General features: G+C 48.3%; 1 protein-coding gene across 1 annotated transcript; it reads right to left on the minus strand.

Annotated features, from left to right (window-relative positions):
- Positions 1-19,923: 19,923 nt before the first annotated feature.
- LOC144951731 (protein-glutamine gamma-glutamyltransferase 2-like) lies at positions 19,924-45,960 on the minus strand. The gene is made up of 13 exons (XM_078882066.1): positions 45,896-45,960; positions 37,102-37,290; positions 34,594-34,839; positions 33,519-33,637; positions 32,456-32,584; positions 31,770-31,947; positions 29,901-30,033; positions 28,297-28,400; positions 27,237-27,479; positions 24,155-24,514; positions 22,732-22,895; positions 20,946-21,082; positions 19,924-20,356 (listed from the first exon to the last, which is right to left on the minus strand). Exons 1-13 carry the CDS (start codon positions 45,897-45,899, stop codon positions 20,209-20,211), a joined length of 2,154 nt encoding a protein of 717 aa, XP_078738192.1. The 5' UTR covers positions 45,900-45,960; the 3' UTR covers positions 19,924-20,208.
- Positions 45,961-72,089: the final 26,129 nt, after the last annotated feature.

The raw sequence follows: 72,089 nt of genomic DNA on the forward strand, positions 1-72,089 counted from the left end.
TGCGTCAATGTATGTACTACCATGTCTTGGCTTCATCGCAAGGCCGAGGTCTCTTGCACTGGTGTGCACCCATCCAAAACCAGGCTCAGTCCCTGCAGAACTTGCGAGATCCCACACATGTAGAAATATTTGATTACATGAATCCTTTTAATATGAACGTTTATAATATGGGAAGAGAGTGATTTTTAATTGATGTATACAATTTTAGCAAATTCAATTAAGGTCCCATAAGTGATGCCACACCCCTTATTGTTGAAAAATAATCAAATCATTTAATTACTACAAGCAAGCAACATGTTCTCATTCACCTGAGCTCCTTAATTGAGGGGTAATGCCTGCATACCAGACTCAAGTAAGTGCATTGTAATCGAAACACAAAGCATCGATGAGAGACACGAGGTAATTGAACAGCGTGCCACTGCGACCAATCAGAGGGAACCCTCAGCGACTATAAATGGCCGAATAAGACCCCCGTTCTCTTGTCTCTCACTTGATAATTAACATGGAGTCTCTGCTTTCCTGGGTCGTGGTGCTCTGCGTAGTCGGTGTTTTGTCTGCGGATCCGGGCTTCGTAGGTGAGGCTTCTCACACGTCCCTCGCTGCGTGTTTTTAAGCTTGTGAAGAGAAAGTTGCTAAGCGCAATAAAGCTCTCATGGCAACTCGTACGGTTGACAATGAAACCTATTGATTTAAAAAACCATCGAACAGAAACGCAGTACAATATTTGAATTGCTGTAATGTATCGAACTCTGTCTTGTATTCTTTGTTTATTAGTGATTTACTCGACGTCGCCTAAGAATCTATTCCCTTTCTCAGACTTTGCCTGGCAAATTGTAATAAGCGTCTGGTGTTACGTGTACTCCCCATTGAGTGAACTCTAATGGTGGCCCTGGTAAATTTGACTGCAACTTTCGCGTATGCATTAAGTACTGCGTTGCTTCAGAAGCACACGCGCCATCTTGTCTCCAATGCAGCCCATTGCTGGTTCCAGGTCGTGTGTTCGTTTCAGCCACGTACGCTTATCGTGGTGTGCAGTACGTGTACTACACGGTATATGTACGTGGTATTTTACTGGTAGGAACGAAGTGAACCAGCCTACAATAGATTATATCGTCTGTCCGTCTGTGTAGCAACATCGCCCCCTACTGCAAACACTTGGCATAACCTTTCAAAAACCTTTACACTCAGTGAGGCTTTCCTGGCTAAACAAGTGTAATAATACGTTATGTTTATATTCTTTGGTTATTCGTTCCTACCAGCCCACCCAGCAGGGACCTGTTTATTCTATACACTTACTATCCAACACGTGTGAAAAGAATTCATAAATATTAGTCCTACTTTACATCCTGACTTATTTGGTCCTGTTTGAATTGGTGTGGATTAACCTGAAACGGGGGAGGGTGATTAAAACGAACGCTTTTTCGTAAGAAGTCAGATTTGTCGACCGAAACCACCGCCATGGGCAGGGTTTTCGTGTAGTTAGAATGTTTGCCCAATACCAGTTGCATTCGCAGTGCATAATAATAGCCACCTTGCTTCTCTTTGTTTGCTTGCCGTTCATCAACGCCTCCTTGCATGCAATCCTTTCGACTCGTTTAGTCTTCCTGTGAAGTAATATTTAACGTCCTAACAAAGCTGGATCTCCCTGGTTACTGGGACAATCTATCGGTCAAAAATAGTGTGGAACACTCCAAGCAAGCGTCAGAACAAAATGGAGGAAATGCTGTTGCGCGAGTGAAAGCTTTGTACCTTTTGATTTAAATGCTAAATTTTAACCCTGCTGTTGTGCTTCTCCTTGAAGGACATCGAGCTGCCAACCGTGGCTTGAGGGCTATTGATGATGAGGAATTTCCGCCATCTACGATCCCTGCGGGTAATACACAATGCTGTGCACGTGACACGGGACTGCCACCTAAGACAATCTCAATTGCGATGCAGTATACCTCGTCTGCAAATTTTATCTCTGGCCCAGCCCACTTCGCTGATCCTTGGACTACACCAATCTCAATCCTTTATAACATCCTGCCTCGGCAGCTCCTATTTTCACCTCATGACGATTGCTTATTGCGATCGAAACGTCGTTATTTTATTTTCTACGTGGCTTTACCGAAAGACTCAACAATATGCACTGGTTTGTTTTAACTCTCATATTGCAGATTTGTAGGTCAAGTGCTGGGGGTGGGGGGGGCAATGAAGTTGCATCATGTGCAGTTGGTCCAAGCAGGCATGGAATTTATATTTTTAACATTGCAATATTGCAACCGTATTGAAAAGGGGCACAGATGCATGTTCTGCACTACGTAGAAATCTCTTTTTTACATTGCGGGTTAAATATATAAAGTTAGCAATGTGCACACACCCTTCTGCTTTTTCACGGAGCAATAGTTTAAAGAGCAAAATATGGTCAACATGCAATGCATTTAGTGGAATTAGTTCTAACCTGCACTATTCTTTGTGGGGGTTTTCATTTTACAAATGTATTTGGCTCTTCCTTGCGCGTGTGCCATCGGACACTAAATTTCATAACCTGATGTCCGTGGGTCTCATTGAACGTCTTTACAGGTGTCACCTATGTGGTGGAGTGCGTCAATGAGAGGATGTCTGCGAAGATCGCGAAAAGCGTCCTGCTGGGCTATGGCGCTTCTGATCTCGTCATGAACTCTGCAACTCCTGCATGCAGATTGACAGAAACTGGGCCGTACATCACGTTCAACATCTCGCTCGGAGAATGTGGCACTGTCTTTGAGGTCTCCAATATTAACTTTTATATAAAGTGATTTAACTTGACTGCTTGTTTTTTGCAAACGACTCTAATCTGCCTTGTATCTTCCCCCCCCCCCCCCCCCACAGGAAACGAGCACAGACCTCGTCTTCTCTCAAACGATTTCTCTGCCCAGTACCACGTTCGGCATCATCACCTACGACTTCGTGTACATCTTGGTCAATGCAATGTATGTGACCAAGACCCATGCTTGACAGACAGATTATCGCTGTCTCTTAAACCATTCTTGCTATTCTATGTAATGGTTTGACGAAGCCTGTCGTAACGACCCTTCCAGTAACTTCCTGGATATTGTCCCGATTGGCATGCCTTCAAATGAAAGGTCTTGTCCAAAAGCTAAATTTGTCATTCGTTTCACAACTTACTGCCGAACTGAAACCCATGATTGTTGGTACCTGTTCACGTGACCCATTTTGTTGAGTAGAGTTTTGATGCACCGTAGTTTGAACTAAACTCTGCGATTGTAATGATAGGATTTAATTTGTTCAGACCGAGACACTGATGCGCTTTTCTTTGCATTATCCCCTTCATTTTTATAATAGCTGCAAGATTCCGAGGATGGAGCTCTTGTCGTCTTCAGCACTCAACCCAACAGCGCAAAGGTTGTGCTCAACCAGACCGTCTATGCTCAACTGGAACTGAAGATGGATTTCTACAAGCTTTATGTTCCTGACGCCATACCTGCCCACCGACTACCCCCTCGCGGTGCAGCTACGTCAAACCCTCTATCTTCAGTTGTCCCTCAAGACCGGCCTCGACCTTTCCCTGTTCACCGTCGACCTCTATGCAACTCCCACCAATAACCATCTTGATCCGCGAAAATGCTATCTCGTGAAAGAAGGGTGTGTAGTTTTTCTATTCTCGTGCTTGACACTGGCTGAAGTGTACTTGAGCCTCTATTTCTTGCCTAATCTGTGGCCTTTCTCTTTCTGTAGGCATCTGCGTGACAGCACTGAACGTCACCGTCACCGCCGCTTCACCTTCCCAGCCTTCGCATTCACTTCTCAAGATACAAATTATGTGAGCTCCATGTCCCACCATGGTAAAAGCGATCATGAACTTCGAGTGGTAGGGTCGAGCCTTGTCTATGCTTTGCCTTGCATCAAGAATGGCCTGGGGAAAGTTTACAACTTGGCCTCATTTGTCTAATTTAGAACTTCTGTTCTGCAATGGGTTTTCCTCATTTTATCAACTTGGACTTACCCAATGGTAAAACATTGATTGCTAATGATTCGTTTGGGTGTCTCCTGGGGTGTTCACATCCCCTTAAATTGCACATGCTTTTTTTTAAAAACCTCCCTTTCACTCTTCTGCAGGTGTACATCCATGCTGCATTGATAGCTTGCAAGGCTTCTTTGACTGCCTCTCGCTGCCATCAAGGATGTCTGGCCAAGAAAAGGAGGAGCAGCTTGGAGACCGTGGATACCCTGGTCTACATCTTCACCAGAGGACCCTTTGTCTACAGCGAGGATGCCGCCCTGTCCTGCTGTGTGTTTATCTTTTCATTTTGCGTGGTGCTGGTTTTCAAAGCAACATGATAATGATTTATACTTTAGGCCAGGTCTCGATTTAAAAACTCTAGGCCCTCTAACAGAAGTGTTAATCCAGCAAGCTAGAATTCGTCTTACACTTCAATGATTTCGCAGTTTTAAACGCATCCTGATGTGTCCTAATTGCAAAATGTATTTCTATGACCTCGCCTTACATGCTGCCCCATCTATTGCCTCCTTTACAGCAGAGATCCTGAACTACCCTGGTGTGGGGTGGCCATTGCAGCGGTTGCTTCCATCATCCTCGTGGGCTTGGGCTTTGCTTCGAAGAGGATGCTGGCTAAGCAGTGATGCAGATGTTTAACATGTACGCACGGCATGGAATAAAGCAAGGATTCGAACGATTATTTTTGGCTTGAATGGTGCTTGTTGCACAACGGCTCCACCTGGTCGCCTTGCATGCTTGTCTCCTGGTTAAAAAAACTAAAATAAACATTTCCTTGAAAGGTCCACTTTGGGTTGATCTTAATGCAAGCAGTTCCACTACTTGAAGCTGACGTGTTCCCTTGCGGTCTTTAAAATGGAGCTCTCTCCCCCCCGCGTGTCTCCCTAAAGAATAAAAGGCACCATTAGGACTGGGAAGGTTAATTGGACCAGATTGATCTAAGGAATACTGGAAATAAATGAAATGGTGCATATAGGTAGGGGGCGTTATAACAAACCCCAAACGCTGTCCGACATCCGCGTGTTCTCATAGCTGAACCTTATCCTCACCACTTCAGTCTTCCCGGTCTCACTCCACGGCCACCCATCAATATACTAATTTAATTTCCATATTATTCCACACCTTTGCCACAACCACATTTTACATTCCCATCCACTCTTCTAGTTTCGTGCGTACTCGCCTCATACCATATAGCACCTTAAGGTGGTTCAAATGTGTAGGATATGATATGATCACAAGTGCACCACTACGATTAATCTTTCTAGAGCCAAACGCTCCATTATCTGCGCTAAGGACAGTTGATAACTATGTAGGTTCTTGAAAAATTATGAAAAATAATGTAAATTAAAATGGAAAAATGTGTAATTGTGCACAATGCATGCTAATTAGGGAGGTGTCATTTTGTTAAGGTATGCAAATGTATGTGATTATGCTAATGTATGCAGTTATGATAATTAGGGTCGTATCAATCTGGATAATACAATGAAGTGTATCGAGTTATGCAAGTGTGATGTAAGTGTAACGGGCATATGTGACGCAGGAGAAGTTGGAGGCAACACGTATGTATTACAATTAAATTCAGTACAGCAGAGTAACGACTCTAACACTCGAAGAGGTATTGGCCTCTTCACCCGGTCTATTAGAGGAAGTGTTCCCCAGCTAACGCTCCCCGTTAACTCCTTACTTCCCTCGATCCCAGACCTTCCCCAAAAATAGGCTCGCTAACCTGGCCCAGCTTCGGCGCAGGTTTCGACCCTCAGCCACACGAGTCTGGCCCTTATAAGGACATCAGACCTCACTGCTATGAGGTCGCCACTGGCTTGCCCTGCTCGGCTCTTACAAGAACAGCGAGTCAGGGTAGTTTCAGGTTTAGCTAGCTGGCCTTCAGTCTTCACTGGCTCTTCATCTTCATATGTACCCAACAACTACCTCCAGCTCTCTCACTCCACGCCTTATATACCAACATGCCCTCGAGGGGCGGGGGCTGTGTGGGATCCCAGCCTCCCCCCCCCACACAGCCCCCCAGGGTGGTAACCGTTTGCGGACGTGGATGTAGACACCCCAGTGTAACTGCCCGTTTCTCCCCGTTATGTAACACCTCTACATCACCCCCCCCCCCCCCCACTGCAGTCGGCCCGGCTACAACAACATTTTCCAATAAAGAATACAACAAAAACCAGAACCGTGTGTGTGCCTCATAACAACAACAATAACACGACAACAAGAACCGAACGCCCCAATAAATAACCCAACCCACCAACATACTCAACATCATGAACATACATACAACATTGATGAAAAAGGAAAAAAAACGACATTACACCCTCCACGTGACCCGTGCCCGCGACCTGACACGCCCGACGCGGGGAGAAGCGGGACATCCGGACAGTGAAGGTGGCCGCCCTGACACGGGCAACCTGGTGGATCCGGTCGTATGGGACAGGGCATGGCTGATAGCCCTTGAAGGCCTGAACCGGGTCCCCCGGTTCCGCACGTGTCCTGGGGATCCGGCTGCTGACGTTCGGAGGCCGTCAATTCCGGGGCACCTGGAAGCGGAACAGTTAGTGGCATGTGAGGATCAGGCAGCGGCACCCCATCCCCCGAGTCGACGGACACATCATACGCTCGGCCATTTTGACATGTAGGAAAGGTATGTGGTGCAGTGAAAGGTTTCAGTCGAGAGGGGTGAACATATCAACAACGCTTCCCCCACTTAATCCGAACACATTGTGGGCGTGCAACCTGTACAACCTCGACCGGTCCTCGCCATGGCCTCAGCAGTTTTGGGGACGTTGCCAATGGCGCCTGCGGGTAGTGCAACCAAGGCCTTATTGCACGGCTTCCACTCGTGCGTGTGTATCTGATGTGCACGTAACCGCTCGTTCACCTTCTGGCGAGCGTTCGAATTCTGAATTCTGTGCCGCCACTTCCCGTGCCTCGGCCAATTTTGAAATGTTACATTTTATGTGATCAGCCAATTTGGATTTAGCACGAGGTTCCGGAATCCCCAACTGGGCATCCATGGGCGGATCAAAGTCCCGGCCAAACATAAGAAAGAAGGGGGAAAACCCCGTCTCCGCGTGGAGAGCCATTCTGTAGGCGGCGAGGACACCTGGAATTTGTAAGTCCCAATCCACCTGAGCCTCGCACACCTGATGGCACAACATGGACGTAATTGTCCTGTGGAGCCGCTCCACCATTCAATCAGTCTGCGGGTGGTACGGGGAGGTATGCACCTTTTTAGTGCCTGAGAGGTCGCACACCTCCCGTAGCAAGGTGCTCGAAAAGAAATATCCCTGAACGGTCTGCAACCACTCCCGTGTCCAGGACATAGCCCTGGACAAAGGCCTCGGTAACGGCTGCTGCCGACTGGATGGCAAGTGGCCAGGCCATCGGCCATCGAGTGAAATATTCCACGCCAACCAGCAGGTACTTGTTACCCCTAGGTGTCGACGGAAAGGGCCCCAGAATATCAAGCGCAACAAGTTCATTGATGCGCGAGACCTGAATGGATTGCAACGGTGGGTTAGCCGCATTGGAAGGCTGTTTCCGTTGGGCGCACTGCACACACCCCTTGAGCATGATGGACACATCCCTTGCCATGCCCGGCCAATAGTAATCATGCTGGAGCATGGCAAGGGTTTTGTGAAACCCCAAATGTAACATCCGTTCATGAGCGGCAAGAACAACCCTACCCCGCACGGCAGATGGCACAACGAGTCTATGGCGAAGGGACCTACCGTCCCAATTCATAAGGAGCCCCTGTTTCAATATCCATGAATCGACGCCAACCACGCCTTCTGCGGAACCATTTGCCTTGCGACGCAGCGCGAGCAGGGACGCGTCTCCCATTTGGAGCTGGCCCCAGTCAACGAGGGTTAATTGAAGCAATGAATCCCCACTCGTGGGAGAGAAGGGACTCTCGGGTCGCGGTGCATCAGCCGCGGCGGCCAGAGCCGCAGGAGGGACGACAGTCTGGGGTTTGCAACGTCCCGATCCCAAAAAACATGCACGTTCCGTGCCCGGTGACAACCGTGACAGGGCATCTGCGTTCGTATGGCGAACACCCTTACGGTAAGTGGTTGTGAATTGGTAGTCCTGAAGGACCTCTAACCATCGGGACAACTGCCCCGATGGCTGGTCAACACGAAGCGCGTATTGAAGCGCCGCGTGGTCCGTACGGACTGTGAAGTGTCGGCTGTAGAGATACGGTCGATACTGTTGGATAAAAAAAACAATAGCCAATTACGCGCGATGGGTTACGCAGTACCTCTCTTCCGCCGGCGACAAAACCCTGCTACCGTAAGCGACGACGGTTCGACACCCCCGATCACCTGTGAGAGTACTCCGCCAATACCAGTGTTACTGGCATCTGTTTCAAGCAAAAACGGCTCGGTGAACTCAGGATAACACAAGGGCGGAGCACTCACCAAGGCGTCACGAAGGGAGCGAAAAGCGGCCTCCTCCTCCGGCCCCCAGTGAAATTTCACCTCTTTTGCTGTCAAAGCATGCAGGGGTTTGACTATGGTGTTAAATTGTTCGACGAATCGCCGGCAAACCCGATAAAACTACGGACCTCGCTGACCAAAGTGGACGTAGGCCAAGAACTGACACAATGTGTCTTATCGGGATCAGTGGAGATACCCGAACGGCCCACGATGTGCCCCAAGTACCGCACCGATTCCCGGAGTAAATGGCACTTTTGCGGCTTAAATTTCAAATTAGCGGACCTCATCCTGAGGAACACTGCCTTCAAACGTTGGAGGTGCTCCTCTAACGTTCTACTGAAGACGATGACGTGATCCAGGTAAATTAAACAGGTATCCCATTGAAGGCCGGACAAAACCAATTCCATTAGCCGCTGGAACAATGCGGGAGCTTAATGGAGTCCCATAGGCAGCCAATTGAACTGAAATAGGCCCACAGGTGTCCGAAACGCAGTCTTGGGTTTCGACACCTCGTCAAGGGGGAGTTGCCAAAATCCCGATAGCAGGTCCAATGTGGAAAAATACCGTGCCCCTGCTAAAGCATCCAAAGATTTGTCCATCCTGGAGAGCGGATATGCGTCAGCCACAGAGATCTTATTAAGGCGACGAAAATCAACGCAAAACCTCAGGGACCCATCGTGCTTTTTCACGAGCACGATGGGAGCCCCCCATGGACTGGTAGAGGGAGAAATGATGTCGGCAGTAGGGTCATATACAAGATCGCCTGCCTCTGCCACCATGCCTTCACATCTGCAGCTCAGCACACGGCAGATGCCTGCGCAGCGCGACTCACGACCTCCTCTTGATACCAAGATCCAGGATGGTCATGTCTATGCGCCGCTTCTCGGTGGCAGCCCCAACAGTCTGGAACACTATCCCTCTGCACATTTGCAGCATCACCTCAATCGCCTCCTTCAAGAGAGACTTAAAAACTCACCTCTACAATCATGCTTTCGGGCGACTCTGAGCTTGGCTCCACGCCTCTGAGTTGCGGCCGTTACGTCCGCAAATATGCGCGCGTTATAAATTGCATTATTATTATTATTATTCCCTGTCTATGTGTTTTGCCTCATTTTGACCTGATGACGAGCGTTTGCGTTGCTTTCGAAACGTCGTGATTTATTACGATTTAATTTTATTTGTGACTTTACCGAAATAACCAATGAGTATTGACAGGTATGAGTAAGGTGATTGATTTCGTATGGTATTGTGATTCATAATTGTTTCTTGGTTAAGATCGCGTAAATACAATGCACCTCATACAGCCCTCCTCCACTGAACGCATCCATATCAGTAAATCTGTCGCGTCTTGAATGCTGTGGATTGCTCTCCAACGCACCGGCGTGCTGAAGTTAGCATAGCTTTGATAATTGTATCGCATACGTGTCAACCCCTTATCAGTGTCTACCTATTAGAGACCAATTAAAACTTTATTGGTGACCCCGTGCCCTTATCAATCTCAACGTTCGTCCTACAAAGTCCCATCACAAGGGAGAAACACAACCAAAATATATATTTTTGTGCCCGCATTGAAACGGCTGTACGCCGTATGGACCTCAAAACTAAATTTCCATGTACAAGAATACGGGGTAAACCGTATGGGTTGACGTGTATGGTACTATCTTGATTTGAAGCTTTCGTGACTGCAAGGATCCATACTCTTTGGTTCTTTCAGTAAAGCCACGTCCGTCGCTTGTGTTGCGCCCGAAACGTCGTGATTTATTTTATACCTACGTGGCTTTTCCCCGAAAGGAACAAATAGTATGTGTATGCTACTATACACTACTATACACTACACTATACACTACACTATACACTACTAATCACTACACTACTACATACCTGTCAGCCCCTTATCAGTGCCTACCTTATTATAGACCAATTCAGACCTTATTGGTCACCCTGTGCCCTTACGAATCTCAACGTTGGGCAAACAGGACGAATGATCAGCACGAGACTAAAAGTACATCAGAGAAATATTAAACACTCCCAAATACAACTATCAGCAGTAGCAGAACATGCGTGCCAACAAGGACACTCAATTGATTTCGATCATGTTGGAAGTTCCGTACAAAACTAGCTACTACTGGCCAAGACTAATTAGATAATCTACCGAAATTGAAAGAAAAACAAATACTCTTTGGTTCTTTCGGTAAAGTCACGTAGGTATGAAATAAAATAAAATAAATCATGACGTTTTGATCGCAACACAAGCGGTCGTCCTCAGGCGGACAAAAATATAATCCAGCAGTGGAACTGCTGAACCAGCGAGAGAGCAGTTACAACAAGGTTATATATGTGACTTTACCGAAAGAACCAAAGAGTATGGATTCCTGCAGTCACGAAAGCTTCAAATCAAGATTAAATAAAAAAATAAGTTTAACCGTTCGGATGGCTACCGACTCAGTGCTGCGTGGAAGTGAATCATCAAATAATACATTGTTTAAATGCGTGCTCATACAGGGCACCATTCTTCCAATAGGGATTACCATTGGTACGGCTATTTTAACACACACAATGGACAGGAAGGGCAAGTTCAGATGGCTCGCATAATGCACATGTATAATGTACGGTGACTCAGTAACCCCCCCCCCCGCCCCCCACTTTGCGCAAGAGCGCAGAAGCGTGGTCACCACATTTACACCTCTATATAAGGAACGAAACAGGTGGACTTCTCTGCAAATCTGGCCGTCACCTGTTGAAGCTAGTTGTAATTACTGGCGTAAAAGTCGTACTCAGATTGTAAATGTTGTGACTTGGCTCTCCAACACACCACCGGTGTGATGTACTAGTATACTACACTATACACCACACTATACACTACACTATAGACTACACTATACACTACTATATACTACACTATACACTATACTATACACTACACTATACACTACACTATACACCACACTATAGACTACACTATACACTACTATACACTACACTATACACTACACTATACACTACTATACACTACTATACACGACACTATACACTACACTATACTACTATACACTACACTATACACTAGTGCTGTACTAGTGACGAATTGGCCACGTTCTGTTTACGTGACAACCCTTACTAGTTGGCTGTGTCGGGTGGTGGCGGGTTTAACGACACATTTATATATTTACGCGATATAACCCCCAAAAAAACACCTCTATTACGGATAAAGAATTTGCGACCACGACATTGAATGCCGAAGATGGAGAAAAAAAAAGCAGACAAGGGTTGTATGAAGGATGTGAAACCGCTTTTCTTCCTCAAATCGTCACGTGCTTAACACCTATACAGCACAATACAGGTGAACAGTGTACTCCAGAGCTCCGCCGACAGCACACCTCAGGTGCAAACGACTCCACAGGTAAAGCCCACACCTTGCTACACGTGAGTGACCAGAGCGGCGATGCTACCTCCCTGTGAGTGACTACTGCGGTAGTGCTGTCTCTCACAGGATGATTTACGAGTGGACGTCCTGCCTCTCACAGTGTGGCTAAATCGGCAGTGCTCTCTGTGAGCAACTGTAGCGGCAGCGCTATCTCCGTCAATGACTAAGGTAGCATTGCTATCTGTACTAAAACTATATATTTTTTTCGATTTAAAGATTTCGTGACTGCAGGGATTCATCTTCTTGGTTCTTTCGGTAAAGTCACGTAGAAGGGAAATTATAAAATAATAAAAAATTATAAATTAATATATATTATTATTTTTAATATGTTGTATTTTTATTTTATTATGTTTTAATAATATATTATTACATTATTTTATTATGTTTTATTATTATTTTATTATTTCCCTTCTACGTGACTTTACCGAAAGAACCAAGAAGATATATATGTTTTACTATTTTTATTTGACCAGGTAAGGCCTACTGAGCTCCATAGCTGTTTTTCAGATGCAACCTGGCCACGAATGATAGCTCAATGAAGCGGCTCATCATGTGGACATTTATAGCAGCCAAATATTCTAAACGAACGTTTATAAATGTGGAGAGGAAAACCGGAGCACCACGTGACCACGGGGGGAGAGAGAGAGAGACATGCAATCTCCAAATATACAGGCGTCAGGGTTGGAATCTAATCCACGACTCCTGCATACTAGGCGAGGGAGTCAACATCTCGCCACATGCCCCTTTAATAACGTTGTGCCCTACTCAGATTAACCCTATATCATGTGTCCAGTATACGCATAAGAGTTTTAGATTGAGCAGTTTGTGTGTGTGTATTTTGTATTGACATGTGTTCGTGATTTAGGCCAAAGCGAGTGTGCGTGTGTGTGTAACCACACTTAGCTACCGCTCTGGTTACTAGTGTCCCTTTGCTCGGCAACCTGTGTGCCAATGCAGAATGCCGAGGGCGCTGCGATATTTTCGAATTGATCAACAGAAGCCATGGACAATGAAATACAATACCAGGAACACGTACATCAAAGTTATTTGTCTTTGAAACAATGTGCCATATGAAACAATACAGACACGCAGATGTGTATGTGCTGACAGGTGTGGCGAACATTCAAATCGTGAAATATCTCCTAACGAGTGCCACGATGGGGATGGGACAAACCATCTCTTGGGTCTTCACTTTAACTGCATGGCTGGCTGTAAGTGATTTTACGCGATACATTTCAACAGAAACATCCACGTTGCGGTTATATTAAGTATCGATTATTTCATCTTCGTGAACATGCTCATATGAATCTTGCGAAGTGAAACATTGTATATTTACGGCAATTATTTCTGTACATTATTTATATGTATGACCACAGCCTCTGTGGGTGGCGCTTTGGACCATCTGGATTGGACTCCTCATCACATTCCTCGTTCTTGCAGCCACATTCAACGGCCCAACCGCAGTGAAGAGAACAGTCATCTCCGGCGCGTGCCGTGCACTGAAACTCCTCCTCTTTATGTACGCGCACTCCATTGTGGAAATTAAGCACTCACTTGTCAAAATGGTAGTGGCCTTGGGCAGCCTGATGATCTTCCTTGCTCTTGTCTGTCCCTTTTGGAGCATGACTGCAGGGGCCTCGGTTATATTTGGAGTCACTGTCGTTTCACTTGGAGCCTCGTGGTTCTGGGTGGGGACTTGGATATTGATGCTTCTGGCATGGCAGTTGAATGGTGGATACTGGTTCGAGACTTACTATGATTGGATATCTCCCAGTATTACAGTAATTGCTCGTGCGTTTGTGCGTAATTTTGTTCGGGAACGTTTGGAAAACAAATACATCTCTCCCGGCTACATCGATGGCCTCCTGATAATGGCCGTGCATCTCCTCTTGACCCTCCCAGGCCTCTTCCTAGTGATAGTGGGGTTTCCCGTAGTGTGGGAATCACTCCACTTCATGAGGCTGCCTCTGCTGCTAGTTGGCATCACCTTCGTGGTGTTTGCGCTCGTTCCTGTCTTTCTGATCCTCAAGGCTGTTTGTTTGACCTTGGGATACATTGATGTGCTGCAGAGGAGACGCTAAATAATGGCCAACCCACACATACCGTTGTATACGTAACAAAACATTTCACCTAGCTGTTATCTAAGCCGCAGCTCAGGTCAACAGTTTCAAGCCTCCATCACGGTTGGCTACGTACAGTGCAATTGTGCAAGGGAAAAGTTACATCTCAAAACAGTGTCTCTGTAAACAGTTTTTCAAAGTAATATATAGTATCGTAATTGTATAGTGAATATATAGCAGTGTGATATACATTAGGGTGGGTAGAATAATACATAGTGTTATATTACAATGTATACGTGTTTTATAGCAATACAGTATATAATTTAATGTTGGGTTTGTCTATGGCAGTATATAGTACGGTGTAGACTCGTGTGATGTAAGAGAATAAAGTTTAGGTGGAAGCATATTATATAATTTTTACGACGTAGAATTGTAATGTATTACTTACTGTTAGTAACTCAGCTTATTGTAGAGTATAGTTAGTATACTGATGATACTATGTAGTTTATACTTTAGTTGTTTACGTGTTGGTTTTAGTTACTGCAGCTACATACTATTAACACTCCTTCCCTTTATTAATGCTACCCCTATCCCTTCACTTTGATGCTGCTAATCCTGCAATATGCACGGGCATAATTAGTGCTATTCACATACCTGCATTTCCCATATCCCCTCTCTTTGATGCTGCTAGTCTTGCATAATGCACGTGCATAATTCGTACTAATCACATTCCTGCATTTCCCATAAATATGCTAAATTCCTCTTGATATGCAAATTATTTTGTCGAAGCGCCCTTTCCCCCCCCTTCCAACCCAGCTTATATATATGCTCCAAGCTCGTGTGCTGTTTCATTCAGACGCTGTCTCCCCGGCAGACCTGGTTTTCACCTGAGGACGGCTGCTTGCGTTGTGGCCGAAACGTCGTGAGAATTATTTTATTATGTTTTATTTTTATTATTTTATTACTTCCCTTCTACGTGACTTTACCGAAAGAACCAAGAAGAAGAAGAAAAAACAGTTTTTCGTTATACTTTACGTGGATTGGAATTCATCACGACTAGCCGCCGAACGTGTCTTCCACAATTTACATCATGAGAGATGCCAATTGTGGCAAAATGGGATTGATGATTTTTTTCAACCATTATGTAAACAAGAGGTTTTTTTTAACAGAGCTAACGGGTTAATGTATGAAAACCAAAATATATTCCAAAACTAGCTAACCATTGTCTAAATAACACTTATTTCTTATGGAGTGGTGATTTATTTAAACACAAGGAAGGAGCGGCAATGGGCTCTCCTTTGCCTCCTGCTATTGCGAATCTGTATATGGAAATATTTGAAGCAAGAGCACTTGCTTCAAGTACACTAAAACCATGTTTTTGGTTTAGATATGTGAATGCCACTTTAGTTGTCTGGTCACATGGTAAAGATACACTTAGTGAATTTATAAATCATCTCTCATTCGTAATACCCAACCATCCAGTTCACTATGGAAATGGAGATGAATAACACACTCCCATTCTTGGATATTTTGCTCGGACGCTGCCTAAATCGTAAAATAACTGTGTTTACTGAAAGGAAACACACACTGATGCCTATCTGAATGCAGATTCGCATCATAACCCTGCACAGAAATCCTATCTCATCAAGACGCCCATACATCGGGCTAAAACAGTGTCAGATGGTGAAAGTCCGAGGAGAGATTACATTTTCATCCTTACTGTGTGCTGTCTTGGTGTAGCCTGGGACTGTTTTTGCTGCCTTGCCCAAGCATGGGAATTGATGTACTTATGCAATTTGAACTTTTATACGTTATATATTATAAGTATTTATTTTTACTTATCTGCTTATCTTTCCTACACTTTGCACTCCAATAATTGTTTATATTGTTAATTTTTTTAACGTTCCTTCCTGCCCCTACTGGACATCTGTTAAAAATATATTCATAGCTCATCGGATTTATCCAGGATAAATAAAGATGATTTTTCCGAAGGATTTTTGTCGTGGTAAATTATCAGTAAGTTACAGTGGTCTACTTTTTTTCACAGCCACCCAATGCGGAGCAGAAGCCAATGAAAGGCTAAATAAGCTGTGGCTGAGGTGGTGACTGCTGAGAGCATCATCAGGGGTCATCAGTAATAAAGGTGTTTTGGGTTAGATCGCGTAAGTATAAATGTGTCGTTAACCCGTCACCACAAGACACAGCCAATTAGTAAAATGAAGTAGGAATGAGTTGGCACGTTTTGTTTACGTGACAAACCTTACTAATTGGCTGTGTCGGATAGCGACATATTTACCCTATCTACTCCAAGAAAAACTTTATTACGAATAATATTGGTCGCGAAAGCCTATGTGTCAAACGGAGGAGTCATCGGGCTATGCGAGATGATTTCAAGACTGCTCCGATTAACAGCGAGAGGGCCATCGGACTTCCTGCTCATCTTTGGGACACCAAAAGACCCACGTCAACTCCTGCAAATACGACTGTCATAGCAACTATGTCGAAAATACAGACACACCACTCCAATAATTGAAGCTCCAAGGAAGTTGTCACTGCCCTTCTGTGCTGACTTACAGCAGAGCAGCGGAGTGTTTGAAAGCGGAGTGTTTTGATGTGCTCTCCAGTCCAGAGAGACGTAATGTACAATTGTAGTCTCGTGCTGTTCTTGATTCCTGTTGGATCACGTGTGTCCATCCTCCTCATCCATCAGACGGGGGATCTTTGGTGCAAATTATCCCACTCCGTGAAACCAAACCACGAGTGTTACGGTTAGATTTGCTGCGACATAGTTGTTCATAATACGAAATGTTACAATGTGCATTTTCACGATATGATTTAAAAAGGTAAAAAAAACTATTCTCATGATATTATTAATAGTATACCAACACTGCCCACGCATTTGTGCAGGATCTAACTTAAGTGAATTGCAAGCGATATGGATTGTATTCTGTTCGTTTCCTAACTCGCAAGCCTACTATCAACCAACTACAACAATAATAATCACATAAAAAAGCAATAATATTGTTCAAATCAACCACACTAACAATATATCAACATCAACAATATGACATATCAACAACAAAACTGACACCTTAATTACAAGGAATCATGTTTGCATTGACCACAATACCTGCGGTCGGAATGCAGGACGGCTGCTTGCGTTGTGGCCGAAACGTCGTGACAATTATTTTATTATCTTTTATTTTTATTATTTTATTATTTCCCTTCTACGTGACTTTACCGAAAGAACCAAGAAGATGGACAAACCAGTTGCAGGCGATGAAGTTGCGCGATTTCGAGGACAGTTTGGTTTTCACAACTCAGCTGTGAAACCGGCTTCAGTCGCAGCACCACCCATGCCCGTTCTCGAACATTACAGAGACGCAAACTCGGGATTATTTCTGCATCTATTTATTTGGCCCATCAAACATAAGCAAGACATTTTCCAATAAAGGAACACACCAAACACCGTCACTTTAAATGTTACGTATGTCATAAATGCATACCTGTCAACCCCTACGGTTTAACTGTATTCTTGTACAGGGGAATTGAATTTTCAGGTCCATACGGCATTCAGCCGTTTCAATACGGGCAAAACAAACGTGTCTGTTTCTCCCTTGTGAGGTGACCTTGTATAGATGAACATTGATATTTATGACCGATAAGGTCTGAATTGGTCTGTAATAAAGTAGGGCACTGATAAGAGGGTTGACAGGTATGCAAATGTAAGACGTTGAGACTGGCGACAGCATTGCAGGTAAGGAGAGATTGGCTGACCAGCGTAGCTTAGACAGTGTTCTTGCAAACTGAGTCCATTGTTATCATTTGGCTCCCCATGGTGAAAAAAAAACCACAACGTAATAAACAAGGAATGGAAATTTACGCGTATGGTTAGGTTCTTTAAACGCTTTCTAACAATGCGATTGTCCTCTGAAGTTTTTGCTTTTAAATGACAACAGTCGCGCTCCTGTAAAGGCGCGCAGAAAGCAGTACGTCCATAGGCCACGACGAGACCACGGCTCTCTCATAGCGGCTCTGCCCAGCAAGGTGCAACCTCGGCCGGCAGGGCCGTGTTGCCGATGTTGGTCCTCATAGCACGTCTCGAGTCTCCGAGTTTAGGGTTACCATTTGATAAATTTGGTTTTCTTTAGGATGGGTTCCGAATAGCAACGCAAGTTCATAAAAAAAAGCTTTTGTTGGTATTGGATTATTTTCACGAGAGTAGCAGTGCCCAACACATTTGCAGACGGACAGAGCTGACGCATGCAATGGCTTCACAACCTTAGTTGTTGTCAGTCGTGACTCTGAGCCAAGTCACTTGATGGCCTCAAAACTCAGGGGTGGCCCACATTAAAATGGCAGCTGTCAGTCTACCCTCATAAACAACCACCACCAATCGGAACATACTTAACGTGCAGTGTAAACAGCCTTGATATAAAATGCAAGCATACCCAAGGATTAGACCCAGGTGTTTTAATAAGGTAGTACTAGTTGAGTGTCTCTGACATTGACATTATGAACTACAGTACTTAATATATATTTAAAAAACAGAGAAATAGACATGAAAATACCCAGACATGGCCGCTTGTTGCAGAGATTCGTGGTTTTAATCTGGCAGACGATGCTAGTTATAACTTCAGGTGTATTAAGCACAACGTACTAAGCGCCGCCTGCTTCACAGTTGATGTTACAGAACCCCTCATGCATTTCAAAAATTAGGCCATTTTTTGCCGACGTAACGGTCAACATTTTCGAATTTTAAAAATTACCCCACAAACGACTGAATTATTGCTTTCACATTGGCGGCAGCAGCAACATCCCCTTATACTGGAAGACTAAATCTGTCTGTGGCACATGGCGCCTTCGTCATATATACAGGGTGTCCCATAAGTCTGGAATCATAGGGAAAACATAACTAATTCATATTGTTTTGTTTCTGCAGGCCCAAGATGTATCTGAGTAAGGGAGAATGAGTCAAGATAATGCTACTCATAGGAAATAGGAGACAGAGGGAGGTCGCTGTTGCATTTAACAAACAGGATCCTGACCGCGAGCCAATAACACAAAGCTGTGTTGCAAAGTTTAGGGAAACGGGATCCATACAAGATAAACCACGCAGTGGACCTTCGAGCAGTTGTGTATCAAGAACAATGGTGGACACATCGAGTATGTTCTGTGAATAAAAGCGTTATTATTTTAGGTTTTCGTGACTGCAGGGATCCATATTTTTGGTTCTTTCGTTAAAGTCACGTAGGTATAAAATAAATTAAATCACCACGTTTCGGGCGCAACACGAGCATCTGTCATCAGGTGGGACAACCACAGCAAAAAACAATTGCTGAAGTGGGCAAAGGGCTGCTGTAACAAGAGGCTATATCGGTAAGAGTCAGGGAGGAGGGATAGAGAGGGGGGTGTGGGGTAGGGGGAGTGGAACGCTGTCAAGTGAAGCGCTGCTAGAAGGGATTAAAGGACGAGCAAGGCAAAATCCTGGGGGGGGGGGGGGGGAAGTGAGCGGAACTGAGAGTGGGAGGCTGAAGAAACTGTGGATGAGGATATGAAGGCAACACCATAAAGCAGTTAAGGTTTTACTTGGTTAATAACATCCTTCCAATGATTGCTCAATTTGTATCCATCTTTTCGGTTGAAGTTATGTCTATGTTTATATACCTGGATGGCTTCATGAACAAACCTTTGTTGCCTTCATATCCGCATCTCCATTCTTCTTCAGCCTCCCACTCCTAGCCTTGCTTACTCCCCCCCCCCCCCCCCCATGGCATTTTGCCTTGCTTGCCCTTTAATGCCTTCTAGCAGCGCTTCACTTGGCAGCGCTCCACTCCCCCTAACCCCGTCTCTCTCTCCTCCCTGGCTCCTCCCCCCCCCCCTTCTCTTGCCGAAATGGCCTCTTGTTGCAGCAGCCCCCTTCTGCCCACTTCAACAATTGTTTATTGCTGCGGTTGCCCCACCTGATGACGGACGCTTGTGTTGTGCCCGAAACGTCGTGATTTAATTTATTTAATTTAATACCTACGTGACTTTACCGAACGGACCAAAGAATATGGCGTTATTATTGCTTTTTGTATTATTTTCCCCTATAATTCCAGACTTTTGGGACACCTGTATATATCCTTGCGCGATAATAATGGCGCAAATACCAAATAGACTGAATTGTTACTATGTTTACGGTCATTTTGAAACCCGTAGTATCCCGCACAGCTGGTTGGAATGCACGCAGACCCAGACTCTGAACCCAGGCTGCGCGGGGCAGTCAGCTCGGTGCACTTAAGCTCTGCGCACGATGACGCGTGCCTCTCCGTGGACATTGCGCAGGCGATTGCTGTTGAACGTGATGATGAGGTTGTGCAGCCCAGGCTTGCTTGGGCAAAACGATGCACTGACGCACACTTTCTTCTCGGGTTCCACCACGTCGCTGTGGGTCGGGGTCATGGAGAGGGGAGACACGTGCTCACCATTAATCCACGGCATCTAGTTGAACACTTTCGAGGACATCTGTGAAAAAGGGCTTTGTAGCTCATCATAAACATTCTGATTCTGATGAATGCCTCTTTGGCAAGCGTCGTGGTGATCCATTCGAGAACATGATTGTTCTTCCTCGTTTCGCGGTACAAATCTGCATTTGTTTTTGGTTCGGCAAGCGGTTGCCGCAGTAATCATAGTAAGAAGCATGGGTTTGCTTCCGCATGGACGTCATCATCGTATCGTTCGATGAGTTTAGAGTCACATAAAACTAAAAGTTCAATGTACACCATGTAACTGGGTATTGACCAAACATTCCAATTGCGGTAAAATCACCTGCAAATTACTGAGTTGTAAAAGACATAGCAACGAGCCCCCCTACTGTGCAAACTTGGAAAGGACCCAGACCCAGTGAGACTATCCTTGGGTAAACAAGCGCAACGTTTAAACGACAACAATATCAATAACATTATGTTATTTTATATAATAGCAATAACAATTGGTGTAAAATAAACGTGCGTGACGTGGGGAATTTTCTGTACCTGCAGGAGATTTTCTGGAGACTGGTGAGGCCTGGTCCCTCGAGGGAGAACACCCCGTCGTCCAGAGGCTGAGGCAGTGGATTCACCAAGGACATCTCGACCTTCAGCTGTCGGCCAACCACAGGCTCACCCAGCACCTGGCAGGACCAATCCACAAATAAGTATAACCCGTAAAAACAAAGTTTTTCACTATAAATCCTTTATATGCGTGGCAGCGAACTTAATATAAAGGATTTAAAATATATTCGCCTGTGGAGGACGCGGGGATCGATCCCGCGACCTTTGGCATGGGAAGCGAGGGCGCTACCAACTGCGCTACTCCGCCACGGCCTGTGGAGGGGTTACGCTCTGGGCTCTTATACTGTGAATGAGTTCTATTTGAATATATGTAAAATATTTTTTTTTTGCCTAAAAAGTGTAAAATTTTGGGAATTTTTTTTCACGAACATTAATTGTCTCGCACAACGAGTCTGTGTGGAAAATGTCAGCTCGATTGGATCACGGGAAGTGGGTTAAAAAACGACCGAAAGATTTGCACGGTCGTAAGCAAGCACGCAAGCAAGCAAGCAAGCACGCAAGCAAGCAAGCGAACTTAATATAAAGGATTTAACAAGCGAACTTAATATAAAGGATTTAACAAGCGAACTTAATATAAAGGATTTAAAAAGAGAAAAGCGCCTCCAATTCCTCGTCGACGTCGGGAGGGTTGCTATCATTCCTCGATGTGTGTTTGTCGAACCCTTCTCGCTGCAACACCCTGCCGCCCTGTATCGAAGCAGCATTTGTTGACGCGAACAAAATCGACCTTCTGGGTCCCAACGGCAGAGCCTTGGCTTGTTACACGATGGATGAGCAGATGAGAATTGGCAACGCACCCTCCCCCCCACCCCCATGTAAACATAACACGTGTGGGGCTCCATTTAACACATCGTGTGCTCGACAGACCTGGTTTTCACCTGAGGACGGCTGCTTGCGTTGTGGCCGAAACGTCGTGAGAATTGTTTTATTATGTTTTATTTTTATTATTTTATTACTTCCCTTCTACGTGACTTTACCGAAAGAACCAAGAAGATGAATCCCTGCAGTCACGAAAGCTTTAAATCGAAATTTAACATCGTGTGCTGTGATCGCAATGCATTGTGCCAGCAACATTGAATAATTTTCCGCTTAAATCAGTGGTTCTTAACCTGGGGATGCCCTTTCTGGGGGGGGACGAGACATGGGCAGATTTTTTTAGAAGGTAAATCATCGAAAACACAAATTAAGCACGGACACGTTAAATACAACTTATTTGTTTCACCAAACCCTATGTTTATAACACACACAAAATGTATGACTAAGAACCAATGGGGTGCAAGGCTGCAGTAAAGGTTGTCATTCTTCAGGATTATGCAAGGGTTTCGCTCTTACTCAACAGCTACTATTAAGTAACTGTGGCTGTTTAAAAAAAAACTTAATGAGAAAAATATTCAATTAAATTCTCATCAGGACCTACGGTGTAAACAATTGCAGTCTCCAACTCTTCTCATCCACTCTGTCTCACTTCTGGCCTCTCTATTTACGTGCAACGAAGAAGGGCTCTGGCCCGAAACGTCGTTTATATAAAAAAAAAAAAATTTAGGCCACACAGTATGTATGTTGCATGTACGTTGAACTTCTTTCACACAGTACGAAACCAACCGCAATAATTAGAGGTGCAGGGGAAGGACATCAAACTTAGCACAAAAAGCACACTTTGCTGTGTAAGTGGCGACGGATTCACTCTGAACAGATGCTATAGGCTGACCATCACGTGGATCGCTGGGGTCTCGAGGATGATGTTCCGCTCAGAAAAGGCCAGGATCGTCTCCTGGCCGGGCAGAGTGATAGCGCAGGTGACGCGGATGATGTTCTGATCTCTCAGCTGAGACTCGTAGTCCTTGTACTTGATACGCAGCGGCTCCGAGACAACTAGTGAGAGACGGACAGCATCGCCATTTGCATGATCGTCAGCATCAATAATATACAACAATATATAAATGTGTCGTTAAACCCGCCACCACCCGACACGGCCAATTAATAAGGGTTGTCACGTAAACAGAACATACCAATTCGTTACTAGTACAGCAACACCGGTGTGTTGGCCACAACATTTACAATCTGAGTACGACGTTTTGTCAGTAATTACAAAGAGCATTATCATCTGCATCGTCAACAGAAAGAGCAATAGCAACAGAATTGACATTATGGGATATTCGGGCAATATCTGTAAAAAAAAAAACTGTAAGCTATGGGAGGCAACTGGATAACTCAGAGGAAACCCATGCAGAACAGAAGCACAGAGAGGCAATACAAACGAGCCATGGTGGCAAGATGTTAACTACCCCGCCTGGTATACAGGAGGTCGTGGGTTCGATCCTGAATCCGACGCATGCTGTATATTTGGGGTTTGCGTGTTCTCCCCGTGGTCACGTGGATTTTTCACCGGATTCTCCAGTCTTTCCCTCCACATTTATAATGAACATCACACATTTGAGAGTATTTGGCTGCTAAGATTTTCCACACAATAAGCCACTTCGTTGAGCTATCATTTGTGGCCAGGTTGCTTCTCAAAAAGAGCTGTATAACTCAGTGGGCCTTACCTGGTAAAATTGAATGAATTTTTTTTTTATATAATAATTTTAACTCCATGCAGGAAGGGCGCTAATGTTGGGAGTCGAAACCAGGGCATTTTTTCCACGAGTGTCATCACCACGCCATCCTGCCCCCCTGGCGACAATAACGACGACAGAACAGGTGGGCAGCCCTCGTCCCCGTCGTATGTACGCACAGACTTCGACTTATGAATGCATTCCGTTCTGGTAGCCAGTTCGTAAGTCGAACTGTTCGGAAGTCGAAACACAATAAGGTAACTGTATTTAAACGAACATCCTGTCAGTGTCATGAAATGTGTTACATTTCAACAAAAAAGGGAAACACTGTTAAACTCGTAGATTAGAAGAAATATTGTAAATTTGCATGAAACACTGTAAACAGTCCTGCGGTTTGGTTCGCAATTGCGAGTTCACGTTCGCAGGTCGGATGGTTAAAACATAAATATCTTATGGAAGCCCGATCGTAAATACGGGTGCTTGTAAGTCAGCCGTTCGTAAGTCAGGGACTGCCTGTATGTATGTGGAAATTCGTTCGCATCGCACGTGGCTAGCCATACTCAACGGAGGTCAACTCACTCTCTCCGGGCGGAACCTTCACGGTGCACTCCCTCTGGGTGCAGATGCCCTTGACGATCCCCGTGTAGGTGACGGCCCTGGCGCAAAGCACGAGACGCACGACCGCCGCGTGCCGGCGCGACGGGTTCCGCAGCGACGTGTGCACGTCCATGTCGCTGCCCACAAACGCCGAGCGGCTCAGGCGGGTTCGCAGGAGCAGGCCCTGGACCACCTCCTGCTGCTCGCCCTGCTCGCCGGCTCCGTTGGGGGCCGGCGGCACACGCGGCGGCCGAGAATATTCGTCGTCGACTCCTGTCTGCGGTTTCTCCCCACGGACGATGCACGTTGCCCGGGCATAGGCTGCTCGCTCCTCCTTGGAGCCTTGGGGAGGGGGGAGAGGGTTAAGGAGTTGCATTCAGAGTGGGGGGGGGGGGGGGGCGTCGGGAAGGGGGGGGCGGTTAAGGAGTAGGGAGGGGGGAGAGGTTTAAGGAGTTTAACACGTGGTAGGAGGCTTTCGCGACCAATATCATCCATAATACAGTTTTTTTGGGCTAGATCGCGTAAATATATAGAAGTGCCGTTAAACCCGCCACCACCCGATACAGCAAATTCGTAAGGGTTGTCACGTAAACAGAACGTGACCAATTCGTCACTAGTACAGCACACCGGTGTGTTGGAGAGCCAAGCCACAACATTTACAATCTGAGTACGACGTTTTACGCCAGTAATTACAACCAGCTTCATCAGGCGACAGCCAGATTTGTGGAGAAGTCCACCCGTTTCGTTCCTTAAAGAGAGGCGTAGATGTGATACCACCCCTTGTGTGCACTTCTTACGCGATAGTGGCTGCGGGTTAATGAATGCATATGTATTTGGTAATCAACGTGGATTATGCATGCGCATTATGCAAGCCTATTGTTCTTGTACTTACTGTCCATTGTATGTACTAAAATAGCCGTACCAAAGGTAATCCCTATTGAAGTACGGTGGCCTGTATAGGCATGCATATCAACAATGTATTTTTTTATGTTTCACTTCCAAGCAGCACTACGTCTTTGGCTATCCGAACGGTTAAAATTATTTGTATTTCTCTCAATTTCGATTGATTCTCTAATTTGTCTTGGCCAGTAGTAGCTAGTTTTGCACAGAACTTCAACATCAATTGAGTGTCCTTGTTGGCACGCGTGTTCTGCTACTGCTGACAGTTGTATTTGGTAGTATTTAATATTTCTATGACGTTCTTTTAGTCTCGTGCTGATCACTCGTCCTGTTTGGAGTTGCATTCGTCATGTTTGCTGATCACAGTCAACGAACTTTCATTCGGCCGGTTGTGGGATAAGAACAGCCACCTCATCTAAGACGTCTTACCAATGTGGAAGAGTAGGCAAATTACCCTCTAGAGAGGACATCAAGAGCGCCCTGTAGTGGAGGCCCTTCTGCAAGCAGTGGCATGAGCAGGAAATTTCAGGGCTGCACCTTTATATTTTATTAAATGCATTCTTTGCGTTGACCTTTCATTTCGCACGCAGAGTTAATCCACAACGTGCACAGGTGCACGCGCGTATGCACACACGCGCGCACAGTTTGCGGGCTATAAGAATAACTAAACTAAACTATTTTTGTTTTACCACTGATCTATACAGCTCGTTTTATGAAGCGACCTGGTCATAAAGGAAAGTTCAACAAAGCGGTTAATCACGTGGCAATTTATAGCAGCCAAATACTCGAAACGCATGTTTCTAAATGTAGAGGGGAAAAACTGGAGGACCGGGAGAAAACTCCACGTGACCACAGGGAGAACACGCAAACTCCAAACACACAAGCAGGCGTCAGGGTCGGGATCGAACGCACGACCTCCTGCATACCAGGCGAGGTAGTTAACATCTCCTAGCCACTGTGACAGTGATGAGATAGATAGATGCAGACTCCAAATAAACAGCAGGCGTCAGGGTCGGGATCGACCCCATGACCTCCTGTACACCAGGCGATGTAGTTAACATCTCCTAGCCACCGTGATGATGATGAGAGAGAGACACAAACTCCAAATATACAGCAGCAGGCGTCAGGGTCGGGATCGAACCCACGACCTCCTGCATACCAGGCGAGGTAGTTAACATCTCGTACCCCTCAACCTTTGCGTCAGAATACGGGGAGGAAAGTGCGTCACATAATCCGGAGAATATGGCAATCGTAAATGCAATTCAGTTTTCTTACTATATCGCTGGATTACCCAGGAAGGCATCATTAAGGTCTAATACTCTTTTTCAGGAGGATCTTTGGCAGATTTTTGCAGTGGGGGCGGGGAGGGGAGGGAGGGTGATATTGCTGCTGTGTGTGATCCCAATTGAGTTACCTGCGGGTAATATTTTCAGCATTGGGGATGTTTTTAGCCGATGCCAATATGACTGGGTGGTGGGTTTTTTTGGTAAACAAAGTTGTGGTTGTCATTTCTGTTTAATGCTTCTGTCACTTATTTGCATACCTGTCAACCCCTTATCAGTGCCTACCTTATCAGCGGCCAATCCAGACCTTATTGGTCACCCCGTGCTCTTAAAAATCTCAAAGTTCATCCTACAAGGGAGAAACACAAACAAATAAACCAAAAACAAATTTACCCGTGTTGAAACGGCTGTACGCCGTATTGACCTGAAAACTCAATTTCCCTGTACAAGAATATGGGTAAACCGTATGAGTTGACAGGTATGTAATTGTAATTGTGCCGTGATAGTTCTAAGACACATAATCTACGCCGCTGGGAATTTTACCATTCGGCATCGACCCACGTCTTTCGCAATCATTTCAATGTCTCACGTGATGCGATTTGTCTTTCGGCCCGACTTCTCTTCGCTCTTCGTTTTTGGTGCCATTTTTTTATTTGCTTATTCATTCTTTTTACATTGCTTGGTGGTAGTTGAAGGGGTTTTCACTTGCGTGCGTGCGTGTGTTTGTTGGGGCTTCTTTCCCACCGTACAGTGTAGCCCCCACTATGCTCACCACCCATCCCAGGCTGCTCCTGTCCCGCTCCCTCGAGTCACCCCGGGTTCTGGCCCGGTTCAACGAGACCAACTCGGGACTCGCCATTCGCGCGTCTCGCCCCGTGTACCTTCGGAGTACTTGTACTGGAGCGTGATGTCCTCCCGCTCGTCGCGGCCCGCGCGCTTGGTGCTGATGCAGCGTCCCACGTGATCCGTGACGCACGACATGCGCGTTCGCCTCCCGTCGGCCGCCACGGACCACATCACCACGTCGGCGTTCACCTCGGCGAACACGAACGGCGTCTCGTAGCCCAGCGCTACCTGGCCCTCGCGCACCGCATTCACCGGCGCCGGCCCGCAGCAGAACACGCCTGGGAGACACGGGCGCAGGGCCCCAATCGTGTCAATAAAAAATAAGGATGCCTACGCGTGGCCCCGTGGGCATGCCTCCTGCATCTCCTTGATCAATCGATGATATCTGCGAATGGCGAGAGAACATCTTCTTGGTTCTTTCGGTAAAGTCACGTAGAAGGGAAATTTTTATTAAATAATAAAAATAAAACATAATAAAATAATTCTCACGACGTTTCGGCTACAACGCAAGCAGCCGTCCTCAGGTGAAGAATGAAACACCACCAAGCTTGGAGCGTATATTTCAGCTGGGTTGGAGAACATCGTCGTTACGGAAAGATAGTACCGGCCGGATGACTTTGAGTTTCAGACAACGCACGCAATAAGCACTCGGCCATTCTGCATTTTGCAACAAGAACTGCACTATGCAGTTCATCTTGCCTCAGGTCATTTAACCGTGACTTAAGATAAGAGGGACCACATTGCAGTTCTTCGGGAACTACTGATGATTCGTAACTGGTATGTGAAGAAATATAACTGCAAGGGGTGGATGCATTCTTGGGGAACTGCTGATGGCTTTTGCATCGTGTGCACACAGACCGAGCGCTTGGTTGTGCACGTTTCTGTGTGCTTTGCGTGAAATCTGTGGTCCTCCGGGGGCCTGCGCTGCGCTCCTGTCATGATGAGGTTGTCTCGTGAGTTACAGATTTGATTATGTGGGAGTGTGTCGACGTCGATGATGATGATGATGATGTTGATGAGGATGATGTTGCTGCCCTGGTGAGCCTACAGATGCCAGCTTACGGAGGCGTCGATGCCATCACACGCGTCACTCACCCTCGCTCCTCTCCTGGGGGGTTGGGTCAACCACCTGCCACCCATCGTATCCCTCCTCAATGTCCTTCCGCGACATCCAACTCTCCACCCACACGTGGAAGTTCCTGCCAGCCGACACAACGGGAACGACCGAACGCTGTTTTAAGGGGCGCCTGTTTATTCGTGCTCACGTTGAAACAGAATGTTAGGGGAAAGTGCTGATGATGAGAATGTATCATTATTATAATTGAACCCAAAAAGAAACTAGACACAAAAGAAACTTTCAAATTGAGCCGCACTTTTTATTTCACCAGGCGAGGCCTACTGAGCTACGTAGCGCTTATTCAGAAGCGATCCGGCCATAAACGATACCTCAACAAGGTGGCTCATCGAATGGAAATTCATAGCAGCCAAATACTCGAAATGCTTGTTGATTATGAATGTCTAGGGGAAAACCGCAGGACCCGGAGAAAAATCTACATGACCACGGAAAGAGAGAGACATGAATTTCCAAATATACAAGTGTCAGGGTCGGAATCAAACCCACGACCCCCTGCATACCAGGCGAGGGAGTAAACATCTCAGTCTAGCCACAACCTCCGAGTAATGCTCCCCCAAATGGGGGCCAATTAAAGTCACCCGGGTTCACTACTCTGCAACGTTGGGGATAGCAGTCGGGAGCAGTGGGTTAACCGGGGAAGGGGGAAAAAGGGGGAGAATTGAAGTAGGGGGGGGGAGATAAGGAGAATTTGTTAAGGTAGTGAGATGCACTGCCGGGGCGAGTGTCATTCGAGAGTACCCGTTAAGGCTAACAGTCGGGCTAGACCATCAGAATGGAGGATTTCATGTTGCGACAACACTACTTCGCCAAGCCGAATTGCCCTTTGAACAAATTCGCCCGCGATGCGCCCGATCTGATCGAACGTTGGAAGAGCACCTAGGAGAGCCAAACGATGCTCGGGGCCTGGATGGGCGACCACGTGTGCCTGCTAGCCAGGCGGTGGGCCAGAGGTCGCAAACGGGTTTTGATTCCTTACCCGTACCCGTACCCGGCCGCCCCAGGGTCGCAAACGGGTACACGTACCCGTACCCGTACCCGGCCGTACCCGTACCCTACCTGTACCCGGCCGGGTACGGGTAGGGTACGGGTATCGGGTACCTGATTGCGACCTCTGGGATGAAGCCATGTTGCAGGCGCGGGTGGGTTGATTCTAGGAACTTGAATTGTGAGAAGAGACAAGACGTTGGGAAATGAGTGACAAACGGTGACTCACCAGTGACTCACGGCCTACCCGTACCCGGCCGCACCAGGGTCGCAAACGGGTACCCGTTTGCGACCCTGATGCGGCCGGGTACGGGTAGGGTACGGGTATCGGGTACCCGGTTGCGACCTCTACAGTGGGCACAGAGGGGTGGCGGTGGTAGGGGGGGGCATCATCGTTCTCATAGCCCAGGAAGGCGCTGCTGTGTTACACAGACGGGGTCTGCAATCGTTTGTGTCCCCGTGTCTCCACGTCCTTGTCTCTTCCATGCCCCCCCCCTCTATGTCGACTATCACTCCTCGTGTCCCTGTGTGTCCTGTCACCCATGCCGCATCTCGCGTCCTTTGCGTTGCCGTGTCTCACCACACAGAGTCGTGGGACTCCTGCTTGTTGCTGCTCTCGTAGTAGAAGCGGTCGCACGAGAGGTTCCCGTCCTTGTCGTGAGCCGACGTGAAGTTGGTGACGCAGCGTGTCGGCAGGCCAAAGAAGCGCATCACTGTGGGGTAAGGTCAAGGGGTCGCCCCAGAGGTCAGCGGCCAAAAGGTCATGCATAGCAAAGTGACCCCTCAAAGGCCACAGAAACGTATTTTCCGCTGGCACAAAACGTGCTGCGCAGGGGCCGTGTACAGCCAGCCCGGCACAGCTCAGGAGGTGCCAGGTTTTTCGACTGCACAAGCTGAGCCGTGCCACTGACGTCACATGTAATGGACGAGTTGAGACACGTGTAAATGGCGTGGCGACGGCGCGTCCCTTGAGTGTACTGACTGACGTCACACAGAGTGAATACTCCACGAGCCAAACCCCTGGCCCTGCTCGGCCCGGAGCCAGATTCCGATGCCTTGTGAGGCCAGTGTAGCACGGTTTGGTTCTGGCTTGGCACAGCGGATAGCTCGCGGAGTACCAGTCATCAGCAAGTCCAATTATCTTAAAATCCTCTCCCGTGCCATTGCAGGCCATCTCTGCTCTAGCCCATGCCACGCCCATGACATTTTCAAATCAACAATCTAATATTTTTAAAATTGACAACACATCCTTCGTATATATATGTGTATGTAAATGTGTATGTATGTATGACTTTAAAACCTCAGCTAGCCGGACTACTACTACTGTTTTTATTTTACCAGGTAAGACCCACTAAGCTATACAACTCTTTTCAAAAGCCACCTGACCGCAAATGATAGCTCAACGAAGTAGCTTAACACGTGGAAATAAAATGCAGCCAAATACTCTAAACGCATGTTTCTAAATGTGGAGGGAAAAAACCGGAGGACCCGGAGAAAAGTCTACGCAACCATGGGGAGAACATGCAAACTCCAAATATACAGGTGTCAGGGTCGGGATTGATCTCATGACCTCCTGCATACCAGGCGAGGTAGTTAACATCTCGCCACCATGGCGACTAATTGGGGGGGTTAGCCCTAGTCCAATTATGTACATGTGTGATGAAACTGGAGCACCCAAAAAAACACCCGTGCGAGGGGGCAAAGCTCTATCCCGTAACAGACGGAACAGGTGGAGTCCACATTTTTGCTGTACCGCCTTCACAGTGCTGAGATTACAGGTCACGTGTGCATGGCCACCGCCACCACCACCCAGCTAATACAGACACAAACCCTGCGAAATGTGTACTACATATATATGTGGGTGCAGTGTGCACTCTGTGTTTATAACTCTATAAACCAATACCATGGTCGTGCCAGCTGAGTGTATGCCGTGCTGTGTGCTCCATTGCAGTATTGTCCATGAGGTCGGCTATTGAGCCAATTATGGTTTTGTAAATATATATATAATTAAACATGGAACCCATAAGAGTATGGAACCGTCACGGAAAAATGATAAACCTGACTGGAAGGTAGGGTTTACCTGTTTTGAGATACGTGTATGTACGTGTGTGTACGTGTGTGGTAGTGTAGCGACGAGCCCGGCGACCCGAGTTCGATTCCCGCTCACGGCCAACATCAGTGACAATTATCTCAAACGGTCTTGAGCCTCCCTACTCAGCCTCAAATGAGTGCCTAGCGAGGTGTGTAGACATTGCCACTGGGGAGACAAAGGCGGCCGGGCGTGGTACTGGCCACCCACGCCTTCGTGTGCCGTGCCGGCCTTAATAGGTGCTCGCTAACAGCACTTGCCCCAACAGTCTGTTGCAGGCTATACGGGGGGGGGGGGGGCCTTTGTCTTTGTGTGTATGTACGTGCACGCAAACAACATGTGCAATCAAATGGCACTCACCGGTACAAGCCACCCCGGCAAACACCCAGCACTGACCATACTTGACCGCCTGGCACTGCGTCTTATACCAGCAACGCAGGATGTCGGCGCTGCCCGTCCAGCCGGTGGGCCACGTCCCGTCTGGGTACTTGCCAGACCAATTTCCCTGCAGCACCCCCTTGTCGTCGTTGGAGTTGATCTGTGGTGGAGATGTCGGCGGGGATAGAAAACAGGGGGGACATAGACATGGAGTAGGGAGAGAGGGGGTAGAGAGAGAGGGAAGGAGGAGATCAGAGCGTGACGTCTTTTGTGAAATCTTTCATTTTAAAAAAGGGGCGGGGGGGGGGCACATAAAGTAAAGCATTGAAAAAAAAAACGAAATGATGAATGAAGCAAAGTGCCGACTACACCGAGCAACTTCTTGTTTCCTCTGATCGTAAAAAAAGAGAGAGAAACGAGGAATGAGGAACAGGTTTATTTCGGAGAAAAAGCCAAGCGACCACGGGGAGAGAAACGCAAACTTCAAATATACATGTGTCAGGGTCGGGATCGAACCCACGATCTCCTGTACACTCGGCGAGGTGGTTAACATCTTACCACCGTGGCACCCTGTAGTACTTCACGTGGCCTCAAAGAGCACACGTGGGCACGTGTCCGTGCGTGCATCTCTGTGTGTCCGTGCCCGCGTGTCCGTGCGCGCGTCTCACCATGGCGGAGAGCACTCGGCTGACGTGGATGGGGTCTCCGCGCTTCTTCGTGTCTGCTGCCAGATCCTTGAGCGCCACGTTGCTTTTGTCCAGGATCTGGAAGCAGATGTCACCCAGGCCCTGGGCGAACTGCGCAAGGATGACAACGACGCGTCAGCCGCGGCCAACGCCATCCGGCATTGCCAGCGGCACCATCACGCGGCCGGTGGCACGGTCACTTTCAACGTCACCGTCGTAGTTGTAGTCGACGTCGTTGCCATGTCCAGTGCGGTGAGCGCGTGTGCTTCATGTGATTTGGTGAGTGCGTGTTATGTATGTGTGGCCGTGTTCGCGTGCGTGCGGTGCATCTGCCGATCATCTCAGTCAGTCAACCCATGGCACCTGAGTCTGTCCTGTGACCTCCTGCCGGTGAGCCTTCGATACTTCGCGTGGCCTCGAAGTGCACCTAGCCTGGCACAAGCGCCGTGGTGACGTCACCGCTACTTAGTGGATAATGGGGGTTGTTGTTGCTATGAATGTGGTCGGTGTGCTTGTAAACCTAGGAGAAGTCCCAAGAGATGGAGGAGATGGAGTGAGTGTGTGTAGAGTCGATTTGCTGTGTGTGTATGTATACTGTGTCTGTGGGTGCACGATATGTGTGCGTTGTGGGGAACGGTAGAATCCTCTGAATGCATACCTGACAACGCCTTATCAGTGCCCGACCTTATTAGAGACCAACTCAGACCTTATTGGTCACCCCGTGCCCCCTTATAAATCTCAACGTTCATCCTACAAAGTCCCATCACAAGGGAGAAGCACAAACAAATAGACACAAAACAATGTTGTTGCCCGTATTGAAACGGGTGTACGCCGTATGGACCTGAAAACTCAATTTCCCTGTACAAAATACGGGCTAAGCCGTATGGGTTGACAGGTATGTGAATATGCCATGAGACTCGGTGAGGCTTTCATTGGTAAACAAGCACAATATGAATTATTATCCATGAGCAGTGCAGCCCCTAGCGCAAAACACCACATGCACTCAATTATTGTTGTAATTGTTGCAATTGTTGTTGCATGAGACCTGGGAGAAGTTCCATGGGATGGAGGAGATGTAGTCTTGGGAGCCCACGTAGATCTTTCCCGTCTCGTTGAGAACGTACTCCGAGCGGAGGAGGTCGTCCTCCATATACACGGCGTCGTCTGCAACATCACCGCACAGACACGACACAAAGGCCGCCCGTGCACAAAATCATCATCATTATTACACTGGTCAACACACTTTTTCTGGCATAATGTATTCGGTTTTTGTCTATCACATCAGGTTTTTGAGATATCAAATATTGCATTTTCAATAAAAACTGCAGAAGAAAAGTATTAAATAAATGTGGATATCTACATAAAATAATATTATAAACACACTATCCTAAAAATACAGCACCATATTTTAACACTAAAGCAGTCAATGACTCGCAACATCTTGCAATCATAAGTGACAAATGAGATGTGATAGAGCAAATCTGAGATCAGATTTGGAATCAGCACCCTGAAATTAGTCTAAAACAGCTGCAAAAGTCCAGGCCAGAAAAAAAACAAAAATTTTGTTGACCAGTGTAATTTTCGAGTACGCTTGCATTCGTGCCCTCTTTCTTATGGCACGCACGTGGCAACCGTCGCCCAGGAACGCGCCACCGTTTTTTTTAAATGTCATCGTCCACGGACGCGGCCTGCAGCTGTGTCACGCCTGCGCACGATCCCAACCACGTGGCCTGCGGTGCGATTTTCTCACACCTTTTTTCAAACTTGGGCCCAAAAAACGGCGGGCACGCAACGGGACTCTTCGTTTCGTACGACGTCATGGGTTCTCTCTGCCGCCCGCTCTCGAGCGAAGCAGACAGGCGGGTGGGCGCGTTGTACTCTGCGGTTAGTTCACACGACCGCGGTAATTGACCAGGAGCGGCCTGCCAAAATCTGAATCACGAACAACCGCAGCAGGCACCCGAACGTTCCACCGGCGGGTCGCGTTATCGTCCCCCAGTCGGCGAGCCCCCATCACAGCCTGGTGGCTGTCGTGGGGGCCCATCGACTGCTCGTCGTGATGCGCCGAATTCGGGGGCGGCGGGGGGGCGGGGGGGGTCGCCTCTGGCGGGCCCGCTCACCTTTGCACCAGGCGTTGAAGAGAAGGACGATTTCTCCCAGGGGGAAGCAGCGCACCGTGCGGTCGCCGCCCTTCGCGTGCCTCGTCTCCAGGAAGGCCGTGTAGCGGCCGATGGGGGCGCTGGCCGGGGTAGACGCCTCGAGCACGCTCCAGGTGTGGCCGCTGCCGTGTGCGGTCACGGAGAGCTCCCCCGCGTTGTCCGAGGATGCGCGCAGGAGAGTGCCATCCTTCTGCGAAGGGCTGGGGCCTACGGTCATTTGGGTTGGGGGGGGGGTGATGTTGCGAAGTGGAAGCGCGTTTGACCCTCCTGGTTGCGGAGGTCAGAACAGTACGGGGCTCGCAGAATCAGATTTTTTTTTTTCAATTATCCTGGAGAAATGCGATGAGCTACGAAGTTTTTTTTTTGACAGATGCCCAGTTAGGGGTGGGTCAGAAAAGTTACAACGACAAATATTAAGCGACAGACGAGCGGATTTGACGACGCGCACAGCGGCGTGTGCAGCATCAGCGTTATGTTATCCACACCACCAGCTCAAAGGGGACTGAACGTAACTTTGCTCGCCAGTCACAGGTTTGACCTGCAGTGACATGCGGGTACGCGGATAGCTGATGGGGATGGTACGCGTACACAGGGGTACACAGACAGTGGATAGTGCCGGTTCAGGATACTTAGACAGGGGCAGGGCTACATCATGAGGCCTCCTTTGCCAGTACCAAAATATACTAATAGGGTTTTCCCCCTTTATTTCTGGAAACAAAACTGACACCTTTTGCAAGGAATCATGTTTACATTAACCACAATACTTGCAGTCAAATGCAACAAAAAAACAATACTCTGATAAATAATTGATAACATGCTTCAAATCGCTTTAAGCTATTGTCATTGTAGTGCGTATTTAATGTGGCGCTGCACTCTGATGTTGTAGGAGAAAACATTTATTAAAAAGTATATTTAATTAAGTAGAACGTGTTGTGTATATTTATTTAAAGTTTCGCATTTTGATGTGACGTCACATTTCTCAAACCCCCCCCCCTCGTCACACATCGTCACAAATGTCTGACCCCCCCCCCCCCCTAGGTGCGTGACGTCATTTATGGACGGCCCCTTATCGTTCTTACTATTCCGTTTGTTTTGCCAAGGAAAGCCTCACCGAGTCTCACTCGCGTTCAGGGTGGCGCTGCCAAGTTTCTGCAGTAAGTGGCGCTGTTGCTACGGCTGTGAGTTCCCAAACGAGTGATTTGCAGATGATTGATGGTTCAGCATTGAGACGTTTTGGCCAATCGCGGTTACATTGTGTGGTGGGGTCGGGGAGGAGGAAAGTTAGCTACGGGGAGAAACCGGAAAACCCGGAGGAATCCCAATATAGACCAGAGAAAGAGAACACAGAAACTCCACACGCGTGAGCGTTCCGTTAAAAAACAATCTAATGTTAGTCATTCGAATTCGTTGTAAAAAGAAGCGGCTCATAGTGAATTGGGGGTCTGTGGCATCACCTTCCGGAGCCTTTATCCACTGCTGGATGAAGGCCTATCTACGACAGCGCACAGGCTCTCTGGCACTGTGTGAGCCTGTGGGTATAGTAGGGGGCACAGCTGATGCATCTGCCAGTCATCTCAGTCAGTCGTACCCGTGGCACCTGCTGGGTCTGTCCCGTGACCTCCTACCAGCTGCCGTTCGACACTTCACGTGGCCTCAATGTGCACCCCGCCTGGCACAAGCGCCGTGGTGATGTCGCCGCCACTTATTGGCAAATTGCAGTTGTGGTTGTTGACTGTGGTGTAGTAGTTAGCGCTACGAACCCGGGCTACCCGCTCACGGCCAATACCTGTGATGATTATCTGAACCGGTCCTGGGCCTCCCCTAGGTCGACTCAGACACAAATGAGTACCTGGTGCGGTGTGTAACCATCGCCACTAGGGAGACAAAGGCGGCCGCGCGTGGTTCTGGTCACCCACCCCCTCGTGTGCCATGCCGGCCTTCATAGCTGCTCGCTAACAGCACTTGCCCCAGCAGTCTGTTCTTGTGCACGAACGAGTGTCTCTGAGAGTGAGTGTGTCTCTGTGAACTCTCTCTAGCGCCGTGTCTCTCTCTCTAACGCCGTGTCTCTCTAAGGCCGTGTCTCTGTAAGGCCGTGTCTCTCTAACACCGTGTCTCTCTAGCGCCGTGTCACTGCGACACCGTGCCTCTCTGACGCCGTGTCTCTGCCACACCGTGTCTCTCTCTCTGCGACACCGTGTCTCTGTAACGCCGTGTCTCTCTAACGCCGTGTCTCTGTAAGGCCGTGTCTCTCTAACGCCGTGTCTCTCTCTCTCTCTGCGACGCCGTGTCTCTCTAACACCGTGTCTCTCTAGCGCCGTGTCTCTCTCTCTCTGCGACACCGTGTCTCTCTCTAGCGCCGTATGTCTCTCTAACGCCGTGTCTCTCTAACGCCGTGTCTCTCTAAGGCCGTGTCTCTGTAAGGTCGTGCGCGCTGTGTGTGTGTGTGCGCACCGACCGCTGGGTTCTCACCCGTATGCAGTGCCAATACGATGGCATCCGTCCCGGGGCTAAACAGCCGCCCTCGGAATTTGACGAGAAGCTGGAACGGCTGCCCCCTCCGCAAGAACAGACGGTCTTTCTCCACGGCGAGAGCCTCCAGGTGATGCGCCTTCTGGTTCGCCACCTCCAGCCTCTCGAACGACTCCAGTTCCAGAGGATCTGACGGGACAAAACAAAGACATAGAGCCCCACACACACCCGTGTAGCCTTTGATGGACTGCTGGGGCAAGTGCTGTTCGAGAGGTCTCGTGTGACGCAGTTGTTTTTGCGCCGATTTATATTCGATGAATGGGACCTTTTTGTTGGCCGTATCAAATTATGAAATAATAATAATGTGAAATTTCGATTTAAAGCTTTCGTGACTGCAGGGATCATCTTCTTGGTTCTTTCGGTAAAATCACGTAGAAGGGAAGTAAACAAATAAATAAATACATTATAAAATACAATTCTCACGACGTTTCGGCCACAACGCAAGCAGCCGTCCTCAGATGAAGAACAGGGCTTTCGGAAAGACAGCGTCTGAATGAAACACCACCAAGCTTAGAGTTGCGGCATCTCTTCAGAAAGGTGAGAGACTCGATTAGCTGAGCCTTCTTATCCCGGAGTTTGTTTAAGGATCTCAAAGTTATGTAGAATCCCTCCCCGTAGAAGCCTGGTGGTGTTCATTCAGACGCTGTCTTTCCGACAGCCCTGTTCTTCACCTGAGGACGGCTGCTTGCGTTGTGGCCGAAACGTCGTGAGAATTGTTTTATTATGTTTTATTTTTATTATTTTATTATTTCCCTTCTACGTGACTTTACCGAAAGAACCAAGAAGAATAATAACGTGTTTACCCTTTTTTGTCAATAAAACAGGAGGTATTAGGCTGTTCAAACACCAAATAGAAACCTTCCTGCAAGGAATCAATGACTGCATTAACCACGCACACTGCTTGTGGTGAACATGCAGACAAACACGTAGCTCTGATCATAATGCGCGCGTTGTCTCTGGCACTGATTGGCCTACACCAGACACAGCAGCCAAAGTCTTCATGGCCGAGTCTCACCACCAGTGTCAGGCCGGAGAACACCGCCAAAAAGGCGAACGGATGACACGATTCCTTGCGAAAGGGTTTCTGGTGTGTGAACATCCCAACACCTCCCGTTTTATTGCCAGAAAGGGTAGAAACAGCTTTTGTTATTTTGTTCATACTTTGCTGCTTCTCATTGCTGGACTTCATTTGAATTACATTGTTTTGCTTTTGTGCATATTTTGGTGAGCCAGCTCGCCGTGTCCCAACGAGACTCATCCTCTGGTCTCTCGAGGTCTCGCCTGGTTACTCAAATAACCTTTGACCTGGCAACGTACGGTGCGAAAGAAGTGTTTACAGACTTACATAAGGGGCAGCACCACGCCCCCGGCACATTTGTCTCCCCAGTGCTGGTGTTTATACACACCGCACCAGCTGCTCGTTTAAGGCTGAGCCCACCTAAGTGAGACCCACGACCGGCTCAGATATGTTTCACCGATGTTGACCATGAGCTCGCTGAGGTCGCCGGGTTTGTAGCGCAGTGCGCCAACCACTGGGCCACCACTTCCCACTTAGACCCATCATCAAAGACATGCTAACAGACACAGACACCTGTAGACTCACAGAGACTCATAGACTCCCACAGAAACCCATAGACTCACAGAGACCTGTAGATTCACAGAGACCCGTAGACTCCCACAGAGACCCATAGACTCACAGAGACCCGTAGACTCACAGAGACGCATAGACTCACAGAGACCCGTAGGCTCCCACACAGATCCATAGACTCTCACAGAGACCCATAGACTCTCACAGAGACCCATAGACTCACAGAGACCTAATCTTAATTTTGAATCACAGAGACCCGTAGACTCCCACAGAGACCCATAGACTCACAGAGACCCGTAGACTCACAGAGATCCATATACTCACAGAGACCCATAGACTCACAGAGACCTGTAGATTCACAGAGACCTGTTGACTCACAGAAACCCATATACTCACGGAAAACCACATACGCTCACAGATACCTGTAGACTATCAGGGACTCATAGACTCTCACAGAGACCCATAGTCGCACAGAGACCCATAGACTCAAACAGATACCCATAGACTCACAGAGAGCCATAGATTCATTCAAAAACCCATAGATCTGCCCCAACAGTCTACCACCGTCTGTTCAAAGGTTGACGGTTCTCCTAGGTCGCCAGACTCGAGGAAACCACTCCAATGCCTGTCTCAGCAATTGGCCCACCTCCATCCTGCAGACGTATCCCACCCAGACTTGTCCCACCCAAATGTATCCCATCCAGCTCAATCGTGTTTGCCAAATCTTGCCGTATGTGCATGTATGTGTGTAATGTGTACACGTATTTTTGCATGAGTGTAGTAGGTATATTGGCAATGGTATCTCCAATTCATTTAAAACAGCTCGTCCGTACTTCCACCCCGATCACTTTCACTTCCTCTCTTGATCACTGGGACACCGGTTAGCACGGTTAGCTACGTAGAGTACGAAAGAAGTTCAACATCCAGATGGACACACTCTGGTGTAATATCCCAGAAGCTCAGACGGTGTTTTGCCTGGTCAACGCTCTGGCGAGATGTTAACTACCTCGCCTGGTATACAGGAGGTTGTGGGTTCGATGCCGACCCTGACGCCCGTATGTTGTGGGTTTTCATGTTTCTCTCTCCGTGGTCGCGTGGATTTTTCTCCGGGTCCTTCGGTTTTTTTTGTTTCCCCTCCGCATTTCGAATCAACGCCACGCGTCTTAGAGCATTTGGCTGCTGCTATACATTTCAACGTGATGAGACACTTTGTTGAGCTATCATTTGTGATGGGCAGGTCGCTTCTAAAAAAGAGCTACCTAGTTGAGTGAGCCTTGCCTGGTAAGATATCAGGGTGCCCCCCCGACCCCTCCCCCCTTATGATTGATAAAGGTTCCGGTAAATTAGCCACTATCGAGTAATGGACTTAGCCAAACTAAATAATCGCCCCTCCCCCCAGCACTGGTTCCTGTATATCTGCACACACGCATTATGTCTGCCGTGTCATTTCCCCTTGACCAGGCATTGTGTTAACTGGAGGAAGGGGCAGCTTGACCAGTGGCGATAGATAACCACAGAGGGGATAAAAACAAAACACTGGGAAGTCCCCAAACTTTTTTTGGAGGAGGGAAAAACTGAATTTCTCCGAAATTGCGTTTGTAAGCCTGGAGTCGGACCCGTCTCGCGAAGTGGGAGGTTGTAATAATCATACAAAATATTAAAAACAACAAAATCCGTCGCAATCGAAGGGAGAATCCAGGACAGGATTTCTTGGAACGAGTAACACACTGCCGCAGCGGTGGTGTCACTGAGTTGCAATTCAGAGGCCGCGAGATGGTGGACGACCTCGCCTGGTATACAGGAGGTCATAAGTTCGATCCCGACTCTGACGCCTGTTATATATTTGGTGTTTGCGGTGTCTCTCTCCCCGTGGTTGCGTGGACTTTTCTCCGGGTCCTCCGCTTTTCCCCTCCACATTTAATAGCATGCATTTAGAGTATATATTGCCGCTATACATTTCCACACGATGAGCCACTTCGTTGGGCTATGATTTGTGGCCAGGTCGCTTCTGAAACGGAGCTGCGTATCTCAGTAGGCCCTTACTTGGTACAATATAAATGGGAGTAGAATACGGGGACACGATTCTTAAACATTTCCCCGCCCGCAATTCCGCCTCTATCCGCCCCGGCAGTCAACCGTTATATTGATGGGTGCAGAGGCGCTGTCAATTTGACGGGGCTGATCGTGTGTCGTGGGATAAATCGTGGGTGACTCCCACGCGTCTTCCAAAACCGTCCTGAAACGGCACCACGGAAGAGTAGCCTCCCTAGAGCCAGCTACGGTGGATGCCTCTGCCGCGACGAAATCGCGCGAGCGAGCACTTGCAGGTGCCGCGCCTTTACCGACGACCTTACCAGAGATTCCCGTTCGCAATTCCATCTCACGCTGATGTGAGCCGAGGGCCGGGAACTGGACTTCACGGCGCAATGCGCTAACCACTGCCCCGCCGCTCCCAAGCCCCCCCCCCCCCCCCCCCCCGTTGCTCTACTGCCATCTCCTGGCTACACCTCCTCTGTAGCGCCGTGCCTACAACACCTGGCAAGCACCGAGGGGCCTTCCCACCCAAGTGGGGTGTGAATCAGTCTGTAAGCCTCATGCTTAGCTTCCGATGTGATGGTGGCCGGGGGTGACACGGGCAGAGTTAAATTTAGCTCTCGTGATTGCAATAGAAGGAAGCTGCGGCGAAATCTTTAACCATTTTAAATTAATTATAGTGTACTGTATAACCCTTAACACTTCCTTATGACTGTACAATTAATGCGTATGCAACATTCAGTCTTGTGTGCCCCATATAGGGCGCCGCGGTGCAGAGATGTTAACTACCTCGCCTGGTATACAGGAGGTTGTGAGTTCGATACCGACCCTGACGCCTGCTGCTGTGTATATTTGGAGTTTGCGTGTCTCTCTCTCTCTAATCATCATCACGGTGGATAGATGTTAACTACCTCGCCTGGTATACAGGAGGTTGTGAGTTCAATACCGACCCTGACGCCTGCTGCTGTATATTTTGAGTTTGCGTGTCTCTCTCTCCCCGTGGTCGTGTGGATTTATCTCCGCATCCTCCGGTTTACCCTCCACATTTAAAATCAACATCACGCGTTTAGAGTATTTGGCTGCTATACATTTCCACGTGATAAGCCACTTCGTTGAGATATAATTTGTGGCAAATTCACTTCTGAAAAAAAACTGCATAGCTCAGTGGGTCTTACCTTGTAAAATAAACAAAAAATGTTTAGCTTACGTTAAAGTCAATCGGCCCATCGGCTTTCCAGAACAGGAATGCCTGGCAGCAAACTTCGAACGGGATTTGACCTTCTGAGCAGTGGCGGCTCCTGCAAAATCTCTCAGGGGGGGCAAATGTCTGGATGATTGATAAGGATAAGGTCCACCCATGCAAAGGATAAATTAACAGCTTAAGCATGTAAAGGCAACGTCACTTCTTTAATATTAATGAAAAATAAAGTGACTCTTACAATACATCTTGTTTGTTTCTATACTCACTATTAATACAATCCACTCATGTTTCTTTTATTAAAGATTCCACTAGGTGGCGACAAATAATTTTGTTGGATGAAACGTGCTTACGTATGATGACGTAAGCACGTTAGTGCGAGCCCTCCCGGAAGCCATAGAGAATGCATTGCAGCGCCCCCCGTTCGAAAAAAAACATCTTTGAATGTAAGTCTATGGGACCACTCGGGGCGATTCTCAGCCGGAGGGAAATCGCCCAAAAAGAGGCGGTACTCCACAGAACGTAGCATGACGCTGATTGGACTATATCCAGAGGCACAGTGACGGCTAGCGTGACTCTGTGGTTGAATGACATTGGTGGTGCGTCGCCCAATCGCCCTAATGAATAAACCGCCCCTGCTTCTGAGGTCTCATCAGCAGATCCAGTCTTCGTTAAATTAACCCCCGCTGGATTACCAGACGTTATTGTTGTAGAGAGCACTCCATCCGAACCACGGGGCCCCGTTTAGTGCAACACATGATTCCGCGCACACCCATGTCAACGCGATATCAGGTTTCACGACACGGTATTAATAGTTTATTTTTACGATACGATAACTATCGCGATTTTGGCTCCCCATAGATGTGTAAATTCTGTTTCGCACTGCTATTGCCCTAAGTCTGCGTGTCGCTGCAATCTGTAAAAGCTCAACTCATCGTTGTTATCACGCTCGTTTTCCCAGTCCAAAACCTGAGCAGTCAAAAGACACATTGTTCAAGAGGGTCCTGCCGAGTTTTCGTCGCAAGCGAGAGGGCGATGTCGTTGCCGCTGCTGCGTGTGATTTCCAATTGAGTAATACGCATGTTGAACTTTCTTTCGCACCGTACGTAGCCAACCGTGCTAATCGGAGGCGCAGAGGAAAGGGCAACAAACTAAACACAAACAACAACAACAACACAATAACACTCAACACAACAAACTGAAAACAAACAACAAGCAGTTCTAAATAAATTAGACATTTGAAGTGTGATCTTTCAGCATTGAGATATTTGGACCGACACCACAATGCCGCTTTGTTATCTCTTAAACTATTATTCTTATCTTTCGATTTAAAGCTTTCGTGATTGCAGGGATTCATCTTCTTGGTTCTTTCGGTAACGTCACGTAGAAGGGAAACGTCGTGAGAATTATTTTATTATGTTTTATTTTTATTATTTTATTATTTCCCTTCTACGTGACTTTACCGGAAGATATTAATCTTATCATCCACCGAGCTTGTTCACATAATAGCAATGATGATGTTGTTAGCTTGGAACGCTGCGCCGCCGCTCGCTCTCGTAGCGAGAGAGAGAGAAAGGGCCACTTGGAGGCGCAAGAAGGAGCCACAGACGAGAAGCCGGCGATACCAACGATTGCCCCCCCCAAGCTCTGTGGTCCTCTATGTACTGAGGTGTTCTCGGCTCAATTAAATCTGAAAGGAAATGGGAGCACCCGGAGGAAAAACAAAAAGCCATGCGTGCGAGGGAGAAACGCTCTATCCCCATGGAGACGGATCACATTTCTGCTGTACCACCTCTTTCTGGCAGAGCCGAGGTACGGCCCCATAGGGAGTTTCGCGACGTCTTCGTGTGATACACCAACTCTCGCTGCTGCCTCCACTGGTGCTGGATTAGAGGCCACATGCGTAGCCACCACAACCGCCCGACTGAATCTGGATTTAACGGCGACAAGGCTGCTAATGCAACTTTAATTATGACATTGGAGCTACGTTTTGTACGAGGAATTTAACAATTAAAATACGAATAGTGAAGCGAGCCAACCCAAACGAGCCGCATTAACGGACACGTGATCGAACGAACAAAGACAAAGATCCCCCGTGCAGCCTGAACAAACTGTTGGGGCAAGTGCTCCTGGCGAGTAGCTGCACCCATGATGTCTGGCACGGCACACGAGAGGGTGGGTGGATGGCCAGCACCACGCCCGGCCGCCTTTGTCTCCCCAGTGCTGATGTGTTAATCGCACCAGCAAACTCATTTAAGGCCGAGATGACATTAGGGGCGGCCCGGGACCGGTTCAAATATTCGCCACCGTCATTGGACGTGAGCGGGAATCGAACTCGCGTAGCCGGTTTTGTCGCGCAATGCGCTGACCAATGCGCCACCGCTCTTTGTCAACACGCATACGTACATACATGCATTCACATGCAGCCTTAAATATTTACAAATAAGGTTCAGGGTTGAGATAATGGTTGTTGTTATTATTAGGCTTAGTGTTAGTTATTATTAAGATTTGCATATGGGGTATGAACAGGGTTAGAGGTTTTTTTTTGTCAGAGGATTAGTATTATAATTAGGGTTAGTATATATACGGGGTCGGATCTCTTGGAATTTCTCATTTACTTGATACAGCAATCGTGCCGTGACGGTTCCACCTGAAGACGGAGGCTTGTGTTGCCTCCGAAACGTCGTGATTTTTATTTTATTTTTATTTTACTTTTATTAATTGTCATTTAAATTTTTTACCTACGTGACTTTACCGAAAAAACCCAAGAATATGAATCCTTGCAGTCACGAAAGCTTCAAATCTAGAATTAGGATAAGAAATGGGGTTTCCCAAACTCCACCACGCGCCGTCTCTACCAATTTACTCCTCCCCAATCCAAACGCAAATTAACTCGTTTCCACGCTGCACGCGCCCGATGCTTGCTTAACGGGTGCCACACGTACCGCTCGATCACGCCGAACACGTGCGCACGCTCACTGAGACCTCAGTTGTCAATGGCATCAGTTCTCTGTTAACGCGCACTTTGCTAATTACGTCACGTGGGGCGTGTCCGACAATCATTGGGCGCGCGCGGCGTGGAAACGAGTTAATTCGAATGGGGGTGGAGTGACATTGGTAAACGTGGTGGTGGTGGTGAGGTACGCGAGCTTGAAAATTAGGAGAACGGGAGAGAGACACACTAAAATAAAATAACCTAGCAAAATATCGAAATGTAATGTAATGCAACACAGAGAGTCGGTCAACACACAATTAACGCATAGCCTGGTTGATTACGTATTTCAAAGATTGCTAAGTTTAGAATTTAAGTGTGAAAATTCCAAAGAGAGGACACAGGCAGAGAGAGAAAACAAAAAACCCCAGAGAGAGAGAAAAAAGATAAGCTTAAAACTTCCCCGTAGAAGTGGTTCAATCTTAATTTGGAGCTTTCGTGACTGCAGGGATTACTCTTTGGTTCTTTCGGAAACGTCGTAGTATGCTATTATTTAATTTATTATTTTATCTTTATACGTGACTTTACCGAAAGAACCAAAGAGTATGGTGGTGGTGGTGGAAGCCCTGGGGCACATGAAAATTGTCACTCCCCTGACCGATCTCGCCGACACGCTCCATCGTTTACTACTTACAAAATCTTGCCCAAGGCTCACGTCGGATCTCGACCGCAGTCGGCAGCCCTTCGGGATGCGGTGGGCACTTTTCACGAGAGTCGTGGGGTTACCCCGGAGGTTTTTTTTACAAACGAGGGGTAGCGTAACGCACGCGGAGGCGTTGGCTACCCGGCAAGACACGCCGACGTCGCGTGCCACATGGTTGGAACCGCTGGGCAAACGTTGGGCAAACGTTGGTCTAGGTAACACTGAGTATAACGCAAGGCACATCCGTCGTCAAGGTCACAACCTGGAAGTCGGGCTTACCCATGCTGACGGCTCTAGGAGAAAGAAGATGATTCTTGGGGAGGACAAGGAGCGCGTCGTGCCGAGTCAACGCAAAGTGACTGTGGCGTGGAGACGTTGAATATCCACCCCCTCTTATACCCGAGGGCTGCAAGGGAAGGGGGGGGGTTCAGAGGCAGAGGGTAAAAGGCTACCGAGAATCAGTGGGTGGCGGTCAATTCGTGTGGTGGAGGTTGGGGGGGTGGGTGGGCGGTATTGCCATATTTGGTCACATGGAATGCTTGTGAGTGTGTCTGTTGTGCGCGTGCGTGTCTTGAGGAGCCGCGCGTGTGCGTGTGGCTTGCACAAAGAACGGTGGCTCTCTGCGCCACGAACCCCTGGCCACCGGAGTTCGAATGTATGAATGTATAAGAAATCGCTCATGGGCATCTCTTCTGGGTCGACTCAGACTTAAACGAATACCTGGTGCACCGGGGAGACAAAGGCGGCCGGGCGTCGTGTTCATCACTCGCACCCCTCGTGAGCCGTGTCCTGTCTCAATGGGTCCCCTCTAAACAGCACTTACCCCAACATCCTCTGAAGGCTATACGGGGGATTTTGGTTGTTTCATTGTTGGTGTTGTGGGTTAGTATGTTTCAGCATCGGTGTGTGAAATCATGGTGCCCTTTGACGATTGATGGCGATTGTGGTAACAGTGATAACAATGCACCGAGAGCATTCGTTAGAGCTGGGATTTTTTGTGTGCTTAAAGTGGCTTTCGTGGCCTTTCCTCCGCAACCTCCAGTTAGCACGGTTGGCTACGTATGGTACTAAATAAGTTCAGTATCTTAGTACATTGTCAACATTATCAATCGTCAGTAAAAAGTCTGCTTCCGTGACTGCGTTGGCAGTGAAGCACAAAGCAACAACCCACCCAAGACAAGTTCCGTGTCAAAAGCGGCAACACGGTTCTTGGCAAGAACGACAACACGGTTCTTGGTAAGAACGACAACACGGTTCTTGGTAAGAACGACGCGGTGGCACTACGAACCCGGCGATCAGAGTTCGATTCCCATTCACGGCCAACACCAGCGACTATCTGAACTCAGTCTTGGGCCTCCCCTACATCGACTCAGCCTCAAATGAGTAACTAGTGCAATGAGTTAACGTAACAGCACTTGCCCCCAACAGAATTCTAAGGCTATACGGGAATCTTTGTATCAGTGTGTGTGTGGGGAGCGGTGGTGTAGCGGTTAGCGCGCTGCGCTATGAACTCGGCGACCCGGGCTCGATCCCCGCTCACGGCCAACACCAGTGACGATTATCTGAACCGGTCCTGGGCCTCCCCTAGTGTCGACTCAGCCTCAAATGAGTACCCAGTACCGGTGTGTAGTAAACATCGCCACTGGGGAGACGAAGGCGGTCGGGCGTGGTGCTGGTCACCCACCCCCTCGTGTACCGTTCCGGCCTTCATAGGCGCTCGCAAACAGCACTTGCCCCTACAGCCTGTTAAGGCTATACGGGGGATCTGTGTCTTTGTTTCAGAGATATAGAGGAAGTGTGAGGGTATTGGTAAGCCAGTGAGTGATAGTGTGTCTTTTTGAATGTCAGTGAGCGTGGGCCACTTCCACATTGTGCATTTCAACCACGGTTCTATTTTCGATACGCATCCGCATGCGACGTGCGGACTTTCGCAACAGACTGTTGGGGCAATTGCTGTGGATGGCCAGCACCAGAGGCGTAGCTAGGATATTTTGCGCCCGGGGACGAACTATACAATTGGCGCCCCCCCCCCCCATTTAATCACATTTTCCTATTACATTGAATAAGGAATAACAATTTAAATTTTAATGAAACATTGTATTTAAAGAAGCAAATTTATAGAAATTATATTACATGGCTCACTCAGTCACTGTCGTGGACTGGTTGACAGTCTACAAAAGATACATTTTTATTGATTTCACTGTCGCAAACTGGTCAATCACGTAATCAAAATCTCTTTTTTCCAATGTTTCTCTTTCAACGCTAAGAAGAGCAAGATCGCTGAGACGATCTTTTCCCATTGAAGCCGCAAATACGACAAAATAAGTTTCAATTTGCTGAACGACCGCTCACAGCTTGCAATTGAAACTGCTATTGTTAATCAAATTTACAGTGAAATTCGAAAATTCGGCAATATGTCGTCTCCATAAAACACAATTAAACCAAGAAGATCCAAAGGAGTTTCAGGTAGAACTTCATTCCGGTTACTGAGCAGCATTTTGCAATCTCCAATTTCTGTGAAAAGTTCGTGGCCATTGATGTCGGTGTCATAGAATTTCCAAAATCTGTGCAATTTCGACAAATTGCATCGACATCTGTGTCGGATAGAAGAGTTTTGACGTCCAGCAGAAATCCAAACTTTGTGTTCAGGTCTTTTAGTCGTAAAAACCGTGTTGACATCTGTTGAAGTCGATAAAATACATTCTTCATAACGCGCATAATTTCTTCTTCTGCTGAAAGTCCTGCATCTCTTGCCAGTTTTCCTGGCATCTTCCGACGTCGCCTAATTATTCTGTCCACATCGATCCCCCAGGCTGTGCATCTTGTTTTGGCGTTTTCTACAGCAACTTGGCTCAAATCATCACGTAGCTTGACAAATTCATGCTTCAAAGATTCAAGATCAGTTGCTGTTTCCTTAAAATTCATAGTAGGATCCTGTAAGCGCTTCTGAAAACGATACATTTTTCCAAGAATGACATTCCAGAAATGTAATAAAACTATGAAGCAAAAATTTAATACGCATGCCTGTAACTGTTCTGCATCACTTCTGGTTTCAGGCGTCATAGTTACGTCCTCCGATAATTTATCTAGCAGCCCTACTAGTTCATCCAGTGCTTCATAGATAGCTTTAACAGCTTGTGATCGTGCACTCCCGCGTGTTTCAGGCCGTCGTAGTTTCCGCCACCAAAAAACAGGCCACTGACTAAGGCTGAAAGACTGCGACAGTCTGTTGTTTGGGACGTTCTTCCATGTAAGTTCTTAATAGGCGCGCGTACCAAAATGTAATTACATGACATGTAGGCTGTGTGTGGCGGGATATATAAATTTTTAGGTTGAGGTGTAGATTTGTGCAGTAGTTTCAGGCTGCCGCGCCCGCCGCAATAAGTTATAATGTAACGTTGTAAGCCTCATTTTGGCGCCCCTCTACCTTGGCGCCTGGGGACATATGTACCCCCCTGCCCCCCCCCCCCTAGCTACGCCTCTGGCCAGCACCGCGCTCATTTGAGGCTGAGTCGACCTAGGTGAGGCCCTCACGTTCGTCGTCGATTTTGGCCGTAAACGGGAAATGAGACCCGGGTCGTCGCATTTCGCGGTGAGCGCGCGGAGCTCTGATGCCCCGCGGTTGCCTCGACAGAATGTTGGGGAAAGTTCGGTTGGCGATCTGCACCTACAAAGGTCGGCACGACACACGAGTGGGTGGTTGGGTGGGTGGCCAGCACCACGCCCGGCCGCTAGTGCGCTAACAACTGCCCCACCGCTCGCCCAAAGACATAAATATTCTCTGTAGGTGCTCACTCACAAGTTCTGTTAGCGAGCACCTATTAGGTCCGGCACGGCACAACGAGGGGGTGGTTGGAAAACGTCACGCCCGGCCGCCTTTGTCTCCGAAGTGGCGATGTTCAGACATCGCACCAGGTACTCATTTAAGGCTGAGTCGACCCAGGGGAGGCCGAAGACCGCTTCAGATAATCGTCACCCGTGTTAGTGGTCGTTAGCTGGAATCGAACTCAGGTCGCCGGGTTCGTTGCGCAGCGCGGTAACCGCTGTACGACCGCTCCACTACAGATGTAATATCTTCAATAATGGCGGGAGACGAGTTGACGGGGCAGCACTTGTTTATTCACAATGGTTGCACAGTAACAGGCACAACCGAGATAACGCCTGTGTTACGCGTGCCTGACTCGGCCACGCACTCCGTTTCCCCCGTGGGGTACGCGTACCTAACTCTGCCTTGCACTCAGGCTCTCCGGCTACACTCTCCCCACGGGGAGCTATCAGACCCCTACGCGCGCCCGGCTCGGGCCGCACTCAGTCTCTCCCGTAGGGTACGCGTGCCTAACTCTGCCTTGCCCTCAGACTCTCCGGCTACGCTCTCCCCACGGGGAGCTATCAGACCCGCATTGTCAGGCCACGGGTCTCGACCACTGAGTTACACAGCCCGGCCCTTACAAGGGCGTCGGGCCGTGAATCCCAAGGCCTCGCCTCTGAGCCTCACAGAGCCCCGGCCCTTACAAGGGCAGCGGGGCTAGGGGTCCCAGGGCCTATCTCTTCCTCCGTCTTCTGTCTTCGCCGGTTACCAACTCCCCGAGTGCCCCCGCGCATTGCCTTACATAGCCCTCCGCTCCCGGGGGGCGGGGCCTATGCGGACCACGATGTGGGCACCCGCTTGCGGACCGTGATGTAACCACCCACCACGTGCTGTCTCACGATCCTCCCTGCCAGCACGTATCACCACTACACAGACAACAACAACAACAACCGCCGTTCACCACTAAGTGGCGTAGACGTCACCGCAGCGCTTGTGCCAGGCTAGGTACATTTTGAGGCCACGTGAAGTGTCGACGGCCCGCTGGCAGGTGACGGAAAAGACCCAGGTGCCATGGGTTGTCTGACTGAGATGACTGGCCGATGCACCACCTGTGCCCCCTACTAGACCCACAGCGTTACACAATTCCAGAGACACTGTGCGCACCAAACTCTGCTCCCCATTGTGCCAACGTTCTGTGTTTTAACTGCCCTGCGCTCCGCCCGTTGTTGTGAGCGGTCACTCCTCCGTCCTCTGTTGTTGCTGGATGGCGACTACCTCCAACTCACCAGCAGCAGCAGTGTCCTTCACGAACCTCCCCCACAGAGGTCGCAAAGTTTGGTCGTACATGTTACGTATATCGTTTATTGTTAAATTTGAATCACAGTTCCAATGATCACTATTACATGGTTTTTATAGCTTTATTTTGGTGATTTCGAAAACGTTTTTGGTTTAGCCATATTTGTTTATTACAGAGTTAGACGTAACTTTAATCTGAATTGTCTTATATTGTTTGACTTGCATCCCACTGGGATTTTTGCACACAGCAATGGTATACGGTGCTTTTTCTGGAATACTTTGCTGTCTTTTCCTGGATTTTTCTGTTTGCGTGTAGTTACTTTAAGATGTTTCTTGTTCATGTTCTTGTTTGTTGCGGTTGCACCCGAATCAAAAGCCGAATGGCTCACAGGGCTATACCTAATAATTTAACTTAACTGAACTAATCTTGACACCGCTGGTACCAGTCACTCAGCTCCACATCCTTCCGGAACACATCAGTACACAAATTAGCCGTGCCCGTTTAGCCCCGTCTATCCGGCAAAACATAATTCGCGTGGGAAATGCGGTGGCTGGGTGTGCGGGACTAAAGTTACTCAGCCAACGCCGACGGAGATCACCAATGGGGAGGACTGTGTCCAGATCTTGTTCATGTTTTTGTTTGTTGCGGTTGCACCCGAGTCAAGAGCCGCATGGCTCACAGGGTTATACCTAATACATGAAACTGAAAAACTGAGATGTGGCAAGGATCTTGTGAGCCCCTGATGCAATCTCGCCCGGTTAAACACAGAGACACGCGCGCGCAAAGACGCTGATCCTGTTTGAACCGCGTCCCATTGACGTCAACAAGTTGACGGAAAATTTATCGACGGAACTGACGCGTTTGGGATGCTGTTCGGTGCTTTCCTCGAAGTTTTCGCCGTGCAAGGAGTATGGAATGATCGTGACGGATGATGATGATGATGATGATGATGCAAATCAGTGAGAGACGTTCTTTGGGACACGCTCCCTTCTGCGTCGCTTACAAATGCAGCTGTACAAGCAATTGCCATCACGAATGCGATGGGTGTGTAACGGGTTCTGGAGACACTTGTAGAGGTAACTTCTTTATTACAATCCAACAACACTCCAACTCTCCAACCTTCCAACAGTCCTGATACTCTGTTACAGCCTAGGTACGCAGCCTAGCTACACAGCCTAGATACACTACTCTGGCTACGCTCTGGAACTCGCCCTCACAAGGTCGTAGAGTCGGGAGTTCCAGATACCCACCACTGGCTCTCACAGCGTCCCAGGGTCCTCAGATGGCTGGTCTTGGGTCTTGGGTCTTGAGCTACGACTGGCCCTGATCGTCCAGGGAGCTCCCCTTTTATAACTAGTCCCCAACGAGGGGTGGGGCCGTGTGCGCCCCCAGATCTCCCACAGAGCACACACAGCCCCCCCCCCCCCCCTTTGGCGGCGCCAAGGCTTAAGCGCCTGGGCCACCCGGGAACCCAACGCCTGACGCCAAGAGGCTTAAGCATCTGACCCGCCTGGGAACCCACGCCTGGCGCCAAGAGGCTTAAGCGCCTGGCCTGCCCAGGGTCCCAGAGCCCCCAGCAGCCCCTCCCTTCTTATGTCACTACATTACCCTCCTCTATGTAGCCTCCAGCCATCCCGGCTGTCAATAATTAGAAAGTTTAAATTAACGAAAGGGAGAGAGAGAAAAAAAATACGCGAGCCTCAACAGGAAAAGAAAAAGAGAACAAGAAAGCAACCATTAATACCATAAACAACCTGTACAACTCTACACTATATACAAGCATCAATCAACAAAAAGGTGAAGCAATGACACGTGAACAAACGACCCGCGGCACACCTAGCCCTCCTCGGGATCCGCATAGAAACCGGGGAAATTAACAACAACAAATATACAGATTCCGACGCGTTGGATGCACAACCAACACCAGTAATCGAACCGAAATCACACAACCACCGCATGGATGGCAGGGATCCACACCACCCTGCCACCCTCCCATCCGTCAGGTGGTGAGAAGGCGAAGACCAACATGTCTAGCACCCCTCTACACACACTTATCCGGACGTCTGTCTACGTCCCGGGTCGAGAAGTCGTACTTCAGGGCTGACCCATGTACTGGGCAAAGAAGTCGCACTTCAGGGCTGCTCCAGTATCTACATTTTAATATATATATATATAAAATTGACATGACACAAACAAAATAAATCTGCCTGCTCCTGCCCAGAAATGGTGGCCGCACGCGCGAACCGCATCTCCAAGGCATCCCGTGCTTGCGTGCCAGCAGCCCTCAATGAGGACCACCACCGACATTACATGTCAACCGTTAGCACCCCCCGCCTTTCCAACGTGGCGTCTCCATCCTAAAACCCCGCACGTCGGCCATATCGGGGGGGAATTTCAACCCATTCTCTCGCCAAGACTCGCATCGCAGCATATAGCTGTACCGACCGAGCTGAGACCCAGTCTCTCTCCAAGACTCGCATCGCAGCATATAGCTGTACCGACTGAGCTGAGACGACCCAGTCTCTCTCCAAGACTCGCATCGCAGCATATAGCTGTACCGACCGAGCTGAGATGACCCATCGTTCACTCACTGCACAACATGCACCCTAACAACTGAGGAATACAGTCCCAACGTAACGGGACAACTACACCTGAACACCACGAATCTCCAGCCCACTGTTTCAACGCGCCTCGGAGTGTTTCAATCTCCGGGCCGTCAGGGCGAGCCTACTGCTCCAGACGCACCACGGAGGGTCTCAACCTCCGGGCCGTCAGGTCAAGCTGTCAGCTATTCCATGACGGGACCACACTCTCCGAGCCATGTGAGCGCACAGCCCACTAGGCTAGACATGCCACTGAGTATCTCTATCTCCGGGCTGTCAGGTCAAGCCGTCAGCCGTAGCATGACGGGACCACAACTCTCGTGTTAAACACGCAACACCCGCTGGGCCATCCTGGTCAGGATCTGCACCCCAAGATATTTGAGAGCCAGCATGACAATTACAAATCCTTGGCAGCATGTCACCATCTCAAGATAAATGCCCCATACAGTATATACATCGTTAACAATGACAGCACAAGCTATACATTAACAATCACGAACAAAGCTCAATACAAACCATACATTGTTAACAATCACAAGCAAAGTTTCGCACACACATTGACAACACTCACGAGCGAAGCTCCACACAGTTTACCCAACAACAATCACGACTCCCCGACGACAACGAAGAGAATGTCAACAAAAATAATCATTAATCCGGAGCGCGTAAATGGACGAAGTGTCAGGGGCCTGGTCTCCCGACCTCCAACCTTTGGCCAGAGCAGCAGAGGCGGCGACCAGCGTGTCGGTCGATGTGCCGGCCCCGGCGCCGGTTACAGTAAGAATGGCGCCTTCACTGTCCGATCGCAGCGCTGATGATGCGGTATGCTAGGTTGAAGCCAGCTGTCGTCCGGCGGTGAAGGTCGCAACGCTGATGACGCGGCGTTGTTTGGTTGGACCACGTTGGGCCTGGAAGTGACGTTACTCCCAGCGGTCATTGCTCCTCCGATGGAAGCAATGTCATTCCCAGAAGCATCCCCCACATCCGTGGGGGGAACGCCGGTGGCGGGAATGGCGGCGGCGGGCTCGGGCGAGCGCCGCGCCTCTTCTCTCCCTCCCGCCATCGCCCGAGAGCACCGCATCTCGACCAGGAGGGAGGTGGTGGCGCAGAGCAGCTCTGCGAGGCGAAGCAGCGCCTCCTCCATCCCTGCTCCCGACGCTGGAGAGGGGACGATCGGCGGAGCAGACAGCTGCTCAGCCGGCAGTGCGGCGTTGTTGTCGGCCGGCGGTGCAGCGTCGCTGTCGGCCGGCGTTGGCCGCCCCATCGCTGCTTGCTCCTCGACATCGCCGTCAGGACTGAAGGTACGTGGCTTACTTCTTGTCTACATAGCCACTTCTGACGCCAAATGTAATGGGTTCCGGAGACACTTGTAGAGGTAACTTCTTTATTACAATCCAACAACACTCCAACTCTCCAACCTTCCAACAGTCCTGATACTCTGTTACAGCCTAGGTACACAGCCTAGCTACACAGCCTAGATACACTACTCTGGCTACGCTCTGGAACTCGCCCTCACAAGGTCGTAGAGTCGGGAGTTCCAGAGTCCCACCACTGGCTCTCACAGCGTCCCAGGGTCCTCAGATGGCTGGTCTTGGGTCTTGGGTCTTGAGCGACGACTGGCCCTGATTGTCCAGGGAGCTCCCCTTTTATAACTAGTCCCCAACGAGGGGTGGGGCCGTGTGCGCCCCCAGATCTCCCACAGAGCACACACAGCCCCCCCTTTGGCGGCGCCAAGGCTTAAGCGCCTGGGCCACCCGGGAACCCAACGCCTGACGCCAAGAGGCTTAAGCGTCTGACCCGCCTGGGAACCCACGCCTGGCGCCAAGAGGCTTAAGCACCTGGCCCGCCCAGGGTCCCAGAGCCCCCAGCAGCCCCTCCCTTCTTATGTCACTACAGGTGTATCCTCCTACAATGCACTAACACAGATGAACGATTATAGGATACAGACTATATTACATTAGTATAAATCTAACACGTATATATTATATGTATTTTAGCGTGCTCTGAATAGGGGTCATTTTCTTATTATGTGTACATATATATTTATTTGTTTTATTTTAAGGCACTGTTATTGCGTCTCCTGTGAAGGTTTCCTTGCTAGGTGAGGGAATTTGCGATCGTTTTCAATTGCCTCGTGTGCGTTGTGTGTGTGTCTGTGTGTGTGCGGCAAAACCACCCCCTACCTCCTCGTGGTGCCGGATGGGCAACACTGTCGTGGACAGTGCTGTGGGGGGAGGGGGCCAATGCCCATTTGCCCCCTCTCCCCTCATGGCGTCTGTGACCACCACAGTGGCTAAACGGGGGCTCTGGACGGGTGCGAGGAGCTGGTAACCCCTCCACCTTCAATTCATTACCACGAAACTACGAATTAAACATAAATATGTAACAAATAAGCTTGTGCCGGAGGCCCCGGGGGGACAGGCGTCTATGACGTCTCCTGGCCAAACCCCAATTGGCGGAGCCAGGAGATTGAATCTTTACCCTCGGGGCTCCTCCAGAAACAACCAAAAGCCACTATGGATGGCCACGTGGAATGTTCGAACGCTCACTGCGGAGGAGAGGCTGCCACTCCTTTGTCGGGAGCTGGACCGGGACCGCCTGGATCTCTGTGGCATTCAGGAGGTCCGGTGGACCGGTTCTGGCTCCTGCCACCATGAGGGCTGGACAGTCCTCTACTCGGGGTACGAGACTGCCAAACAACAGGGAGTGGCTCTTCTTCTGAACAAAAGAATGAAGGGGGCGTGGGAGCGTGGCGTGAGGTGTGGGAAGCTGTAAGCCCCATGATACTTTGGGCTCGCCTTCCCATCAACCGGAGGCGAGGAGTGTTGGTCGTGGTTACTTATACCCCCACCGAAGACGAACATCCGTGGAAGGATGCAGGCAAAGCCGAAGAGTCAGATGCCTTCTATGACATCCTGTCACAGGTGCTGGCTAAAGTGGCCATTCAGGACAGAGTCATCTTGTTGAGTGACTTCAATGCCCGAGTTGGTCAAGATGCTGGCACCTGGTCTGGAGTGATTGGAAGGCATGGGCCAGATCAGCTCAATAACAACGGTAGGAGGCTGCTAGATTTTTGTACAGCCCATGGGCTTGTAATTACCAACACGCTCTTCCGGCATCGGCGCATCCACACAGCATCATGGCTGCATGCCGGGTCAAAGCAAGAACATCTGCTGGACTATATAGTGACGGACTAGCGGATGCGAGCCCATGTCCTTGACACCAGGACCTACCGTGGAGCTGATCTGCCCTCTGACCATCGACTAGTCATCTGTAAGATGCGCCTGCCATTCTTCCACTCCGGTGGTGGGTGTACACCCAGGACCCCATTCCAACTTAAAGTGGCCTGGTCTCAGTTAGCTGATGAAAGTTGCAAGCGAGAATTTCACCATCGCTTGCAGCTGGGGTTGGCATCGTCCCCCACTCCTCCTGATGTCGAGGGTAAATGGGCGAGGTTTAGGACTGTAACTCATGCAGCCGCAATGGCTGCTTTGGATACACGGTCCAGACCTACCCAGAAACCCTGGCTGACAAAGGAGGTGTTCAGGATAGTTGAGAAAAAGCGACAGGCCCACTCTCATCAGCTACAGCATCTCACGTCAGAGAATGAGGAGGCTTACCGCAGCCTTCGCTCGGAGGTTCGGAGAGCCGTAAGGTGCTGCAAGGATGGGTGGTGGTCGCGGGTTGCTGAGGAGATGGAGTCTGCCTCAGTGGCCCGCGATCACAAATCACTATTTAACTCCATCAAAAAAGTAACCTGCAGCACCATACCTATTACCATCATTAGGGGGAAAAACGGTGATCCAATCTCCGACCCCCAGGAACAGGTTTGCAGATTTGCTGAGCATTTCTGTGAGGTCCTGGGGGAGGGGAAATCCCTCAGCCAGGAAAACATCATGGCACAAAGTGGGAATAACCCTGCTGAGGCTGCGGTGCCTCAAATATTGGAAGAAGTCACCCCCTGTGAGTGGCTGGTTGAGGTGCCATCTGTTGAGGAAGTACTGATGGCGATCCGGAGTCTGAGACCAGGAAAGGCACCGGGCAGAGATGATCTCCCAAGCGAAATGCTGAGGGAGGGTGGCGTTTGTGCACAGACTGCCCTATATGACATCATAACAACAGTCTGGACCACTGGACGGGTTCTGCAGGATTGGAAGGATGCCCTGGTGCCCCCCCTCTTTAAGAAGGGGGACCGCACAGACTGTAAGAACTACAGGGGCATCTCACTCCTCAGTGTGCCGGGAAAGGTCCTAGCAAGGATTATTCAACATCGCCTTGCTAGGCACGCTGAGGAGAGGCTTGCGGAGCCCCAATCCGGTTTCAGGAAAAGGAGGTCCTGCACAGATGCCATATTTTCTGTCCGTCTGCTACAGCAGAGGTGTAGGGAATTCCAACAAGACCTACATCTCTGCTTTATTGACCTAGTCAAGGCCTATGATACCACCAGTAGGCCTGGGCTCTGGGTTGTTCTTCGTGCTTTCGGAGTCCCTGACCCTCTGCTCACGATCATTAAGGACCTTCATGATGGTGAGCGGGCCCGGGTAAAACTACGTGGCCGGGAGTCAGAGCCTTTCCCTGTACACCTTGGGGTGCATCGCTGCAGACGTAGCCTCCCCTAGGGTAATTGTAGCGGAGGACCCCAGAGCGTAACCAGAGTAGTGTATCTAGGCTGTGTACCTAGGCTGTGTACCTAGGCTGTAACAGAGTATCAGGACTGTTGGAGTGTTGTATTGTAATAAAGAAGTTACCTCTACAAGTGTCTCCGGAACCCATTACACATACATTATCAGAGGTTTTTTTTGTTTGCATTCCGACTGCAGATATTGTGGTCAATGCAAACATGACTCCTTGTAAAAAAAGGTGTCAGTTTTGTTGCCAGATAAAAGGGTAAAAAACCAATTAGTATATTAAGGAAAGCAATTAAAACAACTTAACGCGTGTAGGCTTAACACAGCAACACATTCGTGAAGTACAGAACATGTCTAACGGAATTCAAATTATTCACGTATATTTAAAAAAACATACAATGCAACATTAGGAAGGTAAAGTGACTCGATTAGGTTTCAAGTCAAGTTTGTTTAATTTAAGCAGGTAACAACTAAAGAGTGAATGAGTGAATGCGAGTGAGTGAGTGAATAAATGAGTGGGTGAATAAAATTAGGGAGATGGTGGGTGAGTGGGTAATTGATTGAGTTAACGTAACTTTAAAAATAATTGGCATCTTCTGTTCATGTAACATCCCTTGGCTGTCGGGTGGAGGCGGTTTTTACGACAAATTTAAATATTTACGCGATCTAACCCAAATAAACTCTATTATACATGGTATTGGTCGCGAAAGTCTCTGTTAAATTGGCACCTTCTGATTTAAAGCTTTAGTGACTGCAGGGATTCATCTTCTTGGTTCTTTCGGTAAAGTCACGTAGAAGGGAAATTATAAAATAATACAAATAAAACATAATAAAATTTGATTATGTTTTATTTTTATTATTATTTTATATAATAAAATAATGAAAGTAAAACATAATAAAATTGTACTATGTTTAATTTTTATTATTTTATTATATGAAAGCATTTTTATTATTTTATTATATAAAATAATAAAAATAAAACATAATAAAAATGTATTGCTTTATTATTTTGGCTTATTTTTATTATTTTATGTAATAAAATAATAAAAATAAAACATAATAAAATGTTATTATGTTTTATTTTTATTATTTTATTTTTTCCCTTCTACGTGACTTTACCGAAAGAACCAAGAAGATTGGCACCTTCTGTTTACGTGACAAACCTTCCTAGTTGGCTGTGTCGGGTGGTGGCGGGTTTAACGAACAATTTATATTAACGCGCTCTCACCCAAAAACCTCTTTTAATTCGTACACGTGGAGAACCACGGACACACGTCCACAACGATCCCAACCCCATAGCGACTCTCGTCGTGATGATAGCCTTGTGCCATATGGATAGCGTGAGTGCCAAATGTGTCTCAAATAGTGTAGTTAACGTTATACCTATTTGTATTAAACAATCCCGCGACTGACGAGGCATTGAGAGGCATTCATCCAGCAGTGGATTGAAAACGAGCTGTACGTGTCCACGGCATATGTTCAGGATGTGTGCCGTGTATGTGTGCAGAGTACACGGTACACATTCTGGATGTGCACTATATGTACGTATGTCTGCATACTACATGCGCTTTGTTTAGATATATGATATATTTTAACGGGAATGATATAAAATTTCGATTTAAAGCTTTCGTGACTGCAGGGATTCATCTTCTTGGTTCTTTCGGTAAAGTCACGGAGAAGGGAAATAATAAAATAATAAAAATAAAACATTATAAAATTCTCACGACGTTTCGGCCACAACGCAAGCAGCCGTCCTCAGGTGAAGAACAGGTCTGTCGGAAAGACAGCGTCTAAATGAACACCACCAAGCTTGGCAGCGTATATTTAAGCTGGGTTAGGGGAGGAAGGGAATGATATAGTTCTATATCATTCTACACTGTAGCGTAAATGGTTGTTTTGTTGCGTTATTAGTGACACTTGCCACATGCACTCTCACGGGTCGGCGCTGACTCAGCCTCTAACGCGGCTCAGGCTGGGCCCTCTCAGGTTCAGGTCTCGGCTCGGGGCTTGAGCCGCTCAGCTGCTTCCAAAGACGCACGGGCGAGCGAGCGAGCGAGAGTGAGCCCCTTCAAGCTTGGCTCGGCTCAGGCTGAGGCTCACGGAAAATCTTGAGCGCGGCTGGGACCCTCGACCCACGCTCAGAGCTGGTACGAGTTGAGCGCGTGGCTTTGAGTTTCGGACCGAACAAACGGCCACTCACCCCCAGAACCCACATGGTCACATAGCCGGTCCATCCGTGTCGACACAGAGTTTGGTCCAGGACACCACACGCTTGGCCAACGCACATTTATCAATGCCCAGTGAAATTGCTTATCGTGAAACAGGCTGTCCTTTCACCAGACCCCATTTAACGTAATGTTGTTTTGTAAAGAACAGGTTTTACCCTTTCTGGGAATAAGATGTCTAAACATTGTCTTTGAAATGCATATATTAGCAGAACATATTTTTGATTGCATGTCTGTGTGGTTAATGCAGACATAATTCGTTGCAAAAGGGTTCTGTTTGGTCTAACACTGGTTGAGTCTATATTCTTGCTTCTTTCGGTAAAGTCACGTAGAAGGGAAATAATAAAATAATAATAAATCAAACATAATAAAAATTATCACGACGTATCGGCCACAATGCAAGCAGATGTCCTCAGGTGAAGAACAGAGCTGTCGGAAAGACAGCGTCCTAATGGTTGAGACTAGACCCTAAAGAAAGCTGTCTCTGGTAAAAGACCAATCAGTTTCAAAGACAGTGCATATATTACCAGAGCATGTTCTTGTTGGTATGTTCACCACAAGTTTGTGCGGTTTAATGCAGACATTATTCCTTGCAAAATGTTTCTGTTTGGTGTTTGAACATCTTAACACAACTGGTTTTATTGCCAGAAGAAGTAAAACCTATTCTTATATTTTATATTGGCAAAAAAGATCCCAATGTTGCAAATTTTTTTTTTGCGAGTCTGGTTATGTTGTGGTCATTGCCCCCCGGAAATCCTCCCCCCCCCCATCATCTTCCATTCCCTCCTCTCCCCAGCTGTCCTGCTACTGCCCTCTCATTTGCTGTCGTCCTCTGCCTCTCTTCCCTTCTCTCCACTCTGGAGTTAACCTCACCCTTCATCTCTTGTGCTGCCCATTCCCACTCGATTTCGCTTTGATTAATTAACAGCAGCAGCAGCAGCGTTGGTGACCCCTGTTCTTTCCCCCCTATCTCTTCACTCCCGAGTCTGTCTTGTCGACCTATTCATAACCTACAGATATTTGGCAAACGCGTGGTCTTTATACTCGCTTCTGGGTTAACGACCATGTTTGTGATCCGTAAACTAAAACTGCGCTATCATTCGTGGCCAGGCAGCTTCTGACAAAAGAGCTATATAGCTCGGTGAGCCTTACCTGGTCAAATAAAAAAATAGTTAGTTAGTTATAGGCTCGCTGGGACAAACACAGGTGGTTGTTGTTGTTGTTGTTGTCATCAGTATGTAACTTCCCACTGCTGGGAAAATGCCTCCCCCATAGCCTCCCATTCGTCCTGTTCCCAGCTGCTGCTGTCCTGGAGTGACCTCTGAACTCTGCAAAGCCGTCTCGCTGCTGCTGCTGCTACCATCTCCTCCGATGCCTTTCCCTCTGCTTCTCATCCCTTCTCTCTTGGGTCTTCACTCCATAGGGAATTTTGCCTCTCGTCCCTCGTCGGCTGTTCTCATGATGCGTGCTGCCCAGCACCACGAGGGCGCTGCAGTGGCTTGGAGATGTTAACTACCTCGCCCGGTATACAGGAGGTCATAGGTTCGATCCCGAACCCTGACGCCTGCTGCATATTTTGAGTTTGCGTGTCTCTCTCCCCGTGGTCGCGTGGATTTTTCTCCGCGTCCTCCGGTTTTCCCTCCACATTTAGAATCAACATCACGCGTTTGGAGTATTTGGATGCGATACATTTCCACGTGATGACAAGACACTTCGTTGAGCTATCGTTTGTGATAGCCAGGTCGCTTCTGAAAAAGATACAATTTATAGTAGTTTAGTTTACACCATGCATGCAGCCTCAGGCTTTATATAAATATATATTATGAATTTGCCCGTGTTATCTCAGAAATTCCACAGTCATCTGTTTTTTGGCAATACTCTCATCTGTGGATCTGTGCAAGTGTGTGGGAGTGCACGACTGTGTTTACTCAGTGCAAGCCTGTGTGTGTGTGCGAATGTGTGTGTGTGTTTGTGGGCAGATATCCTTTGAATGTTGGTATGTGTGTAGGTGTTGGCGAGTGTGGGGAGCGGTAGTGTAGTGGTTAGCGCGCTGCGCTACGAACTCGGCGACACGGGTTCGATTCCCGCTCACGGCCAACACCAGTGACGATTATCTAAACCGGTCCTGGGCCTCCATAGGTCGACTCAGCCTCAAATGAGTACCTGGTGCGGTGTGTAAACATTGCCACTAGGGAGACAAAGGCGGTCGGGCGTGGTGCTGGCCACCCACCCTCTCGTGTACCGTTCCGGCCTTCATAGGTGCTCGCTAACAGCACTTGCCCCTACAGTCTGTTAAGGCTATACGGGGGATCTTTAGGTTGGCGAGTGAAAAGTGGTGGCGCAGTGGTTAGTGTGCTCCACGATGAACCCGACTATCTTAAAGTTCGGTTTCCGCTCACGGACAATAACAGTGGTGAATATTTGAACCGGCACTGGGCATCTTCCAGGTCGACTGAGCCTTACATTAGTACAGGAATCACCTCCTATACGTAAGGGATGCGTTTAAGATACATTACTACTCAACTCGAAATTGCTTAAAGCGAACTATAATTTTACAAAGACATAATGGTTAAAATTAGGAGTTGCATTCCCAGCCGACATTTCTGGAAAAAACGCGCAACTAAATGTTATGAAGTGTACACAAATGTGCATGATTATAACTTAACATAACTTTAAACTCAAAATAAAGGCGAATAATTAAATACAACTCATCGGATATGGTTTCAGGCCCACTGACCTCTGTCGGCGAGGAATGCAACTCCTGATTTTCGTTTGCAGAAGCAACCTGGCGATAAGTGATAGCTCAACGAAGCGAGAGCGACTCATAGCGTGTACATTTTTTGCAGCCAAAATACTCCTGGGGTGAGCAGTGATTGAGTTATGCAGACGAAGAGGGCGTTAAATCATGTCTCTTCATCTGACGATGACGCTGAAGCCACAGGAACGCTCACCAAATTGAATCTGGCTTTCTCCAGCGCTCTTCTCTGTGGGTTGATTTCAGAACTTAAAAAAACAAACATCTGTCCAAAGACAGCTGGACAGCAATTTTCTAGTTCTGCTGCTGCTGACACAGCTTCTTGTAGTAGTAGCAAATGCCATGGGGTGTAAATGTCCTGTTAACTCTACGGCTGCGTTCTCCGTTTGGATCATCAAATTCTCTGAAGATGTCCATTGGTACTTCCCAATGAATAAGAGCCTCTGACAATCTTTTGAAAGTTCATATTCATGGTGGTTGGTGGTAATGGTGGTGGTGGATGTGGTGGTATCGTTTCATTGTTGTTGTTGTTCTAGCTGCATCATTTGACGTGGCCGTGCGGTGAGAGTGTGATCTGGAGCTGGAAATTATTTTGTCCGTGGTTAGCGCTCGTTTCCGTCCGCCCAGCTCGCTGGCGTTCGTTCCGCGGGGGTCGGACCCGGAGGTTCCTATGACCACTGTTTCATTGCTTTTATGGATTTATTTTGGTGATTTTCGATACGTTTTTTGGTTTGGCCATGTTTGTTTGTTGTAGTACAGAGTTAGACTGATGGCCTTAATCTAAGTTGTCTTGTGGTTGTTGTTGTTGTTTGACTTGCATCCCACTGGGATTTTTGCACATTTTTGTGTACGGTGCTTTTTCTGCAATATTTTACTGTTTTTTCTTGGATTTTCTGTTTGCACTCAGTCACATATTCACTTTAAGATGTTTTTTGTTCATGTTTTTGTTTTTTGTTTGTTGCGGTTGCACCCTATTCAAGAGCCGAATGGCTCACAGGGCTATACCTAATAAATGAACTTGAAACTTGAGAGCCTTCGCTCGGGACCAGGACGGTTTTGCGGGATTTTAGGCGAGGCTCTCGATGGCTTTGGCAAATCCTCCTCCTCCTCTTGTATCGGAAGCTCGGGCTTTATCATTTCTTGCGCATACTCAGACACGCGGCGGTCAGTGCGATGCGAGCCATGTCTGGATGTCATTGGCTAGGCGTTGATTGAACGGCTCTGGCTAGCGTGCCGGATGGGTGCCCACTAGCCTTGTGTGTGTGGACAGTGGGCCCCCGGCTGGCAAGCAGCACAGCTGAGTACGTGAGGGCCGAGTGTCGCCGTGTGGGGGTGTACGTTGAACTTCTTTCGCACCACGGTAGCACAACCGTGCTAATCGGAGGTGCGGGGGGAAGGACAACAACGCTAAACAACAAAAGGCAGTTCTAAAGAAATGAGTTTTGAATCTAGATTTAAAAGTGGCATAGCTCCAGTGGCGTCCTAATATTGGAAGGAAGAGCGTTCCAGACGGCCGTAGAAGCGCATTTGAAAGCGCGCGATGCGGTGACAATGTTTCTTCGATGGCTGAGCAGCCAAAAGCCGCTGCGGTGATGACCGGAGTTCGCGTGATGGTGTGTGCTCCGTGACGAGATCAGCGAGGTGTTGTGGTTCATTCGTGACAAGCACTTTGCGTGGAGTGAGTGCGACCTCGTGATGTATTCATTCGGCAACCATAAGCCAATGCAGCCTCAGCCGGCACTGGCCGGCCATGGTCGGATCTTGCAGTACCCGTCACGACACGTGCGCACGCTGCAGCTTGGTAATAGTTCCAATAAAACAGCCTTGTCGATACGATACTATGCTACACGCCACCGTGTTGGCTTTGTCACGACTCAACAGTGGTCGAATGTGTCGTAAGAGCTCTGGTAGGAAAGCCGCGAGAGCACTGTTCTCCCCAGCTCGTGCCGGATTGGGCCGGCCCTGCCTGGCCTTCTATCATTTCGCTCTCCTGCTTCGGGTGGTGGTTGAAGACCGGTCAGACTTACAGTCAAGCGGCATTCTGAGATACTCCTGGCCAGAGGGATGACAGTCAGCGGGCATTTGGCGCTTGCTTGAGCTGCGAGTAGCCGAGCGAAGCTTCTCACCGATGTTTGGTCGGGCCTAAGCACTGAAAATGCCCAAGGTTGGGGGGACGATGTCGTGTGTACGACCTCTTTCGGTGACGGGCGGTTGGTGGCCCTGGGCAGACGAGGGGGCGTTTCCGTCGGAGCAGATTGGATTTTCGCGGCTGCGTGCGTGCGTGCGATGTGTCGCTTCGTACACACCAGAGGTGGGACAAAGTCATTGTTATGCAAGTCCAAGTCGAGTCGCAAGTCATCAAATTCATGACTCGAGTCTGACTCGAGTCCAAGTCACATGACTCGAGTCCACATCTCATAGGTGGGACAAAGTCATTGTTATGCAAGTCCAAGTCGAGTCGCAAGTCATCAAATTCATGACTCGAGTCTGACTCGAGTCCAAGTCACATGACTCGAGTCCACACCTCTGGTACACACCGCAGTCAGTGGAACGGGCGACGTCGACGTCACAGGTTTTTTGGTTCTTTGCTCGCCCAGGTTGACTCCGAAGGGGGCAGCTGACGAGCATCGCAGTTGACTTGCCGGCCCTGTGGTCTCGGGGACGATCGTGGCCATCGAAGCGACACAGAAGGGGGCCTCAGGTTACATGCGTGTGTGTGTGAATCTTCGCCGGTTGGAAACATTTAGGCTGGCCTGCCTACGATCCATCCTGGGTTTAACCAGGCTGGATTGTGTGAGGAGCTCACAAATCCTTGAAAGATCTGGGCAAAGTCCCATCGGTGAGCTCCTCCGGCAGGCAAGGCTGCGTTGGCTGGGTAATGTAGCCCGCATGCCCAGCCACCGCATGCCTAAACAGCTTTTATTTGGCCGGATCGAGGGGGCTAAACGGGCGCGGCACGGGCTAGAGAAGAGATGGAGTGATGTGGTACAGGAGGACGTGGAGCTGAGTGGACTTGCCGATGACTGGTACCAGCGGTGTCAAGATCGGCCTCTGTGGAGGAGGCTCGTGAAGGACGCTGCTACTGGGCAGTTGGAGGCAGTCGCCCTCCAACAACAACGGAGGGCGGAGGAGCGACGCTGACAACAACGAGCGGAGCGCCGGGTGGCTAAAGCAAAGCAAGTTTGCACAGTAGGGGGCACAGGTGGTGCATCAGCCACTCATCTCGGTCATCTCAGTCAGTCGACCCGTGGCACCTGGGTCTGCCCCGTGACCTCCTGCCAGCGGGCGTTCGACACTTCACGTGGCCTCAAGGTGCACATGGCCTGGCACAAGCGTCGTGGTGACGTCACCGCCACTTAGTGGTGAATGGCGGCTGTTGTTGTTATGTGTGTTTCAGGTCGTCGATGTCATCAATCACTCTCCACCACCTTGATCAACCTCGCCATGAGTAATAATGAGAATTCTGCGGAGAGAGTACAGGTGTTTTCGTATCCGGGCAATGTGCTCATGACCCAACTGTGGCTTGGCAATGGAGGTCTCACTTTAAGTTAGCCAAGCATCTTTATACTTTCAGTCGCTGCCTAATGCGTTAATCATGTTGTTCACAGTGGCGATTGATATGCGAATCGTGAATAAATTTCGATTTAAAGCTTTCGTGACTGCAGGGATTAATCTTCTTGGTTCTTTCGGTAAAGTCACATAGAAGGGAAATAATGAAACAATAAAAAAAATTAATAAAACATAATAAAATTACTTTGATACCCCCCCCCACCACCTACACATTCCACAAGTAGTGACTAATCCCATATCTGCATTTGCCATAAATATGGTAAATTCCTCTGTTGATATGTAAATTCCTTTGTCAAGGCGCTCTCCTCCTCTAACCCCTGCTTAAATATACGCTGCCAAGCTTGATGGTGTTCATTCGGACGCTGTCTTTCCGACAGCCCTGTTCTTCACCTGAGGACGGCTGCTTGCGTTGTGGCCGAAACGTCGTGAGAATTGTATTTTATTATGTTTTATTTTTATTATTGTATTATTTATCTTCTACGTGACTTTATCGAAAGAACCAAGAAGAATCGTGAATAACTTGCGGTATGTGAACATAAGCACGGGGGAGACACAGGCAGCGAAGACAAAAGGGTCAGACATGCACCTGCAACTCGCGCGAATGGCTATGTATGGTGCAAAAGAAGTTCAACAAAATGTCCACGTGTGCCAATCGAAATGGTATTCTATTGGATATGAAAGGTTTGAATTGCCGGAGTGGGGGGATGTATTGTGTTGAAACTATGCAGCATAAGGCTTTAAAACTGTTTTACTTACAACTTTCGTGACTGCAGGAATCCATAGTCTTTGGTTCTTTCGGTGAAGTCACGTTGATAGAAAATAAAATAAAAATAAAATAAACAAAAACTCACGACGTTTCGATCGCAACACAAGCGGTCGTCATTATGTTCTATCTTCGCGACTTTGCCGAAAGAACCAAAGAATAGAGGGCCTTTAAATTGTCTTATCAGATGTTGGCTAAAAAGGACTATTTTAAACACATCCACTCCTCGGCAAATGCTGGTCGGCCAAACATGTTCACTGACCGGAACAGTCGCTCACTCATAAAAGAAAATACTATCCATATTTGTTTTTTGGTTGTGGCAACATCATGCCTTTATGCCAGTGTCGCTTCTTGTCACGAACACATCAGCACGTCAAAATAATATCTGACACTCATGCCGGGTGGTTGAGGGTGGTTATTATGATGCATTTTGCGTAAATCCAACGACTGCGTGACTTAAGCCAAAAACAAACACGGATCGTCACTTTTGCAATAGAGACAAAGATCCCACGGATAGACTTAACAGACTCTTGGGGCAAGTGCTGTTCGCGAACACCTATGAATGCCGAACACGGCACACGAGGGGGTGTGTGGCCAGCACCACGCCCGGCCGCTTTTCCTCACAGTGGCGATGTTTACACGCCGCACCAGGTATTCGTTTGAGGCTGAGCCGACCTAGGGGGGACCAGGAGCGGTTCAGATAATCGTCACACGCGCACAGACCCACGTTTTATTTGCATCAATCATTGGAGAAGAGGAGGGGAGTCTCTCATAGACGCCATTACACTTATACCTGTGTAGTGTCAGCGATTCGGAGGCGAGTTTCAAGAAGGCACCTTCTTTATTAACGCCTTCTTCACAGGTTCGCCCTCGCACTCTCCCTAGTCGTCTAGCCTAGCCTAGACACAACCCTGACTGTGGAACACTGATGGCGCTGACCGAGACAGCCAACAGCTGTCCAGCCGCTCAATATCTAGCGAAGACGACAGCGACGCCGAGACGAGTTCGCACCCAGAACCAGCAGCCCTGAGCTCCCGCTCTCAGCTGCTTTTATGCTCCCCGGTGCAGCCTGGCTCCGCCCTGGCCGCGCCTCCCTTCTCGAACCCACCGGCATGTTCCAAGGGCTTCCAGATGGGGTCTTCTATGGCCCTTGCTCCAGTTCATCAGCCCTGCCGACACACACACCGTGTATATCCTCACTGGCGTGTGTACTGTTTGTCCAATATCAAACGGTATTGAGTACATTTGATATTCACGTCATTCTTATAACACAAAGGAAGGCGCTGTCGCAGTGCCACAGTTTCACAGACACAGCCTGCCACAGTTTCACAGACACAGCTTTCCACAGTTTCACAGACACAGCCTGCCGTCGCTTCACACGAGGAGGTGATGGTCGCTGCCGTGTTTCATTCCAATCGAGTGATTCGGATTTTTATTTTTTACTTGACAAAGTTGAAAACAGGACGCCGACACGCAACGCCCCGCTCCTGACCAATGACATCACGGGATCTGTAATATCCGCCGTGGAGCCGACGGTGCGTATTAGTGTTTTACGGTGGATGTACACCGCAGTATTAACCAGTGCGGCCTAGCGGGTTCGAACCGCGAACCTCTTGCACGCTACAGATGACCCGCGACACAGCCCTACCTCCTCGCGGTGGCGATGCTATCTCCCTCGCCTGCTATGCAGGAAGTAATGGCATCAATTCGACCCTGACGTTAATTGCTAGCGTGATCTCTCCCCATGGAGGTCCGAGTGGACTTTTTTTCTTCAAGTTCCTCCGGTTCCCCCCCTCTCCCTCCACATATAGAAACACGCGTTGAACTTATTCGGCTGCTGATATTAATTCCCATGTCATGGTGTAAGCCACTCCGGTGAGCGGTCGTGTGTGGACAGGTCGCCTCTACAAAAACAAAAGTCAATAGCTCAGTGGGCTTTCCCTGTTGAAGTTACATGTCACCAATCTTTATTGTCGCTCACGAAAAGCACTTTCCCTACACAAAGACAAACAAAGATAAGGACCCACGTATAGCCTGAACAGGCTGTTGGGGCAATTCCTGTTGGCGAACAGCACCTATGAAGGCCGGTACGGCACACGAGGGGGTGGGTGGCCAAACACCACGCCCGGCCGCCTTTGTCTCCCCGGTGGCGATGTTTACACACCGCATTAGGTACTCATTTAAGGCTGAGTCGACCTAGGGGAGGCCCTGGACCGTTTCAGATGATCGCCACTGGGGTTGGCCGTGAGCGGGAATCGAATTCGGGTCGCCAGGTTCGTAGCGCAGCGCGCAAACCGCTGCACCACCACTCCCCGCACACACACACACAAGGATGCCCTAGAGTTAATAATTAGAGACCATAGGGGCGTCCCTAATGTGTGCGCGCATTGAACAACGTTGCATATGCGATTGTCTCGGGGCTGAGGAACAGACGGATGTGCGAAAAGGTGAAAAGGTAAGACACGTGAACGTCTCAAGAAAATTATTTCGAAGGCACCTGGGTTTGATTCCTGATACGGGCGCATCTCTGTGTGGAGTTTAGGTGTTCTCCACATGTTCTGTATGGCTTTCCTCCCGGTTTCTGCGATTTCCTCCCATCGCTAAAATGGCACACACACAGTGTAACTGCTGTTGTTTAACACGTAGGCTTTCGCGACAAGTATCATCCATAATACAGGTTTTTATTGGGTTAGATGGCGTAAATATATAAATGTGTCGTTAAACCCGCCACCACCCGACACAGCCAACTAGTAAGGTTTGTCACGTAAACAGAACGTGCCAATTCGTTACTAGTACAGCACTAGTGTGTAGTGTAGTGCATAGTAGTGTATAGTGTAGTGTATAGTAGTATATAGTGTAGTGTATAGTATTGTATAGTGTAGTGTATAGTATTGAATAGTGTAGTGTATAGTAGTGTAGTGTATAGTGTAAAGTGTAGTGTACAGTAGTGTATAATGTAGTGTATAGTATACTAGTACAGCAACACCGGTGTGTTGCAGAGCAAAGCCACAACATTTACAATCTGAGTACGACGTTTCGCCAGTAATTACAACTAGCATCATCAGGCGACAGCCAGAATTGTGGAGAAATCCTCTTGTTTATAATTCGCAGCCGATTAATCCGCACCGTCCAATGGACGCATCACTCTCACGGGCACTACTTTTCGACGCGGAGATGAGAATCTTAGCAGCGAGAGCAGTGACAGCCGAAACACCACGCGCGTGGTCCAGAAAACAGACCTCCTCATTGGGGAAAACCGTGTAGATCAGTGGTTCTTCTTCTTCGTAACCTGGGGGTTCACGCACCCGCTGGGGGTGAGAGATGCCCTCCCTGGGTATGCGAGAAGTGGCCAGGTGTTTTTCTTCGACGGTAAATCATCGAAAAACAATTGAAAGCACGGTCACGTTAAGTACAACAACTACTTTCTTGATATTCTTTGGTTCTTTCGGTAAAGTCACGTAGGTATGAAATACGTAAAATAAATTAAATCACGACGTTTCAGCAAAACAATGTTCTTGCTGTGGTTTTCCCACCTGGATGATGGCTTGTGTTGCAATCGAAACGTCGTGATTTAATACATTTTATTTTATACCTACGTGACTTTACCGAAAGAACCAAAGAGTATGGATCCCTGCAGTCACGAAAACTTCAAATCTACTTTCTTGATTTGAAGCTTTCGTGACTGCAGCAATCCATACTCTTTGCTTATTTAGGAAAAGTCACGTAGGTAAAAAAATAAAATAAAACAAACTGGATTCTATTTTTTCCACCCGAGGACGACCGCTTGTGTTGCGGTCGAAACGTCGTGATATATTATTTTTTGTTTCATTAAATTTTTCTACCTGCGTGACTTTACCGAAAGAACCAAAGAGAATACGACAACTACTTTGTTTAATCAAACCCTACGTGTTTATTAACCTTGTAAAAATGTTTACGGCTTAGAACAAAAAGGGTGCAAGGCTGCAGTAAAAGCTTAAGAACCACTGATGTAGATGAAGCTGCATTGGGCAACGTTGTCCTGCAATCATCGAACGCGGACTTTCGATTTCAGCGAATGTAATGCGAGATGAGGAATGCAATCGGGGTGCGTGACAGAGGCTGGGTTTCTGGAACCTCTTTAAATCATGAAAGTTACACCAGGCATAAAAAACCCGCAACGAGTGTGCAGGCGGATATCGGTCAGTCTGGATATAAATCAGAGCCATTATCTGTGCTGTCTCTCTCTCTCTTTGTTCCTCTTCCACCACACACATGTCGGTGATGTGCACGTCTTCTTCGAACGCTGGGGAGCTGGAAAAGCCCTCTGTACCAGCGTGGACGGCACCCTCGTGTTCACCTTCTGAAGCGCTCGCTCGTCACCGTGGCGTGCGCGATGAACACCACCACCACGACCACGTGACTTTTCTTTCGTGTTGTGCGCGGTGCATTTAGCGCCACAGCGCGTGGATTTGTAGCGTTTGTTTTCATTTGTTTGCTGGTGATTTTGTGTATTTCATATCGGAATGGCCTCCAGTGCTGTTGCTGCTGGCGGCAATGAAAGTTGTTTAAAAGTCAAAAGTCTCGTTCCTCTTCCTGTTTGCGCTCAATCAACGCTGTCACTCTCTCTCTCCCTCTCTCTTTCCATCCCCCCCCACTTCACTGGAACAAACTTCCCCTTCCACATTAAGGGGTCACCTTTGGTTGGCTTAGTTCCCGTTCTTCACTCAAAACTCACTTCTTGTTAACCCTCGCTCACCCCACGACCTCCCCTTAAATCTAGCCCCTCATAACCACCGCCACCGTTACTGTTCCATATTCATATTCTCATTATATGGCTATCACTCA

This window comes from Lampetra fluviatilis, chromosome 63 (genome assembly GCF_964198595.1).
Source record: "Lampetra fluviatilis chromosome 63, kcLamFluv1.1, whole genome shotgun sequence".
In the NCBI taxonomy this organism is placed as follows: Eukaryota; Metazoa; Chordata; class Hyperoartia; order Petromyzontiformes; family Petromyzontidae; genus Lampetra; species Lampetra fluviatilis.

Excerpts from the sequence above, each read along its gene's own strand:
- LOC144951731 (XM_078882066.1), bottom strand. Across the intron at positions 28,401-29,900 it reads GAGTCCCACGACTCTGTGTG|GAACTTCCACGTGTGGGTGG; the intron begins GTGAGACACGGC and ends GTCGGCTGGCAG. Across the intron at positions 21,083-22,731 it reads CCCCAGCGATCCACGTGATG|GTGCTGGGTGAGCCTGTGGT; the intron begins GTCAGCCTATAG and ends TGGTCCTGCCAG.